The sequence below is a fragment of the Cornus florida genome, unplaced genomic scaffold, assembly GCF_030987335.1.
Source record: "Cornus florida cultivar Cherokee Brave unplaced genomic scaffold, ASM3098733v1 CherokeeBrave_3.0.0_Hap2_Chr11, whole genome shotgun sequence".
Lineage (NCBI taxonomy): Eukaryota > Viridiplantae > Streptophyta > Magnoliopsida > Cornales > Cornaceae > Cornus > Cornus florida.
Window position 1 is genome coordinate 121,261,331 of NW_026775581.1, and position 72,089 is coordinate 121,333,419.

Consider the following 72,089-nt stretch of genomic DNA (forward strand, 5'->3'; position numbering starts at 1 on the left):
TCATAGTTGACTATTGATAAATGGAATTACCGATTGACTTTCAATATCGGTAAGTTTATCACAGATCAGTAGTGGATAGATTTAGTTGCAGAATTCGCTTTTGAAGATGCTCCAATTTAAATAATGGGTACAGACGAAAACTGGTGGTACTGGATTAACAGTACTTTCTGCAGACAAATTGGATGGAGGATGCAAAGACTGAGTTTCACAACTCGTAGTACTTTATTCACCCTAGTAGAAACATGATGCTTCACAGTATGAAGCAGATGTTTGGAGGACAGGCAGGAAGAGGAATATAGTGTTTTTTCTCTAAGTCTAATATTTATTAAATAGTAGAGATGGACCATCAGAGATCACTGGATTCTTGCAGCTATTTTCTATACTGAAGTGGAAATGACAGAGCATTTTCACGGATTTAGTTAAGGGATTGCTGATTTGATGCAAGGGTCAGGATTCTAGATGGGATATTGGTTGACTGATAAAATTAAATCAGTTTCATTTTATCTATTTTGATCGAGCTGGTAAGATATCAGTTCATACGAATATAACGGATCACGAGATGGTTTAGATAGATAGAAGTGGTAATTCACACTTTATATCAAGTTCCGTCTGGTGGAAGCAATTATGGAAGTGGATGCTCTTAACAAATGATAGAATATTTAAATCTTTCGATTAGTTGTTGAGTTATTAGATGCATTTATAGCAGGTGTAATAATAACACTTGTTATTACTACGGTAGTTGAGGAGTTCAATTTTGAATATCGGAGCTAACCCTCGAGAAGGTGTTACCTTACTCAGATGGAGTTTAAGGTACTGGAGGAGGAGTTAGTAGTTTCTATAAATAGTGATATGACGGTCGAGCGACTGAGATGGAAATTTATAATTTTTTTTTGGTACACCCAGACGGTTAGAAGGTACATCACGACATCAAATATCGGTTTTGGTGAACAGGTACGGATAGGGACGTGTCTATAATTGCCCTAAGTGTAAAACCTGCTACAAAGGTGGAAAGTTGATCATTAGATATCATAGGAATCTTTAGCCACTTCCTATACCAAATATGGAAGTTGAACTAAACAGGAGTGATAGTCGGTGGGAATGATCGACATTGATTTGGAATTTCAATTTTCCATATGGAATCCGAGTGGTGGATTGAGAAAGATTGCTTGAGGACATAAATTTGAGTGATGCTTATTTTAGAACTTCATAGTAGTTTTATAGTTCAGTGATAGTGGTGTTATAGCATGTGGATGTCCATATTAGTGGATGCAAAGTTCTATTTCGAAGGAGCTTTATGAAGATTTTAGAGTAGCAGCTCTACTTCATAAATATAGACGGGGGAATTAATCGAGAGATTAAATTAGACCATAAAGGATATGTTTGAGGCGTATATCCTAGATTTTCATGGACTGTTGGAAGAATTTACTTCACTTGTCGGAATTTTGTCTGTGATATTGTTGGCACAAGGAGGTTAGTGTGACAACTTTGGAGGTTTTGTATCTTTCACAATGCATACCTCTCATTTGTTGGTTGGAAATGGAAGTAAGGGTTGTACAATTAGACCTTGACTTTATTTAAAAATATGTCGGAAATAGATACTTCCCTTTATATTGAACTGCGCGCGGTTGGGAAGCAACAGTAGGATGTTGTAAATAGTTGAACTCGTATACTAGAGTTTTTCTATCAGGGAGTAGTTTGCTCGTTCTGTTTTCTATGTAGGAAGAAAGACGATTTTTGGAGAAATGTCAATTTTACTTATTACATTGACTTTTACACGATTGTGTTTCGCAAATTGAGGCAGTCACCTCTGAATTAGCGTTACCAAATTATTAGCGCTGGGTGCATAGGAGTTTGTGCGTATATTCTATGGCACTTGGAGGTATGTAGATCATTCCCTTGTCGACATAGGAGGATTACGTTGTTATTTGATACGACCTACACATTGTATGATTATTGTGTTTCTTAAAATATAGGAACTCTGTATACCACTGGGTATATTAGAGTTAAGTGGAGCCCTTATAGTGAGGTTGCGTCTATTTGGGAATATGATGATGTTTTTCGCTCACAGTTTCCAAGCATAATAGAAGAAAGTAAGGGCGAATTCCGAGGACGGAATTCCTTTTATTAGGGGGGAAGAATGTAATACCCCTAATTTTAAAAGGATAGTCTCGGTATTTATTTATTTATTTTTATTATATTTTTTTTAATTGTTTAATTGATTATTTGACTAATTGTTTATGTGTTTAATTGAATTAAGTGTTACTTGATTAATTAGTTACTTATCTATGTGTTATTTGTATTTTGTCTAGGTGTTATTTGTATTATTTGTTTCATTAGATTGTGTGCTTAAATGATGTATTTGATTAATGTTAATTAATTGTAAGTTAAATGTTTTCATTTCTTTTATTATTTTATTTTATTTTTCTTTTATGGTTATTGTTAGTGGTAATTGGCCAACCAATTGGATCCCATGGACTGCTTGGATAGGAGGTTGGATGGGTATGGATAATTATCCATGGATAGTTGTATATGTATATATATAGATATATATGTATATACATATATATAAAAAGGAAAGTAATTTATTAATATTATAGTAACTTTAGTATTAATAAATAATCTGATGTATATATTTTATATATTTATATAATAAGGATATACATATATTTTATACGTAACATGTTTTAAGTTACCTTTTTAATATTATGGTAACTTTAGTATAAATAAATAATCTGATGTATATATTTTATTTATTTAATGAGAATACATATAGATTATATACTTAACATGTTTTAAGTTACCTTTTAATATTATGGTAACTTTAGTATTACTAAATAATCTAATGTATATATTTTATTTAATTAATAAGGATATACATAGATTATATACGTAACATATTTTAAGTTATCTTTTTAATATTTTCATTTTTATTTTTTTTTTTATTAAGTTGACTTGGATTGGGAAAAGGAATAGGGTTATTATTTAGCCTGTAAATACACAACTATAGGTTGAAAAAGGAGTGAAAATATATCACGTAATATATTCTAGAGAGAGAGTTAGAGAGAGAAGGAGAAAGAGGGAGGAAGGAGGAGAAAACCCTTTAGAGAGAAGATCAAGGAAGAAGAAGTTTAACTTTCAATCCGAAAGTTTAAGGCAAGTTCTTCTTCTATCTCTTTCCCTTTGATTCGTGTTTCTGTACATGCCTAGGAAATTCCAGGATTTACTAAACACATAAAATTAAATAATTATGCATGTTTAATTGGATTAAAGTATAGGTTTTTGTGAAATTGGGTCATATCTGTTCTTGTGTTATAAATTAAAAAATGCATGATTTTGATTTGATTTCTGGTGTGAATTTTTATATGTTTGAATTATGTATTTTTCATATATGTGGAATGATGGAACGTAGAAACATGCCTAGGATTCCTGAACATTAAATAGGGACTAGGTTTGGGTTTAAATAAATTTAAATACACTCAATCATAACGATACTTGCTATTTAAATGTTTACACAAACGAATGGATTTAATCTTTTAAAATGCTTTAGCAATTGAGAATAAATGTGTAGGATGAATTGGATACGGAGAATGCTTATTTGACGATATAATAAAATATCATCATGTATAAGATTCAGTTTGTGTAGGACATATGATATATGAGCTTAAATAAATAATAAGTCATTCATATTCTGTGATAACTTGATATCATATTATCATAGTTATTTCTGGAATGTTTGATGTATTTCTTTAATTATTACATCAATTGTTGGATTGTGTGGTTTAATGCACCGGTATGGGACGGTGGCATTCTAGGGACGGATTAACTTATCAGTTAAGTCCTACCTATTTTATATAAGGGAATGGATTAACTAAAATGTTAAGTCCTACTTATATTCAAGTCAGGTCAGCTGAACAAGTTGAATGACTTATAGAGGATTAATTTATTATATAAGGGAATGGATTAACTAAAATATTAAGTCCTACTTATATTCAAGTCAGGTCAGCTGAACAAGTTGAATGACTTATGGAGGATTAATTTATACTGGATAGGATGGTCACTAGATTTTATATATATAAGTATGGTGCCATGATATGAGCTTGAGTCTCAGGATCAGTGGTTAGGGTGCGTATATCGCCAGGGATGTGTAGCTAGATATAGTGTAGTTGTGTACCCTGGTAGGTCTAGGTACTCATGCCCACTATATGTGCGTTTTGCATGTTGCCTACTATTCAGGTTGAGACAACCCTATAGTCTAGTGAGGTTCCTTTAGTGTGTATATATATATACGGACTACTAGTTACTGTTGGATTGACTAGGATGTATACGTGTATCGGATCTCTGCTTGGACTGTAGTAGAGTAGAACTTGTTTGTGGGCCTGACCCACCATTGTTTTTCAGGTGTTCGTCACGAGTAGAGGTTGTTCGTGCTGAGCGGGGATCAATCTACTTCATTCTTCCGATGCTACATAGGAGTTCCTTTATGATTCAGTTTCCTGTTTTAGAATACTGTCATTTGTTTAGTTTGGATTTTCTAGGGGTCCACACAGTATGGATTCCCGAGTTGTATTTTGCAGGATCAGTTTTATCAGAAAAGTTTATTAATTAATGGAAATATATTATGAGGTTTATTATTAGATTATCATTTTAGTTTCTTGTCAGCATTTTATTTATTCTTCTTTACTCTTTTGTACTCTGTGTTCGTTTATTATCAATTTGTTTTGATATCCTCGGGTATTCGGGCGTGGGCCTGGCCAACCCACATTCGGAAATTCGGGGGTATCACAGTTGGTATCAGAGCACTCCAGGTTCAAGTGTCCTTAGGAGTGTCTTTCGTTATGTGACTTCCGCGTTGCGTCTCTTAAAACTTAGCATGGTTGATTTGCCAAAGAATAATTACGTTGTTATGTGTTAGATGATTAAAATATCATCTATGGTTGTTGTATGTATGGATTGGATTAGGGTTAGATATTCTTAAATGAGAATAGTTTAGTACTTACTGGTTAGTGTACTATTTTACATTAATAAAATAATATTGGGGAAGACGTGGATGATTTGTCAAAACTTGGATTTTGGATATGTGATTTAAACAATTAAAATCATTATCGGGTTGGGATTAAATAGAGTATTTCTTTTATTATAATTTGTTGTTTAAATGATTGTAATACCCCGATATTTTAAAAAGGATTAAAAAGGATTTATTAATTAAATTAATTTATATTATATTATTATTATTATTATTTTTAAATGATTTGTTTTATTTACTTAGGTGCTTGATAGTTGTGATTTGTTTTATTTAATTAAGTGCGTAGGTAAATTGTATTGTTTTAATTAAATTATATTTTGTAATTTTATTTGTTAAATTTATACGGTGTTTGATTTGTGGAATGCTAGTTAGTGAATTGTTTATTTGATTTGCGTGATTTTATGTTGGTGTAACTTTATTTAATTTCATTATTTTAGGTATTTAAGTTATTTGTATTGGGATTAAAGGAAGTTGGACCAACGGATGTGGTATTGGGCTTGAAGGAAGCCTTGTTGGGTTAATTGGTAAAGGCCCGTGGTTGTGAGGATATTTAATAATTATCTTTGCATAATTATACCTATATAATTACATGTGTATATTAATTCATTATTAAATCATGTGGAGGGGTATATATGTCAATATAATTATATATTGATATACATAGGTATATATAATTTATTTAACTAATGGTTATATATGGAAGGTAATATATATATGTTTATAGTAAAATATATGTATGTATATATATTACTTAAAGGATAAATATTATTTATTTTATATGATAATCCTAATGGGAAAATGATTTATATATGGAAGGTAATATATATATGTTTATAGTAAAATATATGTATGTACATATATTATTTAAAGGATAAATATTATTTATTTTATATGATAATCCTAATGGGAAAAGGATTTAGTTTTTGTATGTATATAAATAGACACATAAGACTCTAGGGTTAGGAGTTTTTCCACGTTAGAAAAATAAGAGAATTAGAGAGAGAAGAAGAAGGGCTAACGAAGAGGAGGCCGGATCAAAGAACGTAAGAGGAGACCGGATTTGGAAAAGAAAAGGCGAGTTCTTCTCTACTTCTCCTCTTAGAATTCATAAACTTATCACCTTGATTATCGAAATTATAATTTTATTTTATTAAATTAAATTATTATTCAGATTGGAGGAGCATATTTATTCTTTACAAAACTATAGAATTAAATATGTGAATATATGTATGCATTGTTCTGATAATTTAGATCTTGTAGATGAGGTTAGGTTAATTAAATTTTATTTTTTAAAATTTTTATATTTTGCGTTAACCTTGTGTAGCACGATTAATTAAATTAAATGGATTTTAATTTAATTGTATATGTTCATTTATGCCCAACATTGATAAATTAAGCTTTTAGGATTTTTTCTAGAATTTCGTGAATTTGTTTATTTTATTTTTAATTATTGTTTAGAATTATTTTGGAAAAGAAAAGGAAAAAAAGAAAATAAAAATAACAATCAAACACACTGGAAGGGTAGCAGTAAATCGGCGTACTAAGGGGTAGGATCCAATGCGGCGCGGTCCATTATATTAAGGTGTACCGCGAATCAGCACCATGGATGGGGCTTTAACCAAGGGAGCTGATCCAGTGCATCGCGGCTCACCAAAACACGGAGGACAGCCAATGAGGGGCTGCCAACACGCGCCGAGAGTGTGGAGGGCGCGTGAGGGCGCGTGCAGGCGCGTGGACGCGCCTGCCAGTGGGTTCTTGCGCGTGGGGGCGCGTGCAGCAAGTGAAGGTGCTTGGGGCGGCGCGTGAGGGCGCGTGGGGATGCGTGTGATGTTCCGGAAGGTTCCAGTGGGGTCCGGTAATGTTCCAGGATTGATTTCAAGCTGGTTAATTTTGAAATTAATCATTAGATGATGTATTTTAGATGTTTGAGGGTTGTCGGATGCTACTACGCTATTTAATTGCATCTATTTGGCGTGATTATAATCAATTAATAATTTGGTTGGATATATTTGTTATATATATGTTTGAGGGTATACATATATATTTGATATATATATGTAACGTATGGATTAATTAATATATGATTATATACACACACACACACACACACACATATATATATATATTATTTAAGAGTATCTGGATTGATTGATTACTAAATTAAGGTTATGCGTGTAAGATGCATAAGATATCTACGTATGAATTAACTTCTTGTTACGTTTAAGGTTGGTACATGGTTGAATTGTACGCATGGATGAGTTGCCAAAGGCTTCAATATACTACCTTATTAAATATGAATAAATTTTCATATATGGGAAGCATGGTTGAGTTGCTAAGTAACGGTGTAAGTCAATATACTTAAGAAAGCATGGTTGAATTGCTAGTATATATAAATAGATATATTTATAAATGGCATGGTTGATTTGTCAGTGCATAATTAAACTGTTATGTGCTTAGATGACTAAACTTTCATCTAAGGTTATTGTTTGTATGGGTTGGATTATGACTAGAATAATCTAGTACATACAGGTTGGTGTATTATTTTATATATGATAATAAAATAATAATGGTGGAGACATGGATGATTTGTCAAAGCTTAAATGCTAGATATGTGATTTAAATGATCAAAAGTATTATTGGGTTTTGGATTTATGGAATTTTTCCTTAAATTGTAAGTTATTGTTTAAATGACTAAATTACTGTTTAGGATGGAGTTAAGTTGAGTGGGGTTTACTTTATGAGAAAATTATAAAAAGTGGGGTTTTGACAATTTAATGCCCTATTAACAGATAGGATTCTTGTACTATATATATAAGTATTTATATATATTTGTAGCATCATATATTAAAGTTAAAGCTTAATTAGGGATAGTTTTGGTAAAGATGATCTGTTTATTGGTTTTCAGAGGCTTGGTAGAGAGAACTTGCTCGTAGGGTTTAACCCGCGATTTATTTTTCAGGTTGTAGAAGGTCAAGTCTCAAGGTTGAGGATCCGCAGCTGGAGGACTTATCCATTCCTTCTATTTACTTAAAAGTAGGATATTAGTTTTGTTTCAGTTGATATTAGTACTTAATTGGTTGAAAATTCTAAATAGTAACTTTTGGTTAAGGGGTCCTTGAGTTACGGGATTCCCGAGTTGTAACCATTTGGAAGTTATTAATGGATTTACTATTAATTGGATTTCTTCAGCGTTTTATTTTATTCTTTATTTCATTTTGTAATCCGTGCTTGTTTAAATACTTTAATTGGTTTGATATTCCCTGATTTTGTGCGCGGACTTGATCAACCCGTGTTCCGAAATTAGGGGGTATTACAGTTGGTATCAGAGCACTCCAGGTTCAAGTGTCCTTAGGGTGTCTTTCGTTATGTGACTTCCGCGTTGTGTACTCGTTTCTTTAGAGCTTAAGTTTAGGATACATTGTATTCCTTTACGGTCCGTTAAAATCGTACTGATGTCTGTCGTTCTATGTTAATAGCATGGTTAACACTGGAAGAGGACAGAATCTGAACCGCCGACAGAGGAGAGCTGCACGTAGGCAGCAAGAACACCTGCAACGTCGGCAAATGGAGGAAGAGCAGCAACGACTTGAGTTTCAGGATGAGGGTCAGCTTCAGGAGGAGCAAGAGGAAGTTCAGGCTCCGGCTCAGGGCAGGGATCCAGAGTATCCTCCTCACATCAATGACCTCATTGCTCGGGCTATAGAAGCTGGGGTAGCAGCTGTACTTCGGAATCAGCCTCAGGTACAGCCGGCACCGTTACCAGCACCGGTTGTTCAGACTGATACCTGGGAGAAGGCCAGGAGTTCTTTCACAAAAGGGAGTCCACCTGAGTTCACGGGCTCCACCGATGCGAGAGCAGCTCACCAGTGGAAACAGGACATTGAGCGACATCTTCGCTTGGTTCAGTGCACGGAGGTTCAGAAGCAGATGCTTGCTACCTTCAAGCTAGTTGGGGATGCACTGCAGTGGTGGGAGTCAGTTACCACCATAGAGGAGAGGATGGCATTGACTTATGATGAGTTCAGTGCACGCTTTGAAGAAAAGTATTTCCCTTATGCAGTTAGGGCAGCCATGAAGACTGAGTTTCTTAATCTGCAGCAGGGGACCATGACAGTGGCGGAGTATGAACAGCAGTTCACACGCTTATCTCTCTTTGCACCGGAGGAGGTGGATACAGAGGAGAAGAAGCGCAACAGTTTCATCAAAGTACTGATGTGGTTTATCAAGAGAGCTATTACTGGTAGTCCAACCTACACTACTTATGCTCAAGTGGTGGACGCAGCTTTGCAGCTTTATCAGCTAAATGAGGATTTCAGACAGACTAGGGCTGAGAAGCGGGGTGGCAAAGACTTTGCTAATCAGCCAGCTGCGAAAGTGAATGATAATGGGAACCGACAGAATGACAAGGGCAGATTCCAGGGCCAGCAGCCTTGGAAGAAGCACAAGGGTAATTCAGAAGTTCAGAGAGAGGGAGTTTCCACTCAGCAGACTGGAGCACCTCAGACTGGACTGGGACAGCTACAGGGTAATCACCAGGAGGGGCAGTCCAGTACATTTAGGGGTCATTGCTATAAGTGTGGAGATTATGGGCATTCAGCCAAACGGTGTCCTGGGTTGGCTCAGAAACAGCATGGGCAACAGGGACAGTGGCAACCATTACCTACTCCACAGATTCCACGTGTGCAGGCTCAGACATTTCCAGCCTTACCAGCACCACCGCCACCGCAGGGACAGCCTATACAGCAGTTGCATCAGGGTATGGTGTACAATGCCACACCCTGCAATGCATGGGTACCTCAGAAGAATTGAGGGTATGTTTTTATTTTAAGGTAGATGTAGAAATGACTTAGTAGATATAACTGCATCATGTTCATTAGTATCTGGATGGTTTTGGCTTATGATGGTGATATATATTTATACATATATATACAAATCATTGACTGTTAGTATATTACACCACTAGGTGTTTAAGTAATTTACACAATTGTGCGCATGTTATTATAGATATTTATATATTAGATATCTTACATGGCAAATAGTGGAATAAGGGCAAAATGAAAATTTGGGACAAATAATCGAAATTTCATTTCATGGATTCGTGAATTCCGAGGACGGAATTCCTTTTGTTAGGGGGGAAGAATGTAATACCCCGATATTTTAAAAAGGATTAAAAAGGATTTATTAATTAAATTAATTTATATTATATTATTATTATTATTATTTTTAAATGATTTGTTTTATTTACTTAGGTGCTTGATAGTTGTGATTTGTTTTATTTAATTAAGTGCGTAGGTAAATTGTATTGTTTTAATTAAATTATATTTTGTAATTTTATTTGTTAAATTTATACGGTGTTTGATTTGTGGAATGCTAGTTAGTGAATTGTTTATTTGATTTGCGTGATTTTATGTTGGTGTAACTTTATTTAATTTCATTATTTTAGGTATTTAAGTTATTTGTATTGGGATTAAAGGAAGTTGGACCAACGGATGTGGTATTGGGCTTGAAGGAAGCCTTGTTGGGTTAATTGGTAAAGGCCCGTGGTTGTGAGGATATTTAATAATTATCTTTGCATAATTATACCTATATAATTACATGTGTATATTAATTCATTATTAAATCATGTGGAGGGGTATATATGTCAATATAATTATATATTGATATACATAGGTATATATAATTTATTTAACTAATGGTTATATATGGAAGGTAATATATATATGTTTATAGTAAAATATATGTATGTATATATATTACTTAAAGGATAAATATTATTTATTTTATATGATAATCCTAATGGGAAAATGATTTATATATGGAAGGTAATATATATATGTTTATAGTAAAATATATGTATGTACATATATTATTTAAAGGATAAATATTATTTATTTTATATGATAATCCTAATGGGAAAAGGATTTAGTTTTTGTATGTATATAAATAGACACATAAAACTCTAGGGTTAGGAGTTTTTCCACGTTAGAAAAATAAGAGAATTAGAGAGAGAAGAAGAAGGGCTAACGAAGAGGAGGCCGGATCAAAGAACGTAAGAGGAGACCGGATTTGGAAAAGAAAAGGCGAGTTCTTCTCTACTTCTCCTCTTAGAATTCATAAACTTATCACCTTGATTATCGAAATTATAATTTTATTTTATTAAATTAAATTATTATTCAGATTGGAGGAGCATATTTATTCTTTACAAAACTATAGAATTAAACATGTGAATATATGTATGCATTGTTCTGATAATTTAGATCTTGTAGATGAGGTTAGGTTAATTAAATTTTATTTTTTAAAATTTTTATATTTTGCGTTAACCTTGTGTAGCACGATTAATTAAATTAAATGGATTTTAATTTAATTGTATATGTTCATTTATGCCCAACATTGATAAATTAAGCTTTTAGGATTTTTTCTAGAATTTCGTGAATTTGTTTATTTTATTTTTAATTATTGTTTAGAATTATTTTGGAAAAGAAAAGGAAAAAAAGAAAATAAAAATAACAATCAAACACACTGGAAGGGTAGCAGTAAATCGGCGTACTAAGGGGTAGGATCCAATGCGGCGCGGTCCATTATATTAAGGTGTACCGCGAATCAGCACCATGGATGGGGCTTTAACCAAGGGAGCTGATCCAGTGCATCGCGGCTCACCAAAACACGGAGGACAGCCAATGAGGGGCTGCCAACACGCGCCGAGAGTGTGGAGGGCGCGTGAGGGCGCGTGCAGGCGCGTGGACGCGCCTGCCAGTGGGTTCTTGCGCGTGGGGGCGCGTGCAGCAAGTGAAGGTGCTTGGGGCGGCGCGTGAGGGCGCGTGGGGATGCGTGTGATGTTCCGGAAGGTTCCAGTGGGGTCCGGTAATGTTCCAGGATTGATTTCAAGCTGGTTAATTTTGAAATTAATCATTAGATGATGTATTTTAGATGTTTGAGGGTTGTCGGATGCTACTACGCTATTTAATTGCATCTATTTGGCGTGATTATAATCAATTAATAATTTGGTTGGATATATTTGTTATATATATGTTTGAGGGTGTACATATATATTTGATATATATATGTAACGTATGGATTAATTAATATATGATTATATACACACACACACACACACACACACACACATATATATTATTTAAGAGTATCTGGATTGATTGATTACTAAATTAAGGTTATGCGTGTAAGATGCATAAGATATCTACGTATGAATTAACTTCTTGTTACGTTTAAGGTTGGTACATGGTTGAATTGTACGCATGGATGAGTTGCCAAAGGCTTCAATATACTACCTTATTAAATATGAATAAATTTTCATATATGGGAAGCATGGTTGAGTTGCTAAGTAACGGTGTAAGTCAATATACTTAAGAAAGCAAGGTTGAATTGCTAGTATATATAAATAGATATATTTATAAATGGCATGGTTGATTTGTCAGTGCATAATTAAACTGTTATGTGCTTAGATGACTAAACTTTCATCTAAGGTTATTGTTTGTATGGGTTGGATTATGACTAGAATAATCTAGTACATACAGGTTGGTGTATTATTTTATATATGATAATAAAATAATAATGGTGGAGACATGGATGATTTGTCAAAGCTTAAATGCTAGATATGTGATTTAAATGATCAAAAGTATTATTGGGTTTTGGATTTATGGAATTTTTCCTTAAATTGTAAGTTATTGTTTAAATGACTAAATTACTGTTTAGGATGGAGTTAAGTTGAGTGGGGTTTACTTTATGAGAAAATTATAAAAAGTGGGGTTTTGACAATTTAATGCCCTATTAACAGATAGGATTCTTGTACTATATATATAAGTATTTATATATATTTGTAGCATCATATATTAAAGTTAAAGCTTAATTAGGGATGGTTTTGGTAAAGATGATCTGTTTATTGGTTTTCAGAGGCTTGGTAGAGAGAACTTGCTCGTAGGGTTTAACCCGCGATTTATTTTTCAGGTTGTAGAAGGTCAAGTCTCAAGGTTGAGGATCCACAGCTGGAGGACTTATCCATTCCTTCTATTTACTTAAAAGTAGGATATTAGTTTTGTTTCAGTTGATATTAGTACTTAATTGGTTGAAAATTCTAAATAGTAACTTTTGGTTAAGGGGTCCTTGAGTTACGGGATTCCCGAGTTGTAACCATTTGGAAGTTATTAATGGATTTACTATTAATTGGATTTCTTCAGCGTTTTATTTTATTCTTTATTTCATTTTGTAATCCGTGCTTGTTTAAATACTTTAATTGGTTTGATATTCCCTGATTTTGTGCGCGGACTTGATCAACCCGTGTTCCGAAATTAGGGGTATTACATATGTGTATATATAGTTTAATTTGTCTATGAGTGGTATGGAAGGATGAATATATATATATATATATATATATATATATATATATATATATATGTATGTATGTATGTATATTGATTTTAAATAATCAAAGATTATTAAAGAAGGTGTTAAACACATATATACATTAAATAACATATGTGTAGGTATATATATAAATCATTTAAGATGATTAATATTATCATTCTTATTTGGCATATCTTAATAGGCTGGTTGTTAAATTAATGATATGCGTATAATATGCATGTGATGGCTATGTATGATTTAGCGTGTTGTTAATTTTAAAGTTAATTCATGGTTAAAGTGTGGGCATGGATGAATTGTCAAATGATTAAATATATTACCTAAATATTTGTATGAATAGAATACATATATGGAAAGCATGGATGAATTGCTAATTCAATGTATGAATAAATATACCTGTGGAGGCATGGTTGAATTGCCAATGTATAAATATACATACACGGAGGCATGGTTGAATTGCCAATGTATAAATAAATATACTTATGGAGGCATGGTTGAATTGCCAATATATAAATAAAAATATTTACAATAACATTTCGTTATGGGTCAGGCTCTGATACCATTTGTAACGACCCACTCCACCACATGGTATGATATTGTCCGCTTTGGGCCTGAGCCCGCACGGTTTTGCTCTTGGGCTTCACCCCAAAAGGCCTCATACCAATTGGAGGTGACACACTTACATATAAGTACTTCACCTTTCCTTTACCCAGGCGATGTGGGACTGTGCACCCGTAGCTCGCCAGTGTGGTAGCCTGACAGTGTCTCTCGCACCCGCCCACGGCACACCCGCCCACAGGGTCATCACAATCCACCCCCCTTGGAGGCCCGACGTCCCCGTCGGCACACTTCCGGCTGGGTCAGGCTCTGATACCATTTGTAACGACCCACTCCACCACATGGTATGATATTGTCCGCTTTGGGCCTGAGCCCGCACGGTTTTGTTCTTGGGCTTTACCCCAAAAGGCCTCATACCAATTGGAGATGATGTACTTACATATAAGCAATTCACCTTTCCTCTACCCAGGCGATGTGGGACTGTGCACCCATAGCTCGCCAGTGTGGTAGCCTGACAGTGTCTCTTGCACCCGCCCACGGCACACCCGCCCACAAGGTCATCACAATCCACCCCCCTTGGAGGCCCGACGTCCTCGTCGGCACACTTCCGGCTGGGTCAGGCTCTGATACCAACTGTGATACCCCCTAATTTTGGAACACGGATTGATCAAGTCCGCGCACAAAATCAAGGGATATCAAAACAATTTAAGTATTTAACAAGCACAGAATACAAAGATGAATAATAAAGAATAAATAAACCGCTGAAGAAAACTAATAAATAAATATTACTTAATGATTCTCCAACAATTACAATTCGGAAATCCCATAACTCAAGGACCTCTTAAAACATTATCCAATAATCCAATACTATTTAAAAGTACACAAGATGAATAGACGAATGACAGTCTCCCAGCTGCGGATTCTCAACCTCGAGACTGGAACCTCTAATAACCTGAAAAATAAATCGTGGGTTAAACCCTACGAGCAAGTTCACTCTACCAGGCCTCTGAAAACCAATAAGCAGATCATCTCTGATCAAAACCAAACCTAATAAAGTTTTAACTTTAATAAAGCACGATATACATGTCTATATATAATTATATATACTATACTAATCACATCCATTAATAGGTTTATTAAATTTCCATACCTATTAAATAATTATTAAAATAATATTCATACCTAGACCAATCTACCATTTCATTTTATAAAAACTCCTTTGACCTTAATCCCATCCTAGTCAGTTGTTTAATCATTTAAACAACAAATTATAATAAAAGAAATACTCTATTTAATCCCAACCCGATAATGATTTTAATTGTTTAAATCACATATCCAAAATCCAAGTTTTGACAAATCATCCACGTCTTCCCCAATATTATTTTATTAATGTAAAATAATACACTAACCAGTAAGTACTAAACTATTCTCATTTAAGAATATCTAACCCTAATCCAATCCATACATACAACAACCATAGATGATATTTTAATCATCTAACACATAACAACGTAATTATGCTTTGGCAAATCAACCATGCCATTGTAAATATTTTTATTTATATATTGGCAATTCAACCATGCCTCCATAAGTATATTTATTTATACATTGGCAATTCAACTATGCCTCCGTGTATGTATATTTATACATTGGCAATTCAACCATGCCTCCACAGGTATATTTATTCATACATTTAATTAACAATTCATCCATGCTTTCCATATATGTATTCTATTCATACAAATATTTAGGTAATATATTTAATCATTTGACAATTCATCCATGCCCACACTTTAACCATGAATTAACTTTAAAATTAACAATACGCTAAATCATACATAGCCATCACATGCATATTATACGCATATCATTAATTTAACAACCAGCCTATTAAGATATGCCAAATAAGAATGATAATATTAATCATCTTAAATGATTTTTATATATATATACCTACACATATATTATTTAATGTATATATGTGTTTAACACCTTCTTTAATAATCCTTGATTATTTAAAATCAATATACATACATACATACATATATATATATATATATATAATTATTTATATATGTGTATATATAGTTTAATTTGTCTATAAGTTGTATGGAAGGATGAATATTTATATATGTGTATATATAGTTTAATTTGTCTATAAGTTGTATGGAATGATGAATATATATATATATATATATATATATATATATATATATATACACTTCCTTCCATAACAAATTATTAATTTATTATATTTACACAAATTAGTGCAACTAAATATGTCAGAAATAGTTTCCTTTAAATACTCCATATTGGTTTAAATAGTTTTCCAACACTTTTTCACTAAAACATAAATATCTCCTAGTAGGATGGGAATCTGATAATGAAATTGGTACCATTGGAAAGAAGACGAAAAATCCTTGAATTTGAGCTCAAGAATGACCCAATTTCGATTTAAAATGACTAAATTATGACCGTTTTAATTTCTAGTGTCGAATTAGGCCAACATAGTTTCCCACGCGCGCCCACGTGCTTACTATGCACTTGCACGCGCTGGATTCAAGCCTCCTTGTGTGCTGGTATTGGCTAAGCTCTTTCAGCTACCGTGAGCTCACCACACTGAATCCATCACTTCCTTTATGCCGCATCCAATGGTCATAAATGAGTGCGCAAATGAACACGCTCACACTAGATTATTTTCTATTAACTATAATAGATCTAAGGTCCAGATCAGCGAGTGCACCATCTTCTCATGGTTTGCAATACACCAAATAATCCCATAGTTGACCAGACCACTTCTATGGTCCAGATACACATGCGCACCAAAGTTTTATGCGCCGCGATGCACCATATCAATTCACATAAGTTTAATTAATCAAATGGCCCTAATTGGCGTATACACCCTATTATCCTACACCGCGCCGCACTGGATCAATTCTTTATTGTGCCGCCGCTCCACATGCGCCAGTTACCTAGTGTGTGTATATATATATATATACATATATATATTTTCCTAACAAATAATAGGAAAATAAATCCTAATAAATTCCTAAAAATATCAGAAAAATTCCAGAAAATTACAGAACAATTCTAGAAAATAAAGAAACCATAATTAACTCTCTTGGGTCACAAATCCACCTATAGATTGATTTTAAAATATACATAACACCTATCTATATCAATTAAAATCCAATAATCTAAAAATCAAATATAATAGTTTATACTTTTTAATTATTCCGATCTAACCATAATTTTTAAACAAATAAATTTAATTAAAGCCTTGATACTCAAGGTGAAATCCTTATGAGTTCTAAGAGGAAAGTTAGAGAAAACTCGCCTGAAGGTTTCGAAACGAAACCGACGCTTTAAGCTTTAATTATCTCTTCCAATTCCGACGTCCTCCTTTTCAGATCCGACCTCCTCCTTGTCAGCCCTTCTTCTTCCTCTCTCTCTGTCTGTTTTATTTTTCTAACGTGTAAAACCTTTAACCCTAAAGCCTTATGTGTATTTTTATACACCTTAAATTCCAAATCTTATTCCAACTAGTATTATGAATTAAAATAATAATCTTTAAATAATTTATATCTATAAACATATATATATATATAAATATATATTCCTTCCATAATTAACTCATTAGTTAATTAAATCATATATACTTATAAATATCAATAAATATATATCTATATATATATCTTTCCATAACAATTATTAATTAATTATATTTATATATATATATATATATATATATATATATATATATAATTGATACAGAAGTGATCATTTAAATAATTAAATAACCACGGACCTTCATTAATTAACCCAATAAGGTTTCATACAAGTCCAAGACCACATCTTTTGGTCCAACTTTCCTCAAGCCCAATCCAATTAATTTAAATAAATAAGATAATTAATCTAGCACTCAATAAAATAAAATAAATCATTAAAAAATAAAATAAAATAATTAATCCTAATTAATAAATCTTTTAAAATTATCGGGGTATTACAGTAAATGTACCCACATATCAACAGTTTGACATTTTGGAAACACAAGCAGGAGGAATTCAAAATGTTGGGTGTACAGAAAGAGATCTTAGAAACTATGAGCGTGATATGAGGGAAAAACTCAAGGGTCATGATGCACACATGATGAATGAGTACTTTTTATCAGAAAAATAAAAGAATCATTCTTTATTTTTTGAGATTGACACTGATAAGAATTATAGAATCAATCGATATTTTTAGGTTAATCCACATGCAAGGAAGGCGTATAACTTTTTTAATGATGTAGTTGTGTTTGATACGACATACAACACAAATTGTTAGAGCATGATATTTGCTCCACAGAAATACAATCATTTTTGGATGTGGTTTTTTAAGTGATGAAACTATTGAATCATTTGTCTGCTTATTTGAAACATGGCTCAAAGCAATGCCAAAGGGTCCGCCAAATGTTATTATCACTGATCAAGACTCAGCAATGGCAAAGGCTATATCTCAATCTCTTCCATACACCCTTCATAGATATTGTATCTGACACATATTAAAAAAAATTCCAGAGAAGTTAGACTCAATAGTGTTCCGAGATCACTATTTCCTTTATCAAGCATCCATATGGAAATCGGAAACAACTGAAGAATTTGAAGAAAGAAAAATGTATTGGAAAAAAATGGACAACAAGGTAATGATTGGTTAAGAACGATGTATGCATTACGTAATAAGTGGGTTCCTGCTTATGTCAATAAGTTTTTTTCTACTCGAATGTCTAGTAACCAAAGAGCAGAAAGTGCACACTCATTCTTCAAGAAGTATTGCTCAAAAAATAATTCATTAATGGATTTTTTATAAGATTTAACAGAGCTTTAGGACACCTAAGACATGAAGAGGTGATTGATGATCATGTTGATGTCAATGAACAACCAAAATTGAGATCTAAAGTGCCTATGGAGAAACAAATGATGGCTGTGTATACAAAACAGTACTTCCATAAATTTTAAGATGAGCTTTATGCTAGTGATGAATTTAGATTAACTATTTCAACGGAAAATGAAAATCAATGTTCTTACGAGGCTAAGGTGGTAAATGGAGGCTCTAAAGTGCGCCGAGTTGTGTATGATAAGATTAATAAAGAAGTTAAATGCAGTTGCCAGTCTTTTGAATTTGAAGGTATCCCATGCAAGCACATTCTAGCCTTTTTTAGAATAAAACAAATAATGTTTTTGCCTGAGCATTATATAATGAAAAGATGGACAAAGTTTGCAAGGGTTGGAAGTGTAATAGGTAAAGATGGTGTGGAGATTAAAGATGTGCAAGATAAGTCAGTTATGGTTAGGCGTACCAAATTATTACAACTTGCATCGACTTTAGTTGATGAAGCTGTTATCTTAAAAGAAGGGACTGAGCTACTGATAAAGACATTGGAAACAGTTTATGAACAACTTAAGGTCATGAATTCAAGCCAAGATGTTGAAAATAATGGGTTTAAAAAAGAAAAACAATGGGACGTGCCTCAATAAAGAACTTTTAACGATCCCCTACAAGTTAGAGCAAAAGGATGTGGTAAATGTCTGAGGTCATGGAGAGAGAAAGGAAAGTCAAGACGTAGGTGTTGTCATGGTTATGGCAAATTTGGACATTCTCACGATAAAAGAAATTGTCCGAAACTTAACAATATGTAAAATATTTTCTTTTTTAAATTATTATTCACTTACACTTTATGAAATAAATTTTGACATACATTGTTTTCTCTTTTACAGATCAAACATAAATAGTGATGAGGATATCGCTTTCGAGTCTGAACATTCTGAACATACTGATCATGACAAAAAGTGACTAAACTGTGTCGAAGGTTTATATTTATTAAATTATTATTTTTTGAAAACATGTTTTCATCAGATTGTTTCAAAATAATTATGATTTTGTTTACTTTACATATTTATGTATTCTTATTTCTATTATTATCATTTGTACAAAATAATTTAATATTATTTGTTTTTATCTAGGTACGTTGGAGGTGGAGAGAAGAAGATTGAAGTTGTCCTTAGCTTTTTTCTTGGATTTTTATGGATGAAACATGTTAAAAGACTAAAAGTTTTTAGTATCAAGACCAACCGATTACAAGCTCGGTCACATGCACCCCGACCAAGTCCCCTTTTTGTTCCACCTTCTCAGCAGCTGAAGTTGCCATGCTTTCTTTTGTATTAATTGTTTGGATTTCTTACAAACTCTGCAATCAAATTTTGAATATTGATCTAGCTTACTATCAAATATATGAAACTCTTTAGTAATTACATTTAGTTCTCGGTTTTTTTAAGCTTGTTATTAACTGGAATGTGGATTTTGTTAATCGTTTTAATAGAATTTGCAATAATTATTCATTTAGTACTTCTATACCTTTTTAAGGTTGGATTTCTTTTTCATTTAATGGTCCTTCCTAGGTTGGTACTATTTTTGTCAATTTAAATCAATAGTATTTCAAAAGTAAAAGGACTCAACATTTTGAATTCCACACACCCTTCGTCAAGGATTTTTTTTTTAATTTTTTTATTTTAAAAGGAAGGACTTAGTAATATAGAGAAAAATAGGTAGAAAAATTTGTACGAAGAGATTTTTTTTTTTTCCCCTAAATAGAAGGACTCCACGATATTAGTGGAATTATTTGTTTAATATTTTTATTATTAAAACATCCTTATTATAAAGTGTTTAATTTTATATAAAACACTCAAATTGAGTAGTTTTGAAGTTTAAAAAAACCAGAAACAACTAATATAGTTGTTTTCAATTTTTGTCATTGGATGAAATCCAACGACTGAAATAAAAATCGCGTATGTTACTTTCTACACACCAGGGAGTAACTGAACAAGACTGTTATATATATATATAACACGCACACATTTTCATATGGATAGATTAAAAGGGATGAGATGAAGAAATGTTAGATAATTTAAAAGGGTATATTTGTCTAAAAAAGTAATGTTTTTAGAGTTCCACCAAAATAGAAACTTAAATAATTAATGCATTTAATGGGATTTGATTCCTATACTAATAGGACAAACGACTGTAAAGCCACAGTGGCGCAAGGCGACTGTGATTAGCAAAACCCATAGTTAAGTGATAAGTTGTAACCAACATGTTAGTGGCCTAGCGGTACCAGATTTCTATTTCTCAAGAGGTCAGGGGTTCAAGCCTTAGAGGAGACATGTGTGTGTGAGTACCGGGTCAATTTTAACTCGACTGAGAATTTAATACGTGCTACAATTTTTTAATCGGGTGCAACTTTAAAAGGTCAATTTTAATTTAACCCTATCCAATTCTTTAGTATTTAGACAACTATTTTTATAATTGAATCTAAAGATAAATATGATTTTTATCAAAATTTCTAACCGAGCCAGTACTTTAAAGCCTACTAAAGGGGTTTTGAATTGGAGCGTGTGTGACCCGGGTTTGCTCCAAACCAAGGTCATGGATTTGGATTTGGATTTGGATTTAGATTTGAATTTTTATTTTTATTTAAAATGCAAATTTTAAAAATGGTGTGGATAATAAACATCCAATGCGGATTTGAATTGGGTGTGGATATGATTAATGCTTATATATACATATATATATATATATATAGAAAAGTGCAAAAAGCCCTTTGGACTATTGGTAAACATGTAAAAAAATACCTTAACAACAAATTTTACAAATAGTACCTTGAACTATGCAATTTTGTTGTAAATTGCCCCTTCCGGCTAATTTCCATCCAAAATTGGAGCACGTGACATAGAAATTGAAATTTATGAATAATAATGCCCTTTGAAAATTGAAAAGACCACATAGCCCTTTTGTGACCATTATGCCTTATACATTACACTAGTATATACACCCTCGATCATTAGAACCCTAGCTAATCTAAATTCAGAAAAACACTGCCCGTAAAAGCTACAAAGTTAACTATATATATATATATATATATATATATATATATATAGAAAAAAAATCATATAACCCCCTTCTACTATCATTTTTATTCAAAAAATCCCATTAAAATTAAAAACCCTTCTGAACTAAAGAAATGCTGACAAGTTATCACATATTCATGACCGACCCGTTTATTAGATTGTGAAATGACAAAATTAATCTTATGATTTAATATTAAATTAAAACCGATATTTATTATTGTGAAATTACGAAAATACCCTTTATAAGTTGGGTCTTCTCCAGTCAAATTCCGGCTGACGTCGGGGACCTCCCTTGACTCAACCTACGGCAGTAACTTCTATTTTTCAACTGAAAATTCTGCATAGTTGGGAAGAAAGCTTTTCCTATTTGGTCTTGAGCTGGACTCTTGGATGATCGACTTCCATTTCGTGTTGTATCATTTATGAAATTAGGCCATTTCAGCTGCTGAGTTGTTCTGTGTGGGGATACATATATATATATATTTGTCTTTTTGTTCTTGATAGAATTTGGGCAATTTACATGCAATTCGGTTGACTAGTTGTTGCCATTTGCCTAATCATTTATGTATAGATGTTGAAAAGCTGGTGTTTAATTACTCGAGGTTTCCTTTCCAGGATTTCAGTGGTTGCTTAGTTTTTTTATGGATCTGAAGCGGCACTATACCTGCTCGTGGAAATATTAAAGCTTGTAAATCATATTGTCCATTTTGAGGGTGGTGGAGCTTCTGATCGCTCTTTGCTCCCTGGTGTTTGCTGGCAGCAGTTCTCTGTTTGCTGTTAATGTTTTCCTTTTCTTGAGCATGCTCCCTAGTCCCTACTTTTTTGGTGTTTTGATTTCTACTGTTTCTACTTTCAGACTCTAAACAGTTAAAAACTAATTTTGCCCAACCACTTGTACATATTTAGCTACAAAACAGAACTAGTTCATTGAATAGTTCTTTGTGTACCAACTTTTAGATTGTATTTTTTTTTCAACTCGCCATTCTAGATGCAATGGAGTGTACTATCGCTAAAATAGGTGGAATTGTAAATTCTTGGAAGAACTTGTAGAGTTTTTGAATTTATTGAGAGTTTAGAGGCATTTAAGCCTGTGTTGTTTTTGAGAGATGAATTTCTCTTTTGAATGCTTTTAATGAATTATTACTTAATAATAATAATAATTAAAAAAAAATAGAAAAGGGTGGGACTTAAAATATTCGGAGTTTTGTTGTTGCCAAGTCACACATATATACATAGTTATATATATATATATATATATATATATATATATATATATATTTGGGTGTGGAGTGGGACATCCTGACATCATCTTCAAGATTTAGTAGATTTTTTATATTCTATTTAAGATTATCCTTTGTCATTGGTGGGGCCCGGGGGAGGTGTTACATTTTTGTAATTTGATCACGGAATATGCATGGAATACAAAAAGCACCATCTTATTGGGTAATTGTGTACATCTTGTCTTTATTTATCCCCAAAAAAAAAAAAAAAAAAAATTTGTGTACATCTTGTCTAAGTTTCTTAATCGGTTCTTTTGCTAAAGAGGTTTTGAGTTCTTCCTTTTCCACCTTGGCGATTTGAACTGAACTGAACTGAACATTTGGTTAACTTTATCCGTATTTGATGCATTGTTTCTGCACACCATGTTCTTTGGGGTTTTAATTGAGTTGACCTAATGTCTATTTCTTTTGGGGCATTATGGGTGACCTTCACAGTTAGTGTTGAGGTGAAAATATAACGCTGAACAAAATATCTGGAACACTTTATGCAACATAGATGAAGTGTGATACTTCTCTCTTTTAATACTGACTGTGGTGAACTCCTGTAAGTTTATCCATGTTAGTTTATATTTGTGATATATCCCTTTGTGTTGTCAAAATATTACACTGAACAAAATTTCTAGAGTAGTTGATGCAAGTTGGATGGAGTGTGATACTTCTCTCTTCTAATACTGACTCATGGTTTAGACTTGTAATTTTATCCTTGTTTATGATTGGGATTTGTTTATTTGTTTTTGTTAGTTTATATTTATGTTTATCTATATATATACGGATTTAGGCAGCATGGAGAACATTTTCTGCCCTTTTTTCATGAGGCTGCTGCTTGTGTTTGCCATTTTTTTCAAGTGCTTTTGTTAGTTTACAAGGAAATGGACACATTAAAGGACAGGTGACTCCAGTGGTGTCGCTGAGCAGTGGAACTTTATATTCTCATACTAACACATGGTTTATATTTCATTAAGTACGTATTGCTTTGGTTTAAAGATTGCATTTCTCCTTTAGCTTGCCAACTGGATGCAATGGGATTTATGCTGAAATTGATGGGGCATAGCATGTTTCAGAACACTCCTGTAGTTATGATTTCATAATCTAATTGTGGGAATGCTGTTGGATCTTCACTCATAATGCTCGAGGTCCCTATAAAAAATATGAACATATATTGCAAATTCTGTTGGAGGTACCTTACCAGGAAAACAAAGTGTTGTTGGTTGTTAGATCACCTCTGTGACTCTGACTCCTATAGTGTGAGGTTTTTTTATCCCAAGCATTTTCTTAAAACTAAACTCTGTTTTAGTTTCATCGGACCTCACCGGGCCAGGCAAACGGGAGGAAGGGATGAGTGGTCCCGGAACAACAACGGCCACTTCGGAAGTTTTCTCCGTAGGGACTATCATTTTTTTTCGACTGATTTCACTGCCACACTGTAGGTTCCCCAATTTCCTCCTTGCTTCTACTAGAGCTGCATATATATAAGAGGTATCTCAAGCCTGAAGTTCCTTTCATTCACATTTCTTGCCCTTGTTTACATCTTGTAAGTGTTGACCGCAGTACTGTTTGTCATTTTAATTTTTATTGTTTGCAGTTCTAAGTTCTGGTCAGGTAACTGGTGTTTTTTCCCGTCACACTGGCTTCTCTTTGCTCCTTTCTTTCTTTCTTTCTTTGGTGTTTTTGCAGTCCTGTTTGTTTTTGGGTTTTGCCAACGATCTGGATGTATTGATGGTAAAAAAAGGTGGGATCATTTTTTCTTTTCCGTTTTTTTTTCTTCTGTTGATACATGTTTTCTCTCTCATGTAGATTGCTCACATTTTTTGCATCTACTTAACTTTTGGTTGGACAATGTTAGTGCACCTTCAATTAACAATTACTCACGTACTGATAATTTTCTTTTTAACTTTGGCAGTAGTGTTGCAGAGCTTTCGTTTCTTTTAAATCCTATATAGACCCAAATGAAAAATATACAAATGATGTTCTGTTTTTTAGGCTTTCCTTTTCAAAAGTGAAGATTGTAGACTTTCACCAATTCAAAAGAAAAAAAAAAATCATTCCTGCTCTTCTCTTTCCTTTTTTCTTTCTTTCATTCTTTATTTTTATTTAATTTTTTAGGCTATTCTCCTTCCTTTTTGCACATTAATGAAGATTTTCTGACGGTCGCCAACTATAAAAGAAGAAAGAAAGAAATTCATTTTTTTATAATAATTATTATTATTTTTTCAGTCTTCACTTGCCGCAACATAACTTTGCCTGCTTGGTGCCATATCTTTGCATAGTCGGTTCCAAGTAGAATGGTTACACCACAGTAGCTTGATGACTAGTGTAGAACTTGTCTATATGATTTTTCACAATTTTCTTTTCTAAATGCTTGTGCAATATATAGGAACATGTCTGTGCGTGTTGGGCAGTTGGTGGTGACGTGAAGAGGCACCATTGTTTACTTGGAGGATAAAATATTGTGAGAAGGTTCTGATCCTTCTTTTTTTTTTTTTTTTTTTTTTTTCATGTCTATTGTTTGCTTTGTTTACTTGGACTAGGTCTTTCCTTCATGTAGTTTGCTGTCTGCTTTTACTTTGAGATTGGCTGCAGTCTATGTGTCATGTGGATGGGTTTATGGGTAGAGCTTATTGTCACGGGTTTAGAGTTTTAGCATCACTCTAGCTGCTCCCGTGCGGCACCAAGACGTTGCTTTCACTCTCGCAAGTACTTGGTCAGCCTAACTCCCGTGCACACTTTAGCCAACACACTCCCCTCGTGCGCTTACTAGTGTTGTAGTTGCCCTCGCCCTCTCCTCACTTGGCTTGCACACTCACACACACTAAGGCACTTAAGTTGGCAAGGAAACAACACTTCTATTACTTCAAAGAATGTTTTGTACAAGGCTAACACTCAAGCTCTCTACAAGGCTCTCAAGACTCACTCCAGGACTTGTTCCCTACAAAATGAAGTCATACCTCTATTTATAGGCATCCCCATCCCTAATGGACGGCTAGGATGCATTCTAACCAACGGTGGAGATTGATTATCTAGAATCTTCTCCCACCTTCTTCACACTTCCATACTTATCTACTAGTATCTACAACATTCTAGAATTCTCCATACTACTCCACATAACTCTGAAGAACTCTAGAACCTTCCACACACTTCTACACATTTCTACACATATCTAAAATCTTCCACATAACTCTAGATTATTCCGGAAGACTCTAGAAACTCCACTTGCCATGCAATTGCCATGCAGCGTCCTCCTCAGCGTCTGCGTGTCGCCTGCGTGGCACAACCTCCATAGGCGGGGCGTGACATTCTCCCCCACCCATTTCCGTGACGCCCTCGTCACGGTTTCTTCAGCTGACCCAGCCTCTCGCAGGTCATCAGCACTTGCGCATATGTCCTTGGCCCAAACGTACGAGCGCCCTTCGGGAGATGTGAAGTCCTCACGAGCTCCATCGTGTTGACTGCCACCTCTGGACTCTCCTTCCTGCCCACGAGTGGCACCATGCATGCGGCCTTGTTCCTCGCCTCCAAGTATCATCAACGCACCAAGGCATGGTAGTGGCGCGGCGTTGTTCCTGTCCATGAACCCCAGCCCCAGCACCATGTCGTGGTCGTCCATCTCCGCAACTTGGAAGTCAGCCTTGCCCTTCCATCCTTGCATGCATAGCTCCACCTCCTTGCACACTCTACTCATGCGTGCCTCCTCGAAATTGACGGCCTTGATCCAGCCCTCCGTCTTGCGCATCTCCAAGCCAAGTCGTTGCGCCTCCTCCGGGGTAATGAAGTTGTGTGTAGCACCCGTGTCTACCAACGCTTGCACGGCTTTGCCACCAACCTGCGCATCCACATAGCGCACCCCAGCTACCTTCTTTGCCTTGCCCTTCTTCTTGGTGTCATGCGCCATGCTACTCAGCATCTGCATAGCCCCCATGCACCTATCTTCATCGCTGCCCGCATCGTCCACCCTGCCCTTGCCCTTATCCTTCACAAGGGCGCTCATGGTCTTCTTGTTGGGGCAGTGTCGCAATATGTGCGGCCCTTCGCACAAGTAGCACTTCGGCTCCCACTTACCCTTATCGCGGCGCTCCCCTTTGCCACTAGCCTTAGACCTCTCTCCATGGTCCTTGCCTTTATCATGGCGTAGGCGTCTCTCCTCATCGCTGTGCTCATCATCACTAGACTTGGGCGAGCCCCGTTTCTTGAAGCGCCGGTCTCCCCCACCTTTGCCGTGGTCCCTCCTGGGAGACGTGGCCCTCTTGTCATCGCGCCTAAAGTCTTCGAGGCGCTCCGCTATAGCCATTGCGGATGCCAAGTCTCTAGGCTCCCTCCTCCTTAGCTCCGTGGCCACCCAAGACTGCAGCCCATCAATGAACAAGCACACACGTTGCCGCTCCGGCATTTCTGGGATCTCCAGCATCAGGTTGGAGTACTCCTTCACATACTCCCTTATGCTGCCCTTCTGCTTCAGGCGCCTTAGGTTGATCATGGCGAGGTCCTCAATGCACTCAGGGTAGAACTGCCTCTTGAGCTGCCTCTTGAACTCCTCCCATGTATCAACTGCTCTTGCGCTCCTACCGGTGAAGCGCTGTCTCCACCATAGAGCAGCAGTGTCCGTGAGGTACATAGTGCCTGTCTGCACCTTCTCCTCATCATCCTCGATCTCCATGCACTCGAAGTACCGCTCCATGTGCCAGAAGAAGTTGTCAATCTGACGCGCATTCCTTGCCCCATCGTACTCCTTGGGCTCCGGCGCCTTCTTCTTCCTTGGCTTCACCACGACCTCGCGCGCCTGGGAGAGCTCCTTCTTGCACTCGGCAATCTCCATGCGCAAGTCGTCTACCTGATCATACAAGTCCCTTTCCTTCTCTCGCGCCTTGTTGGCAGTGCCGTCAATCAGCTCGTAGAGTTCCGCCATCTTTCTCTCGAGCCTGTTAAACTTGGTCTCCGTGTAGACCAAGTGTGTGGCAAGCTTCTCCTCCAAGCTCTGCTCTAAGATGTGGACTTGGTGGTCTCCTTCGCTAGCCATGTCTACTCCAACAAAGCTCCCTTGACGAACCTGGCTCTGATACCAACTGTCACGGGCTTAGAGTTTCAGCACCACTCTAGCTGCTCCCGTGCGGCACCAAGACGTTGTTTTCACTCTCGCAAGTACTTGGTCAGCCTAACTCCCGTGCACACCTTAGCCAACACACTCCCCTCGTGCGCTTACTAGTGTTGTAGTTGCCCTCGCCCTCTCCTCACTTGGCTTGCACACTCACACACACTAAGGCACTTAAGTTGGCAAGGAAAGAACACTTCTATTACTTCAAAGAATGCTTTGTACAAGGCTAACACTCAAGCTCTCTACAAGGCTCTCAAGACTCACTCCAGGACTTGTTCCCTACAAAATGAAGTCCTACCTCTATTTATAGGCATCCCCATCCCTAATGGACGGCTAGGATGCATTCTAACCAACGGTGGAGATTGATTATCTAGAATCTTCTCCCACCTTCTTCACACTTCCATACTTATCTACTAGTATCTACAACATTCTAGAATTCTCCATACTACTCCACATAACTCTGGAGAACTCTAGAACCTTCCACACACTTCTACACATTTCTACACATATCTAGAATCTTCCACATAACTCTAGATTATTCCGGAAGATTCTAGAAACTCCACTTGCCATGCAATTGCCATGCAGCGTCCTCCTCAGCGTCTGCGTGTCGTCTGCGTGGCACAACCTCCATAGGCGGGGCGTGACATTATGCTCCTGCATGAATGGTCTAGGAACAATAATAAATTGTTTCTATAATTTCAGTCTTTTGGTTATTTGTCTCTAGTTCTTCTCCTTCTCTGTTAACACCCTGGCATATCAGCTGTTAGTTTTGGTCAATATGGATGTTTGGTATATCAACTTAGCATTTTTGCAAGGTTTGAGGATAAGAAAAATACCAATTAAGTGTTTTTTTTCCAAGTTGTAAGTGTTTTTGATCACAAGTTTTTGCAAATTGGGAGGATAAGATAAATACCAGTTAAGAGTTTAAAAAGAAAAAGAAGTAATATGATTAAATATATGAAGAAAAAAAATCCCGCTCCTCTCTCTCCTTTTTTTTTTTTTTTTCTTTTTTCTATTTTATTTATTATTATTATTATTATTATTTCTTTCCCTTTTAAACATGAGTGAGGATTTTAGACTCCCACCAACTATAAAAAGAAAGGACAATGCTTAACTACTCACTGGTGAGTAGGTGAAGTTAGCATCCCTATGTGGTTCAATAACAAAATAACACATTATTTTCAATAATAAAATAATTCACACATTTCTCTACTTTCTCGGATCAACCATTGAATAAAAGTATATAGTATTTTTAGGTGTGGATTATTTTATTATTAAATGTAATGTGTTATTTTATTATTGGATCACATATAGGGATGGCAATGGGGCGGGGTAGGGCGGGGATTCCATTCCCCATCCCCATCCCCATCCCCATCCCTGATGCATTTTTCATTCCCCATCCCCGCCCCCATTCCCTCTTAAAATTTTGCCAGAATCCCTATACCCGCCCCAGCCCCCGACACCTTATCCCTATCTCGGCCCCGGCCTTGGCTTCATAATTTTTTTTATTAAAAAAAACACATTTTTTCTTATTTTCATATATATAATAAATCTAATTTAGTAATAAATTATTATATGTAAGGGTATATTAGTGACTTCACACTTAATTGGGGCGGAGCAGGGCGAGTTTATCCCATTCCCGGCCCCAGTCCTGACCCCGACCCCGACCCCGACGGGGATTCAAAATTTGCCCCCATCCCCATCCCCGTTTAGTTAAAATGATACCCATCTCCGCTATAAACGGGGTGGGCCCGGGGCCTCAGTGGGGATGGAGAATTTGCCATCCCTAATCATATAGGGGTGAGTAGCTTTATCCTTCTCACCTCACTAGTGAGTAACTAAACATTATCCAAAAAGAAAAAAAAGTTTTTTTGGCATTGCTTTTGGAAGATAAAATCTTGTGACAAGCTTCTAATTCTTTATTCTGTTTCTTTTTTCTTCATGGAGTTTCTCTCTATTTTTATTTTTTTCCTTCCTTGTCTATTGTAATTTGTTTCCATTGTTTACTTACATCAGGTCTCTCCTTCATGGAGTTTGCCATCTGGTTAAACTTTTAGGATTCACTGCAGTCTTTACCTGCGGATGGGTTTATGGACACAGCTACATTAAAGTCTAAGAACTATAGTAAATTGTTTCTGTAAATACTCCTAAATGATTAATAATTGATAATTAATTTGGTATTGTTTCTATAATTAAGAGGATTAGTGCTGAAACTGGCCGGGCTTAAAATGTGTTAGAACACAACTCTAATCATGATCCCATTGTCTCATCATAGGAATGCTTCACTTTTTTTGCTTGAGGTCCATGGAACTTATGGACAAATATGGCTAACATTACAAACCTAAAAGTACAATGAGCAAGGTTGTTATTGTGAATACTAAGAATACAAGGGGTCAGTACAAGAACTGAGAGTAGGGATTGCAACGGGGTGAGTATGGCATGAGTTTGCTTGAACTCATTCCCGTCCAGTATAATTACTCGGAATTCCATACTCAGGACGGGTTGATTTCTAAAAGTCCATACCCGAGACGGATTAATTTCTAAAAGCCCGCACCCACTTCGTTAGGATATAAGTGAACACATGCTCGCCCACCCCACCCCATTTACACATTTTTTTAGTTGCGAATGGCTTCATTTTCATCTTGAAGGCTATGTATGAAGGAGGGTTTTGGGTAAAAAAGACTAATTTTACAACACCCAGTTTTAAAATATCTGTTTTGGGTAGGTAAAATGTGTTGGGGAATTTTCAATTCTCTTAAATAGTGATAGGGATTCGTTTGGTTCAAGGATTTCTAATTTTTGAAACAGTGACCAGATACCAGAAATTCAAAATTTGGAGTCAAATGCTCTTTAGTAACTATTTAAGGATCCATTTAAAAAAAAAAAACATTAGTTTATACTGCATATATGCAATAGTCTCTATATATCTTAAGAGTGAGTCCATTGAAGAAGAGGAGAAAATCAGAGAGGGCCTGTGAATGCACTATCTTCTCCTCTTCAACGGCGATCGCGATCGCGATCGCTGTCTCACCCTGTTGGTTCTCTCTCCTCTCTTCCACCGGCGCATCTCCTCCAAACGCCTCTCGTTCCTAAATCCACAGAAGGTAAACTCTAATCTCAACACGTCTCTGCCTTTTCTAGCCATTAACTACAAACCCTAACCCTTTAATCCTCTTCCTACCCCCTAACCCGAACCCTAACCTTAACCCTAAAATCACACCACAACCCTTCAATCCTCTTCCTACCCTTCTCCCAAACCCTAACCCTAACTTCCAAACGCCCACCACAACCACCCACTGGAAATTGGTCATTAGTGTTTGCGTTCCCCTTCTTTTCTCTCTCTATATAGACACACATGCTTCTAGCTATTCACTACAAACCCTAACCATCCTCTTCCTACCCCCTCTCCCTAACCCTAACCCTAACCCTAACCCTAACCACAACTTCAAACACCCACCACAACCCTTCAATCCTCTTCCTACCCCTACCCCTACCCCTACCCACTGGATATTGGCCAGTCTTTGGTGTCGGTTTTCCCCTTCTCTGTATAGACACATATATCACAGGAATCTGTATATGAATATTTGTGTGTTCAGTCCCTTATTTCTGTACCAAGAACAAATTCGCCACTGTTTTGCTTTGATTACTTTAAGATTCTTCTGTTGATTTTTTTTTTTAATTTTTTAAATATTTTCTTAGAATTGTTGGTGGTAATTTATCATGTTTGTATAGTTAGTTTTTCAAACATGTAGGTATGTATATGAATGTAAGTACATCTATCAGTTTCATACAATTTCTGGGGAATACTTTCAAACGAAGATGAATTTGATATTCAAATTTTCCATTTTAGGTTGGTGAGATTATAATCAGATCTGAGGAAAATGGTGACTCATTGAAAGGTAAAATTAATAATGATTCTTCAAATTTTTTACTATTTATCTCGTGTGTTTTACATCCATTTTTGATTTCATTACTGGCAATTGTGCGTATGGGATACTAGATTTTAATGATTGATTTTGAAGGTTTCTCCTTGATTATTATTGGAATAGTAAAGGGGTACATTCAATCCTTGTTTGTCTATTCTCTATAGTGCGGAGTAGAGCAGTTTGGTAGCTTGCAAGGTCATCACCTTGAGATCACGGGTTCAAATCCTGTCTCCGCTACATGACAGTTTCCAATATTAATAACTAATTCCTTAAGTATTCTCGCCTTTCAAGTAAAGAAGTGTCTTCTTATCCTATTTGCTTATCATTACAGTTTTCATTTATGTAATTATGTTGATTGTAAAAATTTCATGCAGCAATGTTGTGTATCTGGCAGGATTCTTAATTTTTCTGATGAACATTGATGAGCTTGGGGACAACATTACTATTTGGTTTTAAGTACAGTTATTGCTACATCATTTGCCCACTCTATCTGGAGGAGGTGTTGGCAGTTTTCTAAATTATGTTTGCTGTTTTGATAGCTGAACTCCTGTGTTTGAAAGGTATTGGGATTATATATAAATAATTGATGTTCTTCTCCTTGCAAATGGTCTATCATTTTAATTGAAGACTTAATTTGTTCTTTAATTTTGTAATTATCCCTGAGTTCTTCCCTTTTTGATTGATCTCTGGGTGATATGTCTTGTATTCTTCCTATTATATACAATTTTATTTTCTATGCTAAAACATAGTATTGATGTGAAGCCTTTTATCTATACTATCCTATTGTATGCTAAAGCTGCAGCTTAGTTTTTGTTTGCAGTTCCATGGTAGAACAAAAACATGAACAATATGTAGTGCTGCACTTTCCTGGATTTATTTTGCTTCTTATTCTTTGCTCTCTGTAATATGACTAGGAGTAGGGTATAAGAAAGAAATTTATAGAGTTGGTGCCGGCCATATCTGTGTTCTTTGTGCAGTTAATAATGTTTCAAATGTTATTTTTTCCTATCCATATGATTGCTCAATCTTCATTTATTTGTTTATGTTGACTACCATATGATTGCAACAATGTTGTGTATTTGGCAGGATTATTAATTTTTTCTGATGAACATTGATGAGCTTGAGGACAACATTACTGTTTGGTTTTAAGTATAGTTGTTGCTACATCATTTGCCCACTCTATCTGGAGGAGGTGTTGGCTGTTTTCTAAGTTATGTTTGCTGTTTTGATAGCTGGACTCCTGCTTGGAGATCGAGATTATATATATACAATTGATGTTCTATTTTGAAAGCCCTCCTCTTACACATCATTGATGATTTTAGACTGTCCTTGAAGAGTGGCTGAAAAATTCATTATGAATCTTCTCTCTTTCCGTGTCAATTTCCTTGTAGGAGAGACCTTGGAGTTAGTTTCGGTGGCTTAACGAATTACAAAGTCTCAACTCTTTAGAGCACCCGTTGTCCAGCCCGCTGGATGTGAACCATGAATACTTTCTTTTTCATTCTTCTCTTTTGATTTGTTGGAAGTAATTAAGCTATTAACTATAGTTTATAACATTAACACGGTCCAAAATTAATGAATTTTCTGATTTGTAGGGTTCTATGTGAAGACTTCGCTGTAGTACATAATTCATGAATGGTTATGCTTTGAAGGGTTTCTTGCAAAGACTATGCTGTGCTCTGTGCTTCCTTTCTTTCATGATGTAATTCTCTGTATTTTGGGCTTAGTGCAATATCGTTGCACACCAGTTCCAAAGAGGAGGGTTGTGCTAAGTGTAGTATAGCTTGACTGCGCGCATTTAACTTGTCTATATGACTAAAACAGTTTTCTTTTGTTTTTCCATTTTGGAGAGGAGTGGGTGAGGCAAAGAGTAATGATTTATTTCCTTGGGAGGTTGAAATCTTGTAAGAACCTTCTTATCATTTTTCTGTTTCTTTTTTCCTTTGTGGAGTTGCTGTCAGATTGCTTCCATTGTTTGCTTGCATCTAGTTTATTTACATGTTTACATAAAGATGCTTAAGTAAAGCTCCTGCATGGATGTTCTGTGAACAGTTAACCAAAACATTTTTAGATTAATTCTGCATGGTTAATCACAGAGAGAAAATATTTGATACTTCTCTGCATTTTCCCCCTACCCTAGACACAATGACTAAACTTTGAATTAGACTTACGATAGTTGTATGGGGCCACTTGCTATTCAATGATCCCAACTCCTAGTATGGGGTTGGTATTTTTAGTATTGTTGACCGAATTCCATAATTTTAATGTTATACGTAGGCAGAGAATACTTGGCAACATTTGGAATTCAGAATGAGGATCGACCTCATTCTTTTGTCAACTTTTCTTTCTTTCCTTTCGCACCCCATTCTGTGTTTTTTGTTTTTAATTTTTTTTTGTGTTTTCTGATCTGTCATCCCTATATTTGTTTGTAGCTCTTCTCTTTCTCTGATAGGGCACCCTGGAATATCAGGTGTCAGCTTTGGCATATCAACTCTCCATTTTTGTAAGGTAGAAGGATAGAAAAATTACCAATTAAGAGTTTTTGATTCATGAGTTTTTGCAAAATACGAGGATAAGAAAAATACCAATTAAGAGTTTTTGATTCATGAGGTATTATCGTAATAGATGCCTGTAACTCGCTAATTAACAGAAGGGAGATTTTTATGAACGTGGTATCCAGCTAAAGGAAGTAAAATGATTGAATAGATGCGTATGAACCACCTTGGAGACAGTTTCGGGGATGAACAGATGGAGCAGTGGATTTCTTAAACCCCCAATTAATCCAGCGTTGGGTATTCTATTATTATTATTATTTTTCTATTGTATATGGAATTTCGCTGTTATGATGTCTGTTAACATGGTTTTTTTTTTTCTTTTTTTCCCCCCCTATTTTTGGTAGGGATATCACGGTTTCTTTGTTTTAACAGTACAAAGGCTGAACTCTTTGGAGTGCCTGTTGTCGAGCCGCCAGGTGTGAACCATCATATATTTATCTTTTTCAATAATGTGGCTATTTACAGAAATCTTTTGTTGCCTCATTTGAAGTCATTATGTATTTGATTATGTAGTCATTGACACATTTATGTTGTAGAGTTCTGAAGAGGCATCATCATTGCACTTGTGATTATGACATGCTTGTGAAAACTCTTCTGTTCATTTTTATCCTTGGTGAAGCTGCTTAGCCTTCTGGTGCAGTTGTGTGCAAGCAGTTTGTTGAGTTGTGGGCTCCACCTACTGCACTAATTTATATTTTCAATTAAAAACTTCTGCATGGTTGGTAAGAAAGCATTCACTGCTTGGTCTGAGCTGAACTTTTGGATGGTCAACTTCCATTTCATGTTGTATCATTTATGAAATTAGGCCATTTCAGCAGCTGAGTTGTTTTGTGTGTGTGTGACTTGGTTGACTAGTTGGTTGAAGTGTTGGTGTTTAATTGCTTGTTGTTTCATTTCCAGGATTTCAGTGGTTGCTTAGTTTTTTATGGCATCTGACGAGGCACTATACCTTCCCTTGGAAATATTTAGGCTTGTCAGTACTGTCCATTTTGTGGGTGGTGGAGCTTCTGCTCGCTCTTTGCTTCATGGTGTTTGCTGGCAGCAGTTCCCTGTTTGCTGTTAATGTTTTTCCTTTTGTGGAGCATGTTCCCTGGTCCCCACTTTTTTAGCGGTTCGCATTCTACAGTTCTACTTTCTTTAAACAGTTACTAACTAATTTTCCCCAACTACTTGTACATTTAGCAACAAAACAGAACTAGTTCATTCAATATTTCTGTGTATTAACTTTTTTTTTTTTTTCCTGCTGCCATTCTAGATGAGAGCGGGCTATAGCTAAAATAGGTGGGACTTAAGTACCTCAAGTTTTGCTGTTGCCATATCTCATATATATACGTACATATATACATACATACATATATATTTGGGTGTGGGGGGGGTCTTCCTAACATCATCTTTAAGATTTAGTCGATTTTTGTATCTCATATTTGTGGGTGACTTTATGTTGATTGTCTTATTATATTTGTTGTCGGAGACATAATTCTTTTCAGTGGAAGCTCCTTCGTCATTGGTGGGGCCCTGGGGGTGGTTTTACATTTTTTTATTTTGATCATGGAATAAGCATGGAATATATAAAGTACCGCCTTCTTGGTAATTGTGTGCATCTTGTCTAACTTTCTTAACCTTGGCGATTTGAACTGAAGGTTTGGTTAACTTTACGTTGTATTTTATGTAGCATTGTTTATGCACATGTTCTTTGGGGTTTTAATTGAGTTGACTGTATATCTATTTCTTTTGGGGCATTATGGGTGACCTTCACGGTTGGTATTGAGGTTAAAATATAATGCTGAACAAAATTTTTAGAATACTTGATGCAACTTAATTGATTTGACTGTAAATCTATTTCTGTAATTTTATTCTTGTTTATGATTGGGATTTGTTTATTTGTTTTTGTTAGTTTATATTTGTGATATATCCATTTATGTTGTCAAAATATAACGCTGAACAATATTTCTAGAATACTTGGTGCAACTTAGATGTAGTGTGATGCTTCTTTCTTCTAATACCGACTCATGGTGAAGACTTGTAAGTTTATCCTTGTTTATGATTGGGATTTTGTGATACCCCCTAATTTTGGAACACGGATTGATCAAGTCCGCGCACAAAATCAAGGGATATCAAAACAATTTAAGTATTTAACAAGCACAGAATACAAATATGAATAATAAAGAATAAATAAACCGCTGAAAAAAACTAATAAATAAATATTACTTAATGATTCTCCAACAATTACAATTCGGAAATCCCATAACTCAAGGACCCCTTAAAACATTATCCAATAATCCAATACTATTTAAAAGTACACAAGATGAATAGACGAATGACAGTCTCCCAGCTGCGGATCCTCAACCTCGAGACTGGAACCTCTAATAACCTGAAAAATAAATCGTGGGTTAAACCTTACGAGCAAGTTCACTCTACCAGGCCTCTGAAAACCAATAAGCAGATCATCTCTGATCAAAACCAAACCTAATAAAGTTTTAACTTTAATAAAGCACGATATACATGTCTATATATAATTATATATACTATACTAATCACATCCATTAATAGGTTTATTAAATTTCCATACCTATTAAATAATTATTAAAATAATATTCATACCTAGACCAATCTACCATTTCATTTTATAAAAACTCCTTTGACCTTAATCCCATCCTAGTCAGTTGTTTAATCATTTAAACAACAAATTATAATAAAAGAAATACTCTATTTAATCCCAACCCGATAATGATTTTAATTGTTTAAATCACATATCCAAAATCCAAGTTTTGACAAATCATCCACGTCTTTCCCAATATTATTTTATTAATGTAAAATAATACACTAACCAGTAAGTACTAAACTATTCTCATTTAAGAATATCTAACCCTAATCCAATCCATACATACAACAACCATAGATGATATTTTAATCATCTAACACATAACAACGTAATTATGCTTTGGCAAATCAACCATGCCATTGTAAATATTTTTATTTATATATTGGCAATTCAACCATGCCTCCATAAGTATATTTATTTATACATTGGCAATTCAACTATGCCTCCGTGTATGTATATTTATACATTGGCAATTCAACCATGCCTCCACAGGTATATTTATTCATACATTTAATTAGCAATTCATCCATGCTTTCCATATATGTATTCTATTCATACAAATATTTAGGTAATATATTTAATCATTTGACAATTCATCCATGCCCACACTTTAACCATGAATTAACTTTAAAATTAACAATACGCTAAATCATACATAGCCATCACATGCATATTATACGCATATCATTAATTTAACAACCAGCCTATTAAGATATGCCAAATAAGAATGATAATATTAATCATCTTAAATGATTTATATATATATATACCTACACATATGTTATTTAATGTATATATGTGTTTAACACCTTCTTTAATAATCCTTGATTATTTAAAATCAATATACATACATACATATATATATATATATATATATATACACACTTCCTTCCATAACAAATTATTAATTTATTATATTTACACAAATTAGTGCAACTAAATATGTCAGAAATAGTTTCCTTTAAATACTCCATATTGGTTTAAATAGTTTTCCGACACTTTCTCACTAAAACATAAATATTTCCTAGTAGGATGGGAATCTGATAATGAAATTGGTACCATTGGAAAGAAGACGAAAAATCCTTGAATTTGAGCTCAAGAATGACCCAATTTCGATTTAAAATGATTAAGTTATGACCGTTTTAATTTCTAGTGTCGAATTAGGCCAACATAGTTTCCCACGCGCGCCCACGTGCTTACTATGCACTTGCACGCGCTGGATTCAAGCCTCCTTGTGTGCTGGTATTGGCTAAGCTCTTTCAGCTACCGTGAGCTCACCACACTGAATCCATCACTTCCTTTATGCCGCATCCAATGGTCATAAATGAGTGCGCAAATGAACACGCTCACACTAGATTATTTTCTATTAACTATAATAGATCTAAGGTCCAAATCAGCGAGTGCACCATCTTCTCATGGTCTGCAATACACCAAATAATCCCATAGTTGACCAGACCACTTCTATGGTCCAGATACACATGCGCACCAAAGTTTTATGCGCCGCGATGCACCATATCAATTCACATAAGTTTAATTAATCAAATGGCCCTAATTGGCGTATACACCCTATTATCCTACACCGCGCCGCACTGGATCAGTTACCTAGTATATATATAATTATTTTCCTAACAAATAATAGGAAAATAAATCCTAATAAATTCCTAAAAATATCAGAAAAATTCCAGAAAATTACAGAACAATTCTAGAAAATAAAGAAACCATAATTAACTCTCTTGGGTCACAAATCCACCTATAGATTGATTTTAAAATATACATAACACCTATATATATCAATTAAAATCCAATAATCTAAAAATCAAATATAATAGTTTATACTTTTTAATTATTCCGATCTAACCATAATTTTTAAACAAATAAATTTAATTAAAGCCTTGATACTCAAGGTGAAATCCTTATGAGTTCTAAGAGGAAAGTTAGAGAAAACTCGCCTGAAAGTTTCGAAACGAAACCGATGCTTTAAGCTTTAATTATCTCTTCCAATTCCGACGTCCTCCTTTTCAGATCCGACCTCCTCCTTGTCAGCCCTTCTTCTTCCTCTCTCTCTGTCTGTTTTATTTTTCTAACGTGTAAAACCTTTAACCCTAAAGCCTTATGTGTATTTTTATACACCTTAAATTCCAAATCCTATTCCAACTAGTATTATGAATTAAAATAATAATCTTTAAATAATTTATATCTATAAACATATATATATATATAAATATATATTCCTTCCATAATTAACTCATTAGTTAATTAAATCATATATACTTATAAATATCAATAAATATATATCTATATATATATCTTTCCATAACAATTATTAATTAATTATATTTATATATAATTATAAATATATATATATATATATATATATATATATTTATAATTAATACAAAAGTGATCATTTAAATAATTAAATAACCACCGGCCTTCATTAAGTAATCCAATAAGGTTTCATACAAACCCAAGACCACATCTTTTGGTCCAACTTTCCTTAAACCCAATCCAATTAATTTAAATAAATAAGATAATTAATTAAATACTAAAATTAAAATAACTAATTACATGAAGTACATAAACAAACAAGAATTTACAACTAAGTCACACAATACCAATAAAATCAACACACCAATAATTCAATCAATAATCAACCACACAAACAATCAATCATCATACATAATCACGAAATATAACTTAATTAAAATAAGATAATTAATCTAGCACTCAATAAAATAAAATAAATCATTGAAAAATAAAATAAAATAATTAATCCTAATTAATAAATCCTTTAAAAATATCGGGGTATGACAGATTTGTTTATTTGTTTTTCTTAGTTTATATTTGTGATATATCTAAATATGTTTATCTATATGTGGATTTAGGCAGCATGGAGAACATTTTCTGCCTTTTTATGAGACTGCTGCTTGTGTTCGCCTCTTTTTTTTTTTTTTTTTTCTTCGTGTTTTTGTTAGTTTACAAGGAAATGGACTCATTAAAGGACAGGTCCAGTGGTGTGGCTGAGCAGTGGAACTTTCTATTCTCATACTAACACATGGTTTTTATTTCAGTAAGTATTGCTTCCATTTTTAGATTGTAATTCTCCTTTTGCTTGCTGACTGGATGGAATGGGATTGTTGCTAAAATTGATGGAGCTTAACATGTTTCAGAACACTTCTGTTGTTATGATTTCATTATCTAATTGTGGGAATGCTGTTGGATCTTGTAGTTTCATCAGACCTCGCCGGGCAGGGCAAAGGGGAAGGAAGGGATGAGTGGTCTGGGACAACAATGGGAGAGGCCTCGTAGCTCCTGGCTGCTTGAAGGCGGTATATCATTTTGAAGGAACTTTTGCAGCAGCAGTTTGCTTATAGAGAGTTGACTGCAGTTTTTTTTTTTTTTTTTCAAGTGTAAATGGCTTCGTGCTTAAGTATTTCGGTATTTTCATTTACAAGGGGTTTGTTTCCTGATTTCTTGTCTGTTTTCAGCTGTCCTGATATGTACTTGCTTGTTGAAGAATGCAGAAGGACCATCCCATTTTCTTTGTAGTATTATGTCTCTGAGTATTTATGTTAGTTCTTTTGTGGTTTAGGTTTCATAAGAATAATTTCAACAGAAAGGCTGCTAATTGTAAGATTGTATATCTTATCTCATTTTCTGTGTGTTTTTTTTGTCTCAGTCGAGAACTTTAGCCTTGGAGTTTTTTAGCTTTAGAGCTTGTGTTTTATGTAGAAGATATGGAATGACATGTTGCAAGAATTAGATGTTCTTCCAGCTTGTCCTTTGTAAATACAATCTCTAGAAATTGTTTTGGAAGCGGAGGAATTGATGGGAGTCCATTTAGACTTCCGATGCCCCACAATTGAGAGTTTCTGTATGTGTAGTTGCGAAGAATCTTATTTGTGATAGTACGGGTTGACGGGCATCTTATTTTATGGGAGCATCGACTGAGGGTTTATGCTGTATATTCAGTTGTTGATTCTTGAAGTTAGTGTTATGTCATTCTTCTCCTTGCAAAGGGTCTTCTTTGTGCTGTTAATAATGATAAGACCATTATTTTTACCTATCCAAATGATTGCATAATCTTCATTTATTTGTCTTTGTTGGCTATACGAGTTTCATGCAACAATTTGGTTGTTTGGCAGCTATTTTTAAATTTTGTTGAGATAAACAATTCCGTAAGTGAGGGCATAAGACGAGAGTGGCACTATTGGACCAACTGTCATGGATGAAGATGCCAGTCCCAGGAACATCACAAACGAAAACTGCGGCACGGGAAAAAGTAACGACTCGTTTTCTTAGGAGGTTGAGTTTTTTCGCCTTTACCCTGTCTGGGATCTCTGTGGTTTAATTTTGTGGCCCACCAAGTTCAGCCACCTCGGATATTTTCTCCGTAGGGACTATCATTTTTCCCAACTGATTAGACTGGCACACTGTAGTGTAGGTTCCCCAATTTCTTGCTTCTTCTGTCTTTGCCGATAATGCCCTCGCCTTTACCTAGCTACTGTGTCTTTCCTGGCTTCTCCCAATTCCTTAATAGTAGTAGTTTCATCTTCAGCATGTGCATCCTCATTCTGTCAAAGGCCATCTTCAAACTCCCAGCACAGAGAGGCAGGAAGAGTTGCCTAAATCAAAAGCCTAAGCATCTCCTCCTTGCTTCTACTGGAGCTGCATAAGAGGTATCTCAAGCCTGAAGTTCCTTTCACTCACATTTCTTGCCCTTGTTTATATTTCGTAAGTGTTGACCGCAGTACTGTTTGGCATTTTAATTTTTGTTGTTTGCAGTTCTGAGTTCTGGTCCAGTAACTGGTTTTTTTTTTTTTTTTTTTTATTTTTTATTTTTTTTTTTTTCATCACACTGGCTTCTCTTTCCCTTTTTTTTTTTTTTGTTTTTGTTTTTGTAGGCTATCCTCTTTCCTTTTTACATTTTAGTGCAGATTTCAGGCTGTTACCAACTATGAAAAGAAAAAAAGTCATCTCTCACTCTCTCTCTCTCTCTCAGTCTTCACTTACGGTTCTCTAAGCTAAAAACATAACTTTAAGATGATAGTTTTTCCCCTCTGCAGCTATATATTGCTCAAGAACTGTTGGATGGTCCTCGTGGGTGTTTTTGCAGTCCTGTTTGTTTATTGGTTTTGCCAACGATCTGGATGTATTGATGGTAAAAAAAAGGTGGGATCATTTTTTCGTTTCCGTTTTTTTTTTTTTTTTTTGGTTGATACATGTTCTCTCTCTCATGTAGATTGCTCTACATTCTTGCAACTACTTAAACTTTTGGTTGGACATTGTTATTGCACCTTCAATTAGCGAGTACTCACGTACTGATAATTTTCCTTTCAACTTTGGCAGTAGTGTTGCAGAGCTTTTGTTTCTTTTAAATCATCTCCAAATGAAAAATATACAAATGATGTTCTGTTTTTTCAGGCTTTCCTTTTAAACAGTGAAAGATTGTAGACTTTCACTAATTCAAAAGAGAAAAAAAACCATTCCTGCTCTTCTCTTTCCTTTTTTCTTCCTTTTATTCTTTATTTTTATTTTTATTTTTTTTTATATTTTTCTAGGCTATTCTCCTTCCTTTTTGCACTTTAGTGAAGGTTTTAGACTGTCACCAACTACAAAAAGAACAAAGAAAAAGTCAAAATCTTTTTTTTTTTTTTTTTTCAGTCTTCACTTACTGTTCTCTTTCCTATCATAACTTTGCCTGTGTAGTGCTTGGTGCCATAACTTTACATAGTTGGTTCCAAGTAGAATTGTTACACCACAGTAGCTTGATGGCTAGTGTATAACTTGTCTATATGATTTTTCACAATTTCTTTCCTAACATTCTCGTGCAATAGATGGGAACATGTCTCTATGTGTTGGGGAGTTGGTGGTGACATGAAGAGGCATCATTGTTTTCTTGGAGGATATAATATTGTGAGAAGCTTAGAAGGAGAGAGAAGGAATTCCATTTGTACGATCAACTCTTGGATGCTGTAAGACATGTTATTGTTGTGACTTCCAATATGTGGTTTTGAACACATATTGTGCTTGGTTTGATCACTAGTATGTGGTTTTGAACACATTTTTGGTTATGTTCAAGTGCTAATTTTTTTTACTAAACACATGCAATGACATTTCACATGCCGGTTCAAATTATATAAATTCTTAGATTAAATTACTCCTTTTTCCCCAGATATATGGCTAATTGTTTCCTTCCTTCAAAAAGCATATGGTTTCAAATTATGTTACGGTTACACGTCAGATTTGTCCATCTGCAACCAATGGGTACGTGTTGGATTTGGTCTCAAGTAGTCTCACAAGAAAATTATGCTATGGTTTCAAAGGAGAAGATGGAACCAGAGTTGCACTGATGTCTGCAAAAGGTGATCTCTTATTTCATCCTAGCAGCAAGGCTGTTGCCGGACGTGGTACCTTTGCCACTGATCTGGCAGCCCAACCGACTGGGAATGACATGCAACCTGATGCTAGTGGTTTTGGTGCTGATGATGATGAGTTTGACCTTGATAGTCCTACTGAAGGTTTTTCTTCAATTCCAGAGGCCATTGAAGACATCCGTCGAGGCAAGGTTAGTTGTCTGCTTAACTAATTAACTTCTTGGTCCAATAAAAGCTTTGACCTGCTACATATTTCACTAGGTTGGGATGATCTTGCAGTTTGTAATTGTCGTGGATGATGAAGACGGAGAAAATGAAGGGGATTTAATAATGGCATCTTCACTGATGACTGCAGAAGCTATGGCCTTTATTGTAAAGCATGGAACTGGGATAGTTTGTGTGAGCATGAAAGAAGAAGACTTGGAGAGATTGCAACTTCCTCTGATGGTGTAGCAAAAGAAGAATGATGAGAAACTTTGTACAGCTTTCACAGTAACAGTGGTAAGTGGTTTACTTCCTCTTGATTATGTTCAGTGGCTGTTGCTATTATTTTCAAAGAAGCTAATAACTCTGTTAAGAAAATCAAATTCTCTCTCACCTCATTCACAGTTGGTAGATCTTTACATGAAATGGCATATTTAGGAGTTTATGTACAAACTACATCAGTGAAATGCATCCAATACATAGATAAATTGTTTGTATATGTAATGGTTTCACCTTTCTTTTCCCTTTCAATCTCGTTGGAATCTTTGTTGTATAGAATTATGAAGTTTAAAGTAGTAATTTTATGAGCTGTATCTTAGTTGCATCGAACCTTTAGCTACTATGTCATGTTCATACCACTCATGGATAAAATTTGCGTAATATAGAAGCAATTAGTATCTAATACATGAAACTTTTAAGCCCTTGCCGAAACAAAGGCAGTTCAGATCTTTCTGTTTCATAAACAGGTTTCCACAATTAAAGCAACCAGCATATGGTCCTACACTTTGTTGTCCAATGTATATTGCATGTCCATGCTTCAGTCAGCTCATTTATTAACTCACTCAAACCCATCTTTCTCCATGTTGTAATAATGATTCTAAAAGAAAAAGGGATTCTTGAAACCAATATGGGGCATTACCGCAGGGATTAATATGAGAAAAGTTCATTGTTGATCTGTTTCTACTGGTTATTTTTTATTTACAAATATTAATCGAGTCAATATTCAGACAATGAGTTATTATTTTTCTTTAAAACATATTATGGCTTGCCTCATCTCATTTGATATCAATCGATTGGATGTTGTAGGATGCAAGATATGGTACAACAACAGGTGTCTCAGCCATGACAGAGCAATGACAATATTAGCTCTTGCATCTAAAGATTCTAAACCAGAGGATTTCAACCTCCCAGGTCATATCTTTCCATTGAAGTATAGGGAGGGAGGGGTCCTGAAAAGAGATGGGCATACGGAGGCTTCACTCGATCTAGTCGTATTGGCTGGATTGGACCCTGTTGCAGTACTGTGTGAGATTGTGGATGATGATGGTTCCATGGCTAGGTTACCAAGGCTTCGTCAATTTGCACAGGCTGAGAACTTGAAGATTATTTCTATTGCTGATTTGATCAGGTATTGTTGAACCAAAATCTGTTTCTGTTGCTGCATTGCACTCCAAGTCATTTTAACCATTTTAAATTTAATACAAGGCACATGACAAAGGAGGGTCAACCAACTATAACTTATATCCCATTCTCATTTTAATTTATATTGTATTATTCTTTTTTCTTCTGCTGCTTTAATCACCATATTGGTTCGAGGTCTATTCCACCCAGTTAATCCTTATGGCAGTTGGCTTCTGATACAATTAAACGATGAGATTTAGTCCACCCCAATGAATTTATTGCCTATCACGTGAATTAGTGGTAAGACCAGTTATTCAATTTGAACTACAAGTTTAGGCCATCAAAACACAGGCTCACATATTGTTTTGGAGATTGTTTTGGAGATCAAGGTAGTGAGATTGGTGACTTGACAAACTGACAAAGATAACTTCTGCGGGGATAACAAGTAAGAAAACCTAGGGATCCATATGTTGAGCAATCTGGGTTATTAGTGTGATCTAGATGCTGTTGTGAAAAACCAATGGTCACACCCATGAGAATCAGAGAATGTATAAAAAGAGGGATAAAATAGGGAGCTCTGGCAAATTATTGTCCACCAAATGAAATAAATAGCATTTACAATAGATGAATTCATATGTTTACCCCAAATAGTGGTTATGCCATGGTGGATAATACTTCATAATAAGCATTTAGATGATACAATAATTTCCTTCCGCACATAGATATTTAAGTAAAATGGATCTAGGCTATGTCCGTTTAAGACTAATGTTCCTATTTTTATATTTCATTTTTTCTTTCACGCATTCAGCTATGTCAGTTTAGGACCAACTCTCTCTCTTTTATTATTATTATTATTTATTTTTTATTTTTTTCTAGCCCCTCTTTATAAGTAAAGTGTTGGAAATCTTATCTATAAGTTGACTCAACGATTATGGCAGATTTATTGGGTCTTCAATATAGGCTAATTTTTAGGAATGTTATTTTTATTCTGATTTGATTTGATTTGATTTTATTCTCTTTATTTTTTATTTGATTTTATTCTCTTTTCCATATTTGTAATTTTCCGCTTGTATATAATGATAGTCAGGCTCTCAAATTGAGTACGCCAATTTTACCAAGTTACTTTTTGGTATCAGAGCCTCAAACCTACGCCTCCCCCATCTCTCTCTCTTTCACCGCCTCTTTTAATATCTCTCTCTCTATCTCGTTACAGCCCCTTTCCTATTTTTTTTTTTCACAGACCTTCTCTCTTTTTCAGGTCGCTGTTGCGATAGTCCTAGGGGGAGTCAATCTCCTCTAGGTTCGACCCCTGTAGAGGTATTCTCTTAGTCTTTTTCATGCACTAAGGGTCAGAAGACGTGTTTGTAATTTTTTGGGGCTGCCGGGATATTCGGCAGCATTTTCGGATCAGACTGCCGTGTCTCCGGCTTCTTGGTTTGATCAAAATCAGGTTTATTCCTCATTTATTTGAAATTATTGGTAATCTGTTGAATTGATCTATTTAATATTATGGCTGAATCAAGTAATAATAAAGAAACTCTCTTTTCGGCGCAACACACACCAGCTCAACAAGTTACTAGTGTGCTGTTGAATAGCCATAATTTTGCATCCTGGGCTCGTTCCCTCCGTCTCTATGTTGGTGGAAAAGGCAAATCAGGGTGGATTTTGTACTGAAAAGAGGCCAGATATTAAAGATCCTAAATATGCTCAGTGGGATATGGACAATTGCACCATTTTAGGATGGATGTTTAATTCTATGGAGGAACGCATTTATAATATATTCATGTTTTATGACTCTGTTAATGACTTGTGGACTGCTTTGAATCAAATTTATGCTCATTCTAAGAATGATGCTCGTATTTTTGAATTATATCAAGATATTGCTAAGGCCTCGTAGAAATGCCTGAATTTGTCTGTAACTGATTATTTTGGGTATTTGAGATCTCGTTGGGAGGAACTAGCTCAATATGAGCCTCTCAGTGAATTTCCTTCTGAGGCAGCCTCTCTTCTTGTCAAACGTCTTGATCGTCAGCATACCTATCAGTTTTTTATGGGATTACGCCCAGAATTTGAACCACTAAAGTGTCAGATCTTGAATGCATCACCAATGCCATCCCTGTTGGAAGCCTTTGCTACTGTTGATGGTGAAACACGCAGGCATCGTTTAATTCAGCCCTCAATTGTTCCTGTACAAGTGTCTGAGCTTGCTGGGGATAGTATGGCTTTTGCAGCCAACTTTGGATCACGAGCTTCTGGAGGTCAGATCATTTGTCACCATTGTGGAGGGGTTGGACATGTTAAGGCTCGTTGCTTCAAACTTCATCCTGAACTGAAGCAAAAAATTTTTAGGAACCGTTTATCTGGAACTGGTTCTTCTCGCACTGCGGCTGTTGCAGAAACTCCTGTTACTACTGGTGGATCTACTGTATTTCCTAGACTGAGCCAGCTTCAGTCTCAGATTGGGCATATCCAGGACCAGCTTAACTCCCTTGCTTCTAGAGTTAGTGCTCCTTCAACTGCTCCCACTGCAACTATTGCTACAGGTACTCCTACTGCATTTCATGTTAAGGCCAAGCAGCCCACTTGGGTTTTGGATTTTGGGGCCAATGATCACATGACTGGTGAGTTATCAGTTTTTTCTTCTAATGTCATACCTGTTACCCAATCTGTGTATCTTGCGGATGGCTCTACATCTTATATTCACAGTAAGGGTAATGTTTGTCTGTCTCCTGATATTACTCTTTCATCTGTCCTTCATGTACCTAAATTTGCCTTTAACCTTTTATCTGTTAGCCAGCTTGCAAAAAACCTCCAATGTGCAGTTATATTCTTACCAAATCACTGTTTTTTGTAGGACCTTTGTTCGAAGAGGATTTTTGGCAGGAGTTATGAGCGTGATGGGCTTTACTGCTTTGGGGAACCACTAGGAATGAGTCTCCAAGCTTCTGCCCTACCTACTTCTAGTGTTTATGATGTTTCTTTTCGCACTTTTAGTCTGTGGCATGCACGTTTGGGGCATGTAAACTTTCAATATCTATGTTTATTGTTTCCTTCGTTAAATAAAGCATGTAAGGACCATAAGTTTCAATGTGAAGTTTGTGAGCTTTCTAAACATACTAGAACTAGCTATATTTCTCATATAAGTCGTGCTCCTAGTATGTTTGATCTTATTCATTCTGATGTCTGGGGCCTTCCCCTGCTTTCTCTGGACATCGATATTATGTGATATTTATTGATGATTATTCTTGTTGTACTTGGGTTTATTTATTGAAAAAGAAATCTGATGTGTTTCTTTTATTTACCCAGTTTCTTCAAATGATCGAAACCCAGTATAACACTGTTGTCCGTAATATTCCTTCTGATAATGGACGAGAATATGTTTCGAATGAGTTCTGGTCTGAACTTAATAAAAAGGGGATTTTACATCAACTCACTTGCCCCTATACTCCTGCGCAAAATGGCGTGACTGAACGCAAAAACCGTCATCTTATTTCTGTGGTCCGATGTCTTCTGAGTAGTATGCATGTGCCTAAATTCTATTGGCACATGGCTGTTCTTACAGCTGTTTTTCTGATTAATCGTACTCCCAGTCTAGTTTTGGGTGGTAAGGCACCATTTTAGATTTTCCAGCCTGATTATACATTGTTTCACCTTCTACCTCGTGTTTTTGGCTGTACTTGTTTTGTTCATAACCGTAGTCCTTCTCGTCATAAACTTGATGATAAATCTATTAGGTGTATTTTCTTGGGGTATTCTGCTATGTCAAAGGGCTATCGTTGTTATGATCCTGTGACCAAACATATGTATCATTCTCTTGATGTGACATTTCATGAAACTGTTCCTTTTTATAGTACTAATTCTGTGGTACAGGATTCTCTCTCTTGTGATTTGGAAAAGCAGATTTCTCTTATTGCCCGTCCTGTACCTCTCTTTGAAAATCACACTGTCCTGGAATCTCCTTCTCCATCCATGCAGGGTTCCCCTCCACCTTTGCAGGTCTACTCTCGTCGCCATCGCACTCAACCTCCCTTGCCAGAATCATCTTCAGAACCAAGTCCAGGTAACTCTCTTTCTCCTATTGCTCCTACAATTCCTGAGCGTACCTCCCGTTATCCTACCCGTGATCGTCATCTTCCTAATTGGTATGGTTTTTCTAGTAGCACTAACCACCCTATTTCCAAGTATGTCTCCTATGATGGTCTTTCAGGTGCATATAAATCCTTCCTGGGCAAGATTGGGACCGTTTTTATTCTTTGATCTGTGTCAGAGGCCCTCCAGGATCCCAAGTGGGTGTCTGCCATGACAATAGAAATGGATGCTTTACACCATAATAATACATGGGAACTTGTTGTTTTACCTTCTGGGGAGAAAACGGTTGGCTGCAAATGGGTCTTTAATGTGAAGTATTTAGCCGATGGTTCTATTGATCGGTATAAGGCTGGATTGGTGGCAAAAGGCTTTACTCAGATTCCGGACAAAGACTTTAGTGCTACCTTTGCTCCTGTGGCTAAGTTAACGTCTGTGCGACTGCTTATCTCCTTGTCTGCTGCCCATTCTTGGCCTCTGCATCAGTTAGATGTCAAGAATGCATTTCTTAATGGAGACTTACTTGAGACTATATATATAGATCCACCCCCTTGATTTCGGGCTAAGGGGGAGTATGCTGGGAAAGTCTGTAGGCTACAGAAGTCTCTTTATGGTCTGAAGCAATCTCCTAGAGCTTGGTTTAGTCGTTTCAGCGATGTTATTTTATCCATGGGCTTTATGCACTGCCACTCAGACCATACTTGTTTTATTCGACGTCGCTTTGATGGTCATTGCATTATGTTATTGGTATATGTGGATGATATCCTTATGACAGGTGATGATGCTTCAGGGATTGCTCAAGCGAAACTTCATCTTCAAAAGTCCTTTGATGTGAAGGACTTAGGTCCTTTTTGATATTTTCTTGGAATTGAGGTTGCTAGATCCCGTCGTGGAATTTCTTTATCTCAAAGGAAATATGTTTTGGATCTTCTTCAAGATACTGGCATGCTTGGGTGTCGACCTGCTTCCACTCCTATAGACCCCAATCTTAAACTCTCTGTTGAGTCAGGGGAATTACTTCCAGATCCATCCATGTATCAACGTTTAGTAGGTCGTCTTATCTACTTGACTAACACAAGGCCCGATTTGGCATGCTGTTAGTGTGATTAGTCAATTCATGCATGCCCCTCGCTCAGCTCATATGGATGCAGTCCACCATATTTTGAGGTACCTTAAGTTGTGCCCTGGTTTTGGTCTGTTCTATGCCTCAGGAAATTAGTCTGGACTCGCATGCTTTACTGATGCAGACTATGCTGGATGTAAGACAGATAGACGTTCTACCTCTGGCTGTACTTTCTATGGTAATCATCTCATATCATGGAAGAGTAAGAAGCAGACTGTTGTTTCTAGATCCTCTGCTGAAGCTGAATACCGAGCTATGACTCAAGGTACTTGTGAGCTCCTTTGGCTTCAATCAATTTTGGGAGAGTTGGGTCTTGTACAGAAAGGTTCTTCAAGGCTGTTTTAAAAAATCACAAGTCATATATCCCAAAAATTTGCTATACATTTCTCAAAAAGTTACTGAAGAATCTACATTCTTTAAAAAATCCAAGAATTTCCCCAAGGAAGAGCTTGCCCTCCCTTGTAACCCCACTGTGCAACAATCCCAAAAATCTACTTTATATCCCAAGTATAGGCTATTCCATACCCTCATATGCCTCCGATATAGTTCCACTCAGATTCACCCAAGAGATAATTGGGAACTATATCACAAGTCTTTCTCCTCCTAGAAATTGTTCCCTCTCCAGCTATGAAAAAGGTCAGGCACTAAGCTAGGAAACAGCATACAATTGGAGGACACATGCAACATCAATTATCCATCCTCCATATACATGCAATACTAACTGGGATAAATTTACACCTCGAAATCTAATTATCAATGGTGAGTATCTTCTGAGCAACCGATCACCCAAAATATGCCTTCCAAGCTCCTTCCCAAGGAAAGGAAGCCTCCAAAGGAACTCCTGGCTGCTTATAATAAGTTTTTACCTCAAATCTTCCTAGTTTGGAACATTTACATCAGATCTCATCCTTCCTTCCCTTCCCAAATGCATTGCATAAAGTCTTTCCAAAAAAAAACGACATCCTCAATCTCTTGGTCATTCACTTTAAAGAAACAGACCTCCCAATTTCCATTATCCCTTATATCTATGGTCTCCAGCGATTGACACCTACTTATCAACTGTAACCCTGAACAATTGAGTGAAGTACACTTCGAAAGGGAGAGTTCTCCCGTGCCTGTCATTCTTTTTTACAGTTGTTTAATTAGTATAATATGAAGTTTTGATGGTTGTGGTGTAATCATTTAAGGGACTTGTTTATAGCTTGGATGCAAGTTATCTGACCTCATTTGGTGACGAGGTGATGAACTTCTGATTTGGCACCTGGCCAGCTACAGAACTGTTATTTGGGGTGGATGTTGGTAACATTAGTTGTTGTTTGCCATATCATAATGGATGCTCATCCGAGCTTTCAGTATGTTGGTAGACATATATATGTTTACATTTTGAAAAAAATACTGTCAACAACATATTGTAACTTAGGGGTGTTTGAAGAGTGTTTTAAGAGAACTAAAGTTGGAGAGTACAATTAGAAGTTGTTGGGCCCTTCAAAGGGAAGAGGTCGGGGAGACTGATTAGTTGTTTGCAATGTTCTGATGTGCTTATGTATATCCTAAAAGAAATTGTAAAATAAGAAGGAAAAATGTTCGAATATCCTTGGAAAAAATGTTAACTAAAAATACAAAGAAGAAAAATAAATTGAAGCATCGTGACTAGTTTGTGTTTTAAGTGTGCCTCAAATACTTGCTGAAACCTTATTTTTGGCTTCTAAATTTTGTCCCATATTGTTTGCAGCTGATTCTTATGGAAAAAAGGCCATATTCTTGGTCGTTATAGTCGGACAATGGGCATTAGCCCAGATGGTATCATCTCTCCTCTCCAAAGGAGAAGTTGAGTGTTTGAACCCTGCTAGGGGCAATATTGTGGATGTGTGCGTGTTTGCTTGAACTTTCAAAAATAAATAAATAATGATAATCAGGGGATGCTGGAAGAAGTTGAGTGAGTACTGACCTAACTCTTGCCGTTATTTGAAGGAAGTGTCTGCCATGGGCCTTGAATTTACATTCTTATGCTTGCCAGCCCAAGTTCTAATATTGGTTGCGCCTAATGTTAAACTTCAATTTACAACGATCATTGTTCTTCCGTCTTGTTATCTGATTGGACTAGGTTATGGTCCACAGCTATCAAGTTTCTTTTTCTATTTGAAGAATATATAAATAAATAAAGCAAAATTCTAAATGTTGCTGCTTCTTGTCTGATTTTCTTAGCAGAGTAATAGCTTTCCAAATTGTTTGATGTTCCAAGCTTTTTGAATTGATGAAAGGAAATTTCATTTTAATAAATGCATATAAAATTCATTTGACAGATATAGGAGGAAAAGAGATAAATTGGTGGAGGAGGCTGCTGCTGCCTCCAATACCAACAATGTGGGGCCCTTTCATGGCCTACTGCTACAGGTCATTGCTAGATGAGATTGAGCATATTGCTATGGTCAAAGTAAGCAAGTCCTTTTGATTGGAGTAATCAATATTTCAACTTCTCTGCATTTTCATTTTATTATATTATGCAACACTGATATCGAACGCACTGGTGTGAAACTCAGCTATTCAAGTATGTTCTTGCAACCACAGTAGCTTTTACATCAGCAATATCAATTTCTTGAATTTGCTATCTGTAAGTACATGTTCCAGCATATTTTGCACATGGCACTAAAAGCATATTAAAAGTACAATGTGAATAAGTAATAATTATTATAAAAATATTAGTAATAATTATTATAAAAATATTAATATAAGCAATAATGGTGATAAATGCTTGCAATAATGGAGATAAATGCTTCTCCACTGACAGCCTGCATGGTATCTTGTGGATTTGTGGTGTTTGGAATGACATTTGAGGAAAAGGGAGTCTCTAGAAACCTACCCTTGTCTTATAAATTCTCATTCTTCTAATCATTCATTTACTATGTGACGTATAGATTACAAAGCTAAAAGAACTTCCAGAAGGTTGACTGAATAGAGCCTTAGTTCGTTGATGTCTATTTTTAGCTAGGACCTTCTCTCTATTAATGAGCCTTTTCGCCATGAATTCATTTCTATAACCCAGTCTTATGGACATAGCCTGGGGTTGTGTGGCTATTGACTATGATCTGAAGACTCGTTTTCCGCTCTAAAATGAAGCCTTGACAAAGAAATTAGAGGCCGTAGAGGACCTTCTCTCTATGGTTAAGTCTCAAAAGAGAAGTGAATGTCTTCAAGAACCTTCATCAATTGTCATCATAATCATTGTCATCCTTGCCATCATATGAGTAGGTTGGCCACATGAATTCTCTTTTTATATTCTTTTCTACTTGAAGTCATTTCTCCTATTATATAAAGTCATTTCTAATTACTTAATGTCTATTTGTTTCTTACCTTCCATACAAACTACTTTCCCACTTATTGTTGGTGCCTCTTCTATAAATTTCCATACCACCTAGGTGGCTAGCCTAATTTCTCTTAATATATCACCGGTGGACGACACTTCAAAATGCTCCTTCACACATTAATTATTAACGCTATTTCTTCCGGTCACTCCTATTCTCCATCTCAATGTAATTGTGTTTGTGATCACATGATAAAAGTTGATACCGGTCATTTTTTGTTGTTTTCATGCATAAAATTTGTGCACATTAGAATATTAAAAGTAAAAGGGACCATTACATATGAATTGGCGCTAATTACCATCATTTTGCTAATGTCACCTGTGTTAGTGGTTTTATCAAATGAAATCTAATTGTGAAAATGCAACATCTTCTTTGGGAAATTAGTGGCCATTGGAGATATAACCATGCGGGTCAAGTGGGAGAGTGTTAGCACCTTATTGCCTTAGTGTGGCCTAATAAAATACTGGGTTATTCCATGGCTAGGATGTTTTATATTTTTTGAAGTTTAATCGGATGGTGATCAAATTAGAATAAGTGTACTTATGTCTCGCATGGAAGATTAGAATTGTAATGTTGGAAAACTAAAGGTGCTACATTTTGTATATTTCATCAATTGGAGTTAACACTCCATCACAATGTTAATGAAATTACCTTTTTTTTTTTCATTGTGAAAAACTAGTGGTTAAGTGGAAGAAAATTGAAAGTACTCTTTATTCCGTTACGAAAAGTTACGTGGAACAAAGCTAAGAGCATCTCCAACGCTCTCTCATTTTGAGCTCTCAAACTCATAATTTGAGAGATGGGTAAAAAAAGCTACTCCAATGACCTTTCATTTAGCCTCTCAAAATTTCTCTCAAATATAAGAGCTGCCAAATTTTTTTTGGCAGCTCTCTAACACCAACCCCACACACACACACACACACATACACATATATATAATTTCAAACACACACACACACACACAATTTCAACCCAAATTCGTCTATATATATATATATATATTTAAAAGAGATCTTAAAAAATTTCACCAAATAGGATTTAGTTTGCAAAACAAGAATTTCAGACCTTGATTAGTTGATTTAGGAAAAAAATTAAAACAAAACCCATACATACAATTTAGCAATTGTAGAGAGAGAGAGAGTCCAAAGAGTTGAGAGAGCGGCTGAAGCTTGCGAACGGCGAACCCGAACTGGAACAGCAGGTGATGTAAACTGAAAATATGGGTTTTTGAACAATCTAAAATGATATGCCGATATGGGTTTTGATCTTTTGATTCTTGCAAACATATAGATAAACTGAAATATATGGGTTTTCAACTTCTTATTCTTGTAGATTTTCTAGTTTGCAGTTGCAGAGAGAAAGAGAGAGATAGAGAGAGAGGGGGAGTTCAGAGTTGAGAACGAGAATAGAGATGGAGGCGATTGGGGAGGCTGAAATGATTTGCCCTAAAAATATATATATTTTTAATAATAATATACTCAAATATATATAACATACATATATATATATATATAAATTATATATATATATATATATATATATATATGTTTTGGTCCTTTTTTGACTAGATATTTTAGATTTTTGTTTCTTTTTAATCAGGTTTAATTTTTGTTTCCTTCTAATGTCTACAACTTGACTTGGAATGTGCCTAATATTAATATTACTGATACAAATATGAATAGTGGGAATGATAATTAAAAAAGAACGGTGGTTGTGTCAAAAAATAGCATTTTGCATGAAATGCACCATCGAAGCAAAATTGCTAAAATATAGCATTTTGACACTGTAGCACCTGTCAAAATATAGATTTGGCAGCTGAAAATAGCTTTTAGCATTGGAGATGCTCTAAGAGGTGTTCTCTCTACCTTGGCAAGAAACTCACACATCCACTTTTGCTTCTATGGAGACTTGAACCTTTTACTTTTTTTTTTTTTGATTAGTAAGATATCATTAAAGGCATTCAAGAAGGAGGGAGCGAACCCGAAAGAATATAAAGGACACCCAAGGCGACACTAAAAATTCAAGCTATCCACGAACTCCAAAAGATCCCCCATAGATTTACAAGCCAAAAACCTAAATGAATAAAGAAGAGAGTATGTTGTATTTGATAGACCAAATTGGAGATTCCTCTCCGTCAAAAGATCTTCTATTCCTCTTGTGCCACAAACCCCACCATAAACAAAGGGGAGTGGTCCTCCAAGCATCTTTGACTCGGCTCTCCACCATACACCCTCTCCAAGTCTCTAGCATATCCACTGTGGATTTGGAAAAAACCAAAGCCTTGCCAAACGCAACCAATTACATAATCCAAATATCCCTCGACACCGGGCAATGAAGAAGAAGATGATTCACAGATTCTCCCAACTGTTACACTTGAATCTTTTACTTTGGAAGGTGCAGAAGTACCACTAAGCTACAACCCTTGGTAAGAGGTGCTCTCTTGATGAAGATATTAATGGTCTTCGATGAGAAATCCAATAGTAAATTTTTTCTTTACATATAAATTTAAGGATCCAATTCACACAGTCTTTGAATTAAAGAACACCATCTTGGGCTGAAAAAAGAGAAGTTGTTTGGAGTCCTTAGACAATAGGGACTTTCTTTCCAGCACAAAATTTTATGTAAAAAGTACCTCTATACAAATTTAGGGCATTTAGGAATAGTAATTACAGTCATATGGAATTTCACTATTTATATGTATTTGAAGACAAATTTCCCTTAAAGCCCTTCAAGGCATGTACTAAAAATTTGTGCACATACGCCTTGCTTAGCGAGGGAAATTTGGTAATCATGATTAAATGAACAATGAATTTCATGTCTACTGAATTACTTTCTGTGAGTTTACATCTTTGTTTAATGCATTTCAAGTTTTCATAGAAGTGTAAAATGGGTGTCCTAACTTCTTATAGAGTTAGTTTTCCCAAGCTTTTTATCTGTTAGCGTAGATCAATGTAAGAACTAAACCACTTCTAAAATTTGTAATTTATTGTATTTTATGTGTCAAAATTGGATCCTTCTAATTACTTCAGTTGCACATATTTCATTCAACTGTAGAAACTCAGCTGAAGGTGTGAGGGAATTTGAGGCTATTTCTTTATAATCTGGGTTACTGAACACTCTGTCATTTATTATCTATCTGAGATGTTTCCTTCGAAATCCTGTAGCTAGACATTTGGGTTGACCATTTCTGCAAAACTATGAAGATAAACTGTTAAACCTGTTAGATGCATCTGGTTTAGCTGTTTATAGTGTTAAGTGTTTTTGGTGGAACTCTTCATCTTTCCATAGCTTTAGCATATTTGAAATCATTGTATTTAGTTTATCAGATCTAAGAAAAATTGTTTCACCTCTCAACGACCGCTAGGTGCTGAAGTTGGTTTACAACAAATGAACACAATTCAGTGTTGTGATCAGATATTCCTGTGAGTAATTGCAAGTCATGATAGGGTTATGGTTTAAACAGGGAGATATTGGAGATGGAAAAAGATATTCTTGTGAGAGTACATTCTGCGTGCCTCACCGATGACATATTTGGATCAGCCCGATGTATGTGTGGTAACCAGCTGGAACTTGCAATACAGCAGATTGAGGCCGCTAGCAGGGGTGTATTAGTGTCTCTTTGCGGACATGAGGGAAGGGGTACTGGTTTGGGCCACAAACTCTGTGCTTACAACTTACAGGATGATGGCCATGAGCAGCATGACACTGTTGAAACAAATGAGGAGCTGGGATTACGTGTTGATTCTCAGGAGTATGACATTGGTGCACAAGTAATGTCTTGTGGAAAATTTTCTAGATTTATGGTTTATCAAATAATCTAGTGGAGAGCTTGGATTACCTCCTTGTTTTGCATCCCTATTCATCTATCGACTTTGATGTTGAATCGTGTAACTAAGATGTTGTCTACATGATCCGTTATTTCACTTGGTAATTTGGCCACTTGTGAACTACCATCCTACCACACTATTGCAATGGTCAATCATTATGTCAAATTGCAAACATAACCAGAAGCAGAAGCAGCAACCTTAATCCCAATTATGGTTGGTAGGCTTTTTGTATCAACGTACGGTTCATCAAAGGTTTGACATTGTCTTACATTCAGCTCTCAGCCGTCACCTCACTATAAGAATACATGCCAGATCCTGGATACTTATTGGTTGCAGGAAAGAGGTATGCTGATAACCTTGTCCAACGCCGTTGTTGGCGGGGAGAACCACCCTGTTAGCCATGCACAGTTCTACTCTGCTAAGAAATAATCTAAATGAGGGTAGTCAATGCCTATTTGTTTCACTTTCACCTACTCTCCTTCTTTTCCCCCCCTCCCTCGTTCTTAAAAAAATGCAATTTCTGATAGTTGAATGTGTGATAACTAATTACAGATATTACGAGATCTGGGTGTCCGCAAAATGAAGCTGATGACAAACAACCCTGCAAATTACATTGGGCTCAAAGGTAATAACTAGTGAGAAGAGACATTTGGAGACCAAGCATGAAAATTTTGAGCACATAATGGTTTGAATTCGAAGGGCCATGTAAATGGTATTATCAGCGGAAATGGTAGAGAGACCAGTGCAAGTCCATTTGATGGTGTATCTGAGACGTAATCATGCCTTTCTCGAGTTTTGGCAACCTATGGTCTTAGCTGGTGCATATAAGGTTTGAAACAATGTGGTGGTATTTATGTCATCACTTGGAATTTTAACATAGAATTCCTCAGTCCACGATTTGATACTAGAACTAAATTTCTGGCCATGATTATAAATTAGTATTTGTTTCCTTTGTAAGTGTAGAAAATCTCAGAAATAAAGTAAATTTTTTTTTTTTCATATTAAAAAGAAATATAATAACAGCAATAGTCCTATTTTTCTTTTCCTTGAACAGAAATTTGAGTTGCTTCTCGTACATAGATTCAGCACATTTTGATGTAGGTAGAATGCATGAAACGTAAAACCAAGATCCGCAAGTTCTGTTTTATCTATGTTGGATGTTACTATACTAATTGGTTTGGAGGCAGCTGCTTCTTTTGTTGCCATGAAGCAGCTTTACCTGTTCAATTGAGATATAAGTTAAAATGTATGTATGATGGTACTTCCTCACCTTCAAAGTGGAAGGTCAAGGTTCGAGTCCCCATGGAGACAAAAAGGGGGGCAGCTGCTTCTGTTGTTTCCAAAGTTATTGTCTCTCTCTCTCCATCTCTTGTTCAGTTGAGATGAAAGTTAAAATGTCTCATCTATTATTGGACCATGTAATCCGTTCTTGGAGGAATTAGATCTAATCAATTTTCCTCACTTTGTTCTTAGTTCTTTTTCTTTTTCTTTTTGGAGCATCTAGGCAGAGGCTTAAGTTGTTTAGTTGCTCATACAAATAATCTGTTTGTTACTGCATATAGAACATGAAAGCCCTTTGTTTTAGCAATGTGTTAGGATTGGAAGGAAATTACTTTTGTTTTTAAATTCTTGGCACAGTACTATTAAGGCGTTCAACAAAATCTTTTTTCTTGCTCCAAGCTGTACATCCATGAGTGACAAAAGAGTCACCGCCAGCTTGCTTTTGCCGAAGTAGATGGATAAACACAAGAATGGTGCTGTACTTCAACCGATAGGAGGTTGAGAAAGTCCTTTTAGCAAATATGCTTTTCATATGTCAAATCCATTATTAGGATGTTAATCTTAAGATTTTAATCGGAAAACCTCAACCCAATAAAGGCCTTAAGGAGAATCCGATGCTGGTTGCTAGTTAGGCCGAGTATGAAGCTCTCAGGAAATTATTTTTTTTAAGTTCATGTTTACTTAGACTATGGTTTGAATGGTTTTCTGAGTCATCTTCGTTACTAAGATTATCAGGTAAGAGGTACGTGAGGTGCCCATTGACTGGTGCAATGATAAGAAGTTGGACAGTGGGCATGAGTTTGTCGTTTAGCAGCCACACGCACGCACATAGTCCATGCTGGACTCCAACCCCTACCCTAGGAAAAATTATTGGTAACAACGGAGGTTCCACATCATTTTTGCTGACACAACATCACAAGCCAATAGAATTGAGATAGTTGTATCTTTAGGGATGTCAATTTTTACCACCCCGCCGGGGCCCCGTCCCGTCTCGCCCCGTTAATAATAGATATGGGAATACTTTTTATACCGTTGGGGTGGACATGAATACAAATTTTGTACCCGTTGCAGATCACGAGGCGGGTAAGGGTTCAATATACATATCCTAGGGGCCTTGCCCCGCCCCGCTAAGCATATAACTATATTTAATATAATATTAATAACTTATTTTAGCAGTTTACCTAGTTACTCATCTCTTACAATCCTAATTTGGGATGTAAACTTGGTATTAAATTTGCTTTTGTTTTGGTTATGGTAGAAGTTGGAGCTTAGAACTTCTTGTGATTTGGTTGTATTAACTTTTAATTTTGTTTATTATGTTATCTGAATTATGTTATGTGCATGTTATTTTTTTATTTTTGTTGGGATACATAATTTCATTTATGTTGTGCCATTTCCATGTTTTCCACATTTAAATAACAGGAGCTTAAATTCCAAAAAATGGGAGAAAAAAATTTGTTAGCGGGGCGGGCACGGGGGCACAGTATTTCCCAACGGGGTGGGGCTGGACAAGAAAATTCAACCCGTCGAGGGTCTCGGGGCGGGTATGGACTTGACAAAAATTAAAAGTGGTGGGGCGGGATTTAAGGAAACCCACTCCAAACCCGCCCCGTTGCCATCCCCGTGTATCCCTTACCTTCTCTCCTTGCCGGCTCAGTTCTCCACCTTTTCTCCTTTCTCTCTCTTCTCTCTTCTTTCTCTTTTTCTTTCTGCCCCTGTCCTCTCTGCTTTCGCCGCCGTCAAGCTTGAGAGTTGAGAGATAGCGGCTGAAGCTTGTGAACGGCAAACCCGAACTGGAACAGCGGGCGATGGAACTAATATGGGTTTTGATTTTTTGAACAATCTGAAATGATATGCCGATATGGGTTTTGAACTTTTGATTTTTGCAGACAGATAGATAAACTAAAATATATGGGTTTTGAACTTCTGATTCTTGTAGATTTTGTAGTTTGCAGTTGGAGAGAGAGCGAGTGGGGGCAAGTTCAGAGTCGAGAATGAGAATAGAGATGGAGGCGATTGGGGAGGCTGAAATGATTTGCCCTAAAAATTTATGGGTTTTGATTTTTTGAACAATCTAAAATGATATGCCGATATGGGTTTTGAACTTTTGATTATTGCAGACAGATAAATAAACTGAAATATACGGGTTTTGTAGTTTGCAGTTGGAGAGAGAGAGGGGGCAAGTTCAGAGTCAAGAACAAGAATAGAGATGGAGGCAATTGGGGAGGCTGAAATGATTTGCCCTAAAAATATTGCCAGCGCTGGCAATTGAGGAGACGACCTTCACGATGTTGCCGGCGGCTTAGACAACCGGTTCTGCGCCCTCCTCTATCAACCCTTTTCATGCTCTCCGGTGCCGGCAATTGAGGAGAGAAGTGGAGAGCTGAGCCTGCGAGGAGAGAAGTGAGGAATACATCTGTCTTAATTCTATTGGCTTGTGATGCCATGTCAGCAAAGTGACGTGGAACCTCCGTTACTGCCAATAATTTCTCCTACCCTAGGAGGTTATAGCAGGTGCAAAATCACATCGAGTCTTACAATAACCATTTTTCTCCTTTTTGGAATAATTGGCTGTGAAAACGCCACATTAATTAAAAATATTGACTAACTAATTTTTCACCACCTATTTTTAAGTTGTATTCCATATATATATAAACTTTAAACATTATTTTCAAAATACGATAGAAGTTATTTTAATAGAGAAGGTGGGTCCGGTTTAATATTATTTAACTCTTAATTTTGTATTCTAGATCGTTTTTCTCCCTCTCCTTGGTCTCTGGTATTTCATTTTGGGGGTACAACAAATTTGTTCCTTTTGTCTGAATAATTGTTAGTTCATTCCAATTTCATATTGTTTAAGTGGTTTAACTTGAATTTATGTGATAAGTCAATTCTCTTCACTTCGTCTAAAAATTGTTGGTTTATTGATTCATAATTTGTTACTCTGGAATTGAAGAAGAATCTCGGTCTGTGTTGGTGTTCTTCTCTCTATATCTTTGTGTCTATTCTTGATCATTCTCCTACTCAATTACGTACTGCAATTACTCTCTTTAGTAAAATTTTGTTGGGATTTTACATATAACATAAGCATGAAATAAAATACATACTACTTGGGATACAAATTACATATTGTTTGGGATGTTAAGTAGATTATAATTTGAACTAGTGTTTCTCCAATTAGAGTCAATGACTATAATCTAGACAATTATTGTGATTCAGTAGGATTATGTTTGGACGTTATGTACAAATAATCCATTAGGATTATGTTAGGATGTTGCGTATAACTTATATTGACTTAAATTACAAACTGTTTAGGATGTTATGCACTATACAAATAATTAAAAAAAAAAACTGTACCAATCCAGATGTTGCCCTATTCTGATATTGCTCTGTTAATTTGGAATAAAATGACATGGTATACGAAGTTAGGGAATGGGAAATTTATGTAAATAAAGGAATGGAGAAATAGATTTGTGATTCGTTTTGGAAACAAATCAAAATATGTATTGTTCCTGGGCTGTAAATAAAGGAATGAAGAAATAGATTTGTGATTCGTTTTGGAAATAAATCAAAATATATATTTTTCCTGGGCTAATGTTGTTTTGTTAATTTAGAATAAAATGACCTAGAAGAAAGGGAAGGAGAAATTTATGGAACCAAAGGAATAGAGAAATAGATTTGTGATTCGTTTTGGAAACAAATCAAAATATAAATTCGGAAGAAAGGGAGGAGGAAACGTCGTTTATATATACAGAAATTGTATATAAATAAAATATAAAATTTTAAACTGTAAATTAATAAAATACAAAATTTTAACCATTCTTAATTTTTACTATTTATTTATTTTATTGGAGGAATTGGATGTACTATACAACTGGAGATGATCTTACTTCAATTATAGTAATGGGCTAATGTGGGTCGTCCCTATTTCATTCCACCTATTACAATATAATAATATTAGCACTTCAAATTTTGATAAATCTAAGATTGTGATTGGAAGATTTGTCAAGTTGATGTTTAGTGGGGTAAGGAATTGAACAGAGTTTAATCTCTTGATTAGTGGACTTATTAGTTATTGATTTAAACAGTAAGTAGAAGTTGATATTTGTTGGTTAATGAAGGGGCAGATAAGGGATAATTTCCTCCTATCCGAAAAGTTGACAGGTCACGTGAAGCTCGTGTTATCGGTGGTGGTACGGACTTTGTTTCCATAATTTATAAGATTTGTTGGGCCTGAGCTTTGGTACGGTGTAGCAAGAAATAGTAGGTAGCCGGTCGGCGGGGCCGGAGGTCTGTGCTGCTGTGGCAGAAGGAATCTGGATTGTGTCAGTGGACGGTGCTGTCGTGTTTCTATTGAAAAGCAAGTTTTTAAAGTAAAAATGTTATTGGAGTGGGCTCCACTTCATTTCATGTCATACTCATCAATGGCCATGCCAAAGGTCTCCGCTGCTGTTGCCAGGAAGATGTTCGCTGTCATTTCCATGCAATACCTATTCGTATATAACCATATACTCCTAATCGTTTGGAATTTTTTAAATTACGAAATAGTAACTCACATGTATTGCAAGTACTAATAAAACAAAAAACACAAAAGAGGAATTGGTTGCAAACTTGCGAATGGGTCCTCACTTATTGGTTGTTCATAAACCAATTTGAAAGGATATATATATATATATATATATATATATATATATATCGGTCTTGGTCAAGTCAATTTTTTTTCTTTTTCTATTTTGTGCCAAAAAAAGAAAAAGAAAATGAAGTCACACAAGATAAATATTTGATTATATAACATTTTACAAGTGAACACCATTACTTTATTTGTTATATAAATGAACCTATTAAAATAAATAAATTTAACAATTCATTGCAAAAATCATTTTTCAATATTTAATGGACTCGCATCAGCGCATGTATGTATAATAGTGAGTAACATTTGTCTAAAAGAGATATTTTTTTTGGAACAAATGAAATTTAAGTTAATATTGAATTAGTTTGGTGGTACTTTTGTAGTAGAATGGCATGAGTGAGTGAGTGAGTAAGTGAGTGACAAGGATAATCTTGTTGTCCAAGGTGTCCAAGCTCCCAACCTAATGGATAAAGATCTTCTCAATTAATTTTTTTTTTTTTGAAAATTAATATTTAATTGGCTAGTGATAATATTATAATAGAATGACATGATATCCCAGTTAATCTTGATGTCTAAAGTGTCCACGATCCCATCATCCTTGTGATATTTCTTAGTGGATAAAGATCTTTTAAATTGAAATTTTCTTTTAAATTGAATATTTCTTTTTTATTTATTTTTTGAACTAAATGCGCTACTAAGTAATGTCATTTTCATGTATTATAAATGTAATATATATTTTTATTTATATCCTTACATTTCTTCTTCAAAAATATAAATCATGATGTGACACATTACATTTCTTATCGGAACAATCAGAGTTGTAAATAAAACCGGTCAGTTCCTAATTTTCGAAGGGGGTTAGGGTTGGAGCTTCTAAAAACAATTCACAATGTTTTCTTCTTTGACCCAGCTGAAGCAAATTTACAATGGTACTTTTTTTTTTTTTCCTTCTTCTTGTTGAATAATGCTGGCCTTCCTCTGTTATAAAGGATCTGCAATGTTGTGACTTGTTGAGTTACTGATATATACATATGTGATCTAAACCCTAAACGCACGCATATAGATAGAGAAAGAGAACACCAACAAGTTGAATAACTTTTGGTTACGATTTGTTGCTGAATAGAAATTGGGTTTTTATTTTAATGTATAGATATCACGTGTATAGTATATAATAATGGGTTTAATGGTCATAAGAGTATTTTTGGCATTCACATCATTCGCTAAAGTTCAAACAGTGAACTAACAATTTTACAACCAAATAATTTAAGGAGTTAAATGTCAAAATAATAATTTAACGTGAGTTCGAAATTGAAAAGAAAGTTTTAAGGGGATTCAGCGCACTTAACCCTAATTTTTGTTTTTTTTTTCAAGTCAAATACCTATAAATTCATTCATAAAAAGTCAAATACCTTTAACATTATTTACGTTTTTTGTCTCTTGTTTTTGGTATTCTCGGGCTTATCCTTGCCAAAAAAAAAAAAAAATTCAAATTATTATTTGCTAATCTCTTTTACATTATTATTAAGTTTCTTTTGATCTGATAATCTGACATATTATATTTATGAAAAATGAATTAATAGATTACTCAATCCATCAAGAGTATTACTGTGTTTGACCCGATCCAAACCCAATGCATTTGACGACCGAACTCCATGCATAATTGCATACAAGGGGTGCTTGATCTGTCATCTGTGGGCTCGACTTTAAAACCCCAGAAAATCCAACGACTGTGCTTAGCCAGCTAAAACAAGCAATGTATACATCCTCCTTTCCCAACACAACCTTCCGTTTTGCCCTTTATGTCATTTTCCAACCGTCACGCACATACACATACATACACACTCACAGCATTTCCTTCGGAGTGACACTTCGTCTAGTGTCTCGCTCACCACACTTCATATACCCACTGTTTTCCTAGGGTTTCTATTATTATTATTATTATTATTGTTTTGAATTTCCATATTATGCGTAGAAACCCTGCTCCGGTCGCCGTTCGGCGAGGCAGACCGCCACCTTCCTCTCCGCGGAGAGGTGATATTCCGTCGAATTTCCGGTCACTGCGGCCACCGTACCAAGGGCGGAAGCCCCAGTTCCCGGCGAATCACTGCAACGACCACCCTGCGGATTCCTTCAAGTACCACCCCCCTAACTTCGTCGTGGAGCTTCACTCCGAAAATTGCACTTTCAGTAAGGCCGAAGTCGAGAGATTGATCGCGAATTGCAAGTCGAAGGCCGACAGTTTCACCGTTCACCACTCGGGTATTGTCGCTGCAACCTTGTCTTTGCAGCAATGGACCGACGCACTCGAAACGATGGTATATTTTTGGAAAATTCGTCTCGACGATGTTTGTTCTGTTATGCCATGTCTCATACCGAATGTTTTCGTGGAGTCTGATATGGACGAGCTTGATGATCGGCTCAAAACACTATTTTCTGAGCGTGTGAAGGGGTTTCTTGAAGGCGATTTGGTGAAGAAGTGGCAGAGGAATTTAGGGATCGTGTTGAAAGAGATTGCTAGTATTACAACTACTCTCAGTAAGCCAAACCGAATTATTGATCACAACAAGCTTTTGGATAAGAGGGCAGGGCTTAATTCTGAGAGGGATTTGATGGAAAAGAGGATTCAGGAGTTTAAGTCTGGCATGAAGTGCATACTTGCTCATCTTGAAGGGAGGTTGGAGGATCCTTGTGATGATGGCGTGGAGGTGTTTAAATTTGGCAGACGTTTTGAATGGTGTTGGATTTTTAACCTGATGACGAGGGAGTGTCGTCGCCTAGAGGATGGTTTGCCGATTTATGCTTTCCGGCAGGAAATTCTTAAACGAATCTATAACCAACAGGTCTTTTTCTCCTCTTCTGTTTGTTTTGTGAATTATGGTTCTCTTTTGAATAAGGTTTGCCATTTAATTTTGGAAATGGAGCAATTAACTCATTGAATTGAAGAAGATTCTAGGTAAAGAAAAAAAAAAATCTGCTAGTTATTTTTATCATCATACTGTTGATTAGTGATTAGAATGTTGAGAAATAAAGATATAGACTAATGATTGGTGAAATAAGGTCATCACCTCAATGTTAGTCTTACCAACAGGGGTGAGGTGTGGGAAGGGGTAGACTGGATCTTATACTAGCTTTAGGCACTATTTGTGTGAAGTAGCTGCCCTAAAAATGTAATGGTGTTAAACTGTTTCAAAATCCTTAATTGTTCTTTGGATTTGTTGAATGCAGTATCAAGTAAATATTTGTGGCAGAAGCTTTTGGTCTCTTTTGGAAATCTTCAGAGCTATTAGTCAGTGAAGCCTTTGTTTTGAGAATATAAGTAACTGGAACTCTTTCCTGATTTAATGCTCAGTGATAATTCAACCAAGCAAGAATCCCTGTAAGAAGGGGGTTTCTAACCAAATTTCCTTTTTAGATTTTTCTTTGTATGCAATTCCCACTCTAAAACCCATTTTTCTCCGCGATTGCTTTCTAATGTGTGTCCTGTTCCTTCTAACATCCCGGGGCCATCATCACAAGCTATCTTTTTATGTTGTAAATCTCAAAGCCACTTGATTGTTATATCTTGTTTCGGCATCATTCGAGTTGTCAAAATCCTAGAGCTCATTCTCCTTTGATAGAAAATGGAAACTAATCAATGAAATGGTAGTATGGTACTTGAATTTAACTTTCATTCTATCACCAAGGAAATTTCCCTGTGACTTTTCTAATTGAGAGGCCTTTGGGGATTAAATTCTAGATGGGAAGACTTAGATATGTACTGTTGAACAAAGTTAATAGAAATGTAAATCCTCTCCAACAACTGATATGTGATACAGTGATAGAGTGAGAATCAATATTCTTCCTTCCAATCACTGTAATGAAACTACTATTGCCTTGGAGGGTCATGATGGCATTTTAAAGTTGGAAGATGGAAGATATTTAAGTTTGCACCCTCCCATTCTGAATCAATATTACGAGGCATAAGGGAATTTAGTAAAAGATTAGATGCTTTTTCTAAATAGTTTCTATTACCTTGTGAGATGGCATAACTTTTCATTAATTCTTTTCATGTACATTTGGTCAAATAGTATTTTGTTGGTCAAATGATACTTCAAGTTGGAAATAGGAGTAAAACATGTGATGGGAGGCTCAATCATTAGCTTGAATGAGAGCAGGCTGTACTGTTCATCTTACCTGATCAGTTTTTTTTTTTTTTTTTTCCTTTTAAAATTATTTATTTTGATTTAGCTTTTAATACTTCAAGGACAGTGTTGCTTTGAGTTTGAGTTTTTTCTGGTATTTCTTTTGATTGCATATGTGTTGCCTTGTGCTTGATTTTTTTTTCTTCTTTTTCTGGTATTTATTTTGATGGCCATTTATTTGCACAGATAATGGTGTTGATTGGAGAGACTGGTTCAGGAAAGAGTACACAGTTGGTTCAGTTTCTTGCTGATTCAGGAGTAGCTGCTAATGAGTCGATTATATGCACTCAGCCTCGCAAACTTGCTGCCATCTCATTGTCTCAGAGGGTGCAAGAGGAATGTTGTGGGTGTTATCAAGATAACACTATCATATATCAACCAATTTATTCATCTGATCGGCAGTTTGATTCCAAGGTAATATACATGACAGATCACTGCTTACTGCAGTACTACATGAGAGATAGGAAATTATCTGGAATTTCATGCATCATTGTTGATGAGGCACATGAAAGAAGCTTAAACACTGATCTTCTCTTAGCATTGATTAAAAAATTACTTCATCAGAGGTTTGATCTAAGGGTTATCATAATGTCTGCAACAGCTGACGCAAACCAGCTTGCGGACTACTTTTTTGGTTGTGGAACCTTTCATGTGGTGGGCAGAAACTTTCCAATTAATGTCAAATATGTCCATTCTGCATTTGAAGGCACTTCTGATTCTACTGTTGTTGCTTCCTATGCTTCTGAAGTTGTGAGGATGGCAATGGAGATCCATAAAACGGAGGAAGATGGGACAATTCTTGCTTTCTTGACTTCTCAGATGGAAGTAGAATGGGCTTGTGGAAAGTTCCAAGCTCTTTCTGCAGTTGCATTGCCTTTACATGGAAAACTTTCTTATGAAGATCAGCATCGCATCTTTCTAAACTACCCAGGAATAAGAAAAGTAATATTTTCGACCAATCTTGCTGAGACATCATTGACAATTCCGGGGGTGAAATATGTGATTGATTCTGGCATGGTGAAAGAGAGCAGGTATGAACCTGGCACTGGCATGAATGTTCTAAGAGTCTGCAGAATCAGCCAGAGTTCTGCTAATCAACGAGCTGGTCGTGCCGGGAGAACTGGACCGGGAATGTGTTATAGACTCTATTCCGAAAATGATTTTGAGTTGATGCCTCCTCATCAGGAACCTGAGATCCGTAGGGTTCATCTTGGTGTTGCGGTTCTGAGAATTCTTGCTCTGGGCATCAAGAATATTCAGGGTTTTGATTTTGTTGATGCACCTAGCACAAAAGCTATTGAGATGGCCATTGGAAGTCTTATCCAGTTAGGAGCTGTTAAACTAGAAAATGATGTCTTGGAATTAACTGCGGAAGGGTGGTCTTTGGTTAGATTGGGTATAGAACCTCGAATTGGTAAAATAATTCTCAAATGTTTCTGTCATGGCTTGGGTAAAGAGGGCCTTGCCCTTGCTGCTGTTATGGCAAATGCTAATAGCATATTTTGTAGAGTCGGTAATGAAGAAGATAAACTAAAATCTGATTGTCTTAAGGTGCAATTTTGCCATCGCAATGGTGACCTTTTCACTCTGCTCTCTGTTTACAAGGAATGGGAGGGTGTGCCTCCAGAGAAGAGAAATAAGTGGTGTTGGGAAAATAGCATAAATGCCAAATCAATGCGAAGATGCCATGATATGGTCCAAGAACTGGATATTTTTCTCAAAAATGAACTTAACTCTATTATACCAAGTTACTGGCTTTGGAATCCACAGGTGACTACTGAACTTGACAAAAAATTGAAAAATGTTATACTCTCTTCCCTTGCAGAAAATGTAGCCATGTACTCTGGATACGATCAACTTGGTTATGAAGTGGCAGCAACTGGAAAACATCTTCAGCTTCATCCTTCTTGTTCATTGTTAATCTTTGGTCAAAGACCAAATTGGGTTGTTTTTAGTGAAATCTTATCAATATCTAATCAATATTTGGTCTGTGCAACTGCTTTCGACTTTGAATCTCTGTCTACCCTTTGCCCTCCTCCTTCATTTGATTTCTCTTTGATGGAGAGGCGAAAGCTGCAAGTGAAAATTTTGACTGGTTTTGGCAGTACATTACTGAAAAAAATATGTGGGAAATCTAACAGTAGTTTGCTTCATCTTGTTTCTCGTATTAGAACAGTCTGTAAGGATGAACGGATCGGTATAGAAGTTGATGTTGATCAGAACAGAATTCTGTTGTTTGCCTTTTCATTGGACATGGAGAAAGTCTGTAATTATGTTACTGAAGCAATAAAGTATGAAAGAAAATGGCTAGAAAATGAATGTGTGGAGAAATGCTTATATCATGGAGAGCGTGGTGCTTCTCCATCTGTAGCGCTCTTTGGAGCTGGTGCTGAGATAAAGCATCTTGAGCTTGAAAAGAGATGTTTGAGTGTCTCTGTGTTTCATTCACATGTGAATGCTATTGATGATAAGGAGCTTTTGATGTTCTTGGAGAAAAATACCTGTGGCAGTATTTGCACAATCCACAAGTTCACATGCGCTGGACAAGATGGTGAGGACAAGGAAAAGTGGGGCAGGATAACATTTCTCACACCACATGCTGCTAAGAAAGCTACTGAATTAAATCAAGTTGAATTCAGTGGTTCCTTGCTGAAGGTAGTTCCTTCACAGAGCATTTTTGGAGGTGATCATAAGAAGTTCTCATTTCCTGCTGTTAAAGCGAAAGTTTATTGGCCTAGAAGGTGCAGTAATGGGTTTGCAGTTGTCACTTGTTCAATGCAAGATGTGCCTTTCATTGTGAATGATTTATCTAATGTGTTAATTGGTAAAAACTATGCTCGTCGATGTGAAGCTGGCAAAAAGAACATGGACAGTGTGGTGATAAGTGGACTTGATAAAGAACTTTCTGAAACTGAAGTTATTGATTTGTTAAAAACTGCAACAAAGAGGGAAATCTTGGATTTTTTCCTGGTTAGAGGAGATTCTGTAGAAAATCCTCCATGCAGTGCCTGTGAAGAAGCGATTCTCAGGGAAATTTCCTCCTTCATGCCTAAAAGGAATTCCCAGAGTAATTTTGTTCATGTCCAGGTCTATCTGCCAGAACCGAAGGATTCTTTCATGAGAGCCTTGATAACATTTGATGGAAGTTTACATTTGGAGGCAGCAAAAGCTTTGGAGCATATTGAAGGGAAAGTATTGCCTGGATTTCGCTCATGGCAGAAGATAATGTGCCAGAAGTTGTTTCATAGTTCTGTATCCTGTCCTGCGCCAGTCTATCATTTTATAAAGGAGCAACTGGATTCGTTGCTTGCGAGCTTCCGGCATCAAAAGGGTATTTCACGTGACGTAGTAATTTTGTTTCTTTTATTTGAATACATGCTTTATTATTTTATTTTATATATGACATTGTTTTCTTTTTATTTATTTCTTTCTATTCCCGCGGTTGCAAGTCACAAAATTATCTTCTCTTGTGCTTTTGATACTTGTTTAGTGTTCCTGTTGGATTCTCCCAGTCTCCAATCTTTAACAAAGTTATTATTTCTCCAATCTTTAACAAAGTTATTATATATGCCCTTCTTATACAAGTCATAATTAAACATAGCGCTACTGGATAGTTCTAAGGGTACCTTAACAATGAAATTAGAAGCTCGAAGAAATGCATTAGAGTCAAAAGGCTTAAAAATCAGTAGATCTAAAATGGAATAAATTAAATGTAAATTTGAATGATAATATAGCAATAACAATTCAAGATCAACCCACTACTCAAAGTGATTGATTTTGATACTCAGGTTCAATTATAAAAAAAGACGGGGAGATTGATGGTGATGTAAGTATTAGAATTGGAATAGGTTAGACAAAGTGGAGGAACACTAGTGGGGTTTATGCGATAAACAAATACCAATTAAGTTAACAGGGGAAGTATATAGTATGGAGCGGAGTGTTGAGCGTTAAAAAAGAAACACGAACAATGCATCCGTGTAGCTGGAATGCAAATGTTAAGATGAATGTTAGGAATAACTAGAAGAGATAAGATTAATAATCAAAGGATTGGGGTTAAATTAGGTGTGACGCCTTCTAGTGAGAAAATAAAGGAGAGTAGACTTAGGTGGTATGGACATATTCAACGCAGACCTGTAGATGCACCAATGAAAAGAGGTATATTTTTTTATATTTTTTTCCTAAACCTGATTTTTCTGTCCCTCCATTTAGAATAGAATTATTATATTCCACATTTTTTTTAAGGTGTCTGGGGATCCCTCCAGTCA

The 72,089-nt window shown here is 35.8% G+C and overlaps 1 protein-coding gene, 2 long non-coding RNA genes and 1 pseudogene across 9 annotated transcripts in view; all 4 read left to right on the top strand.

Annotated features, from left to right (window-relative positions):
- Positions 1 to 31,113: 31,113 nt before the first annotated feature.
- On the top strand, positions 31,114 to 35,989 carry LOC132285449 (uncharacterized). 7 transcript variants are annotated; one of them, XR_009472548.1, is made up of 7 exons: positions 31,114 to 31,373; positions 32,120 to 32,168; positions 32,360 to 32,755; positions 34,628 to 34,703; positions 34,846 to 34,987; positions 35,095 to 35,472; positions 35,651 to 35,989. It is a non-coding gene; the product is annotated as an uncharacterized LOC132285449 (long non-coding RNA). The 7 variants fall into 7 exon arrangements; XR_009472546.1 differs by having other exon boundaries at positions 31,115 to 31,373; positions 35,095 to 35,166; positions 35,287 to 35,989; XR_009472547.1 differs by having other exon boundaries at positions 31,116 to 31,373; positions 32,360 to 32,485; positions 32,570 to 32,755; positions 35,095 to 35,989.
- A 3,756-nt stretch (positions 35,990 to 39,745) lies between these two features.
- LOC132284129 (uncharacterized) lies at positions 39,746 to 40,760 on the top strand. Its single transcript, XR_009472206.1, has 2 exons — positions 39,746 to 40,422; positions 40,582 to 40,760. It is a non-coding gene; the product is annotated as an uncharacterized LOC132284129 (long non-coding RNA).
- Positions 40,761 to 41,805: 1,045 nt separating this feature from the next.
- Positions 41,806 to 58,870, top strand: LOC132286246 (bifunctional riboflavin biosynthesis protein RIBA 1, chloroplastic-like; annotated as a pseudogene).
- A 6,571-nt stretch (positions 58,871 to 65,441) lies between these two features.
- LOC132286327 (ATP-dependent RNA helicase DEAH11, chloroplastic-like) overlaps positions 65,442 to 72,089 on the top strand; it is an 8,919-nt gene continuing 2,271 nt past the window's right edge. Inside the window, exons 1-2 of the mRNA XM_059788647.1 lie at positions 65,442 to 66,483; positions 68,011 to 71,155. Of these exons, the coding sequence (XP_059644630.1) occupies positions 65,608 to 66,483; positions 68,011 to 71,155 (4,021 nt within the window). The 5' untranslated portion in view covers positions 65,442 to 65,607. The remainder of the gene's footprint in view (positions 66,484 to 68,010; positions 71,156 to 72,089) is intronic.